General features: G+C 44.2%; 2 protein-coding genes across 6 annotated transcripts; both read right to left on the reverse strand.

The window, feature by feature from the left end:
• Positions 1 to 6,514: 6,514 nt before the first annotated feature.
• LOC142462988 (melanin-concentrating hormone receptor 1-like) lies at positions 6,515 to 13,415 on the reverse strand. Its single transcript, XM_075565188.1, has 2 exons — positions 13,206 to 13,415; positions 6,515 to 8,600 (listed from the first exon to the last, which is right to left on the reverse strand). The coding sequence occupies exons 1-2, from the start codon at positions 13,285 to 13,287 to the stop codon at positions 7,597 to 7,599; spliced, it is 1,086 nt and encodes a 361-aa protein (XP_075421303.1). The 5' UTR covers positions 13,288 to 13,415; the 3' UTR covers positions 6,515 to 7,596.
• A 23,557-nt stretch (positions 13,416 to 36,972) lies between these two features.
• Positions 36,973 to 60,712, reverse strand: LDAF1 (lipid droplet assembly factor 1). Of its 5 annotated transcripts, XM_075565988.1 has the most exons (6): positions 58,193 to 58,332; positions 52,227 to 52,368; positions 46,765 to 46,933; positions 44,103 to 44,241; positions 40,859 to 40,932; positions 36,973 to 37,827 (listed from the first exon to the last, which is right to left on the reverse strand). In XM_075565988.1, coding segments are annotated over exons 1-6 (651 nt in total). In that variant the 5' UTR covers positions 58,318 to 58,332; the 3' UTR covers positions 36,973 to 37,825. The 5 variants fall into 5 exon arrangements, with proteins under 5 accessions (XP_075422103.1, XP_075422105.1, XP_075422104.1 ...); XM_075565990.1 differs by lacking the exons at positions 40,859 to 40,932; positions 58,193 to 58,332 and adding an exon at positions 60,554 to 60,712; XM_075565989.1 differs by lacking the exons at positions 40,859 to 40,932; positions 58,193 to 58,332 and adding an exon at positions 59,279 to 59,328.
• Positions 60,713 to 60,948: the final 236 nt, after the last annotated feature.

The following is a 60,948-nucleotide window of genomic DNA, read 5'->3' on the forward strand; positions in this document are numbered from 1 at the left end:
ATATCTTCTTTAAATGTACTCATGTATGCTGTGTTGGTAATCGCACACAACTCATGCTGTTTTATAGGGAGGAGCGGCTCAGTGAGTAAAGACACCGACTGGCACTGAGTTGACCAGGGGAACCTGGTTCAATTCCCGGAGTCAGCTCCTTGTGACCTTGGGCAAGTCACTTTATCTCCCTGTGCCTCAAGCACCAATAAATAAATTGTCTGCCCCATGGGGCAGGGACCTGTGCCAGACAAAATGTCTCTGTGAAGCGCTACGTAAAACTAGTAGCGCTATACAAGAACGTGCTATTATTATTATTATTATTATAATGCGAACGCTCAAAATGATTTACGTAAAACTAGTAGCGCTATACAAGATTATCATAATGCGAACGCTCAAAATGATTTAATTTATTTTGGATTTTAAGCATCAGTCACAAAGAGTGAGGCCTCGGCCAGGGTAAATGCTCGCTCTCGAGCGCTGTGATGTCACGCGCTGAGCAAGCTGGAGCGATTCCTGGCCATAGTTGTAGCGCGCGCGGGGGAGTGGGCAAGTCAGGAGGAGGAGGGGGTGGGGGGAGTGGGCAAGTCAGGAGGGGGGGGAGTGGCTGACATCACAGAGCTGGTTCGCCCTCATTTCTGAACTCGCACGTGCACGCTCACTACAACCGCTTTCATTGCCTCACACTGACTCAACGCGTTGCGCATGAGCACGCAAGCGAGCGAGCCTTCATCCTTGACGAGGCATCAACATGAACCTCTTATTTATTTACATAATGCTGTAAACCACCCCCTGCCCCCCTTAACCCATTGTACCGCGCAGCAGAATATGCTTGGCGCTTTACAAACAATACAATATATACGATGATAATAATAATAATAACCACTTGGGCGTCAGAGTACCACAGCCCCTCCGGCACATCGCGATAACATTGCCCGCTCCATGTTGCTATCAGGTGATCACGCCATTGCTGACGATGCCACCGGAAGAGACAAGAGTCCTCCTCTTCCATTCTCGATCTCACCTAGCGGAAAACCCATGATATCGCCATGGCGTCATAGGGCCACAGGAGTGCCAGATTGTGGTGGCTACCTCATTGGTCACTCAAAGGGTTAAACATGTCACTGCTTTCAATGTGCAATTTGGTCCACAATGTGACCGCAGCTTTAGAATATAAAACAGGGTATGAGTAACGTGTGACCAAAGGAAGCAAGCGGCGCAGGCGGAAAGGACAGCAATTAATGTACTGTCTAATTATCTCACTCATCTCCTCTTCGCTCGCACGCATACACCTCCAGTCACCCTCACACATCATACTCACCCTTATATTCAACACACACAACAGTGACCTTCCCGCCTTTAAATCCTACACTCCACATCTGCCCCCACCGCTCTTATTTACACCACGCACCTTCCCACTCCCCCCACAAAGCCCTTACTTGTCCTGGAACTAGATTCCATATTCTCTGTCTCCCTTTGCAGCTCATGGGATTCATTTCTCCCTAGTTTAGCTGCCTGTTATTTTCCCTGTCCCAGCAGCTAGCTGCATGTGAAAAGGCAATATTATTGTTACATGTTGTTTACACAGCCCTAGTCAGTGTTGGTTGCCTGCATCTCCTATTCTCCTAGCTGAGAGTGGGCTATTCCTACCCCCCTGTCCTTGCTGACAGTATAGTCTCACTTCCCTTCTAGTGTGACCCTTGCTCCTCACTTCCTTTTCACCCTGGACTCTGAGTGAGTACCAGCCTGCTATTTACCCCAGTAAGGCCTTTCTGTCTTTTCCTTGATACACTGCACTTCAGACAGAGAAGCACTCTCTACCCACCCTACATCTGCAAGTACCCTTTCTTCCTGTGATTTTCCCTTAATAAAATTAAGAAAGACAAAAGGACTTGTCGTGCTTGGAAGAGGGAAGGCATGAGTTAACCTAACTGGAATCATTCATACATCATTCGTGACCCTGGTTTCAGGCAATTACTCCTCTCCAACCTTCACACACACCTAAAACATGTCGGGTGCTCATATAGGCGGATCGCGTTCCCCGTTTGAGGAACACGGAGTTCGATTTAACCCTGATTACTGAATAACAAATGCCCTCAGCTCATATGACCAGAAACGATTACTCGTTTCAATTCCAATATCTTTCGACTCTTAATAAACTTTGGACACTACCCCAGTACGGTATACATTTTAAACTGGGGTGCACGTCTCAACCCACCTTCCCCTGTAAAACATTTTTCTCAAGCAAATAAATAAGTAAATATATAAATAGATACATATGTTACCTTTACAGCCCTGGAGGTCAGCGGCGCGACACCGGACATCCGACACTTGAGCGTTACGCCCCGGATGCTGGAAACCAAAGTGGAGAGGACTCCATTCTAGGGCTGCCACTGCGTCGGAGCGCTCAGCCTATTCCCCCCCTCTACCCCCCCCCCCCGGGAAACGAGCATGTGCCCATCATGTACCTGGGACGTAATATTAGGTCTATGTAAAGGTCAAGACTTCCTGGAGTCCCATTTTAAAAAAAAATGTTGATTGATATTCCCCCTTTAGGATTGTTGGGTGTCCAGTATTGAACCAGACTCCTGTATTTGGACACACTGTCCAGTAACGAATTAGAGGTAATACTGAACATGTATGTGTATACGGGCATTACCTCTCTGGGTGTGTATGTGTATACGGGCATTACCTCTCTGGACGTGTATGTGTATATCGATATTACCTCTCTGGACATAGTGACCTGACCGGCTTGGGGGGGCCGCGGGATTTCCCCGAGCAGAGGGAGAGCAGGGCTGCTGCTAGGGAGCTGGGCAGCTTCCTGCATCCTGATTAGCTGCATGTACGGTGAGAGGTGGGGTGTGTGTGTGTGTGTGTGTGTGTGTGTGTGTGTGTGTGTGTGTGTGTGTGTGTGTGTGTGTGTGTGTGTGTGTGTGTGTGTGTGTGTCGGTCAACCCTATTTTCATGATGTTAACAGTGATTCTTTATGCTATGTATAATTGTTTGTATTTTTCTATGTTTCCTAGAGATGGTAAGAAATAAGGGTCCATCCTTCTCCGAGCTAATAATGGTTTTGCTGCTTAGTGATTAAACATATATTTTATTTCCAAGGACAAATGAAATAAATAAATACAATAATAAATACATAAACAAGGTGATTTAAAGCTGCAGTTCAGTCTTTTTTTTTTTTTTTTACATTTATTTTTTTACTTCAATAGTTTCATGTGTGCAATCTCTAATTAGCTAAAGAACTGTATAGCTGCAGGTCAATTCGTTCTCCATGTATTGATAGGTCGAAATTTGGTGACATATTAAAAGCTGGGATTTGTTTATAATCTGCTTGTCTGTCAGTGGAAGCTCATGAATATTCATGAGCACTCCTGCACTGACATGTGCTAGAGGGAGGGCAGGACTGACAAAGGGGTGTGCCAGAGCTTGTGACAGGACATGAAGGGGCAGTGCCTTAGCAAATGGCTGTTAAAATAGAATACAAGAAAATTGGTCTTTCAAAGTTGTTGTTTTTTAAAACAGAAAATGCTAAAAGTATTTTTTTTTACTACAGAACTGATTTATTAAAAAAAAACACACATGCAGGATATTGACTGAACTGCAGCTTTAAAGACATTCTTAGAGATTTTTCTTTGCAAAAACATTTTTTGAGACATTGTACCTTTCCCCATTTTGCAGTTGAAAGACACTGTGACACTGAATTGCACTGTGCTGCAGGCATTCATTGCAGTGTCACTAGTAGAAGCCATACTCACTGCTGGGGAGTAGAGATGTGTGAAATGGTCACAGCTGTGTTTGCACAATTGTTTGTGGGTTCCCCTTCACCCCCCCCCAGAAACTTTGCAGTTTCCTAGATAATTCGCCAAGCAATATAAGGCCAAAAAATAACAATCACAGCAGGTATCCGGGAGATGGCACAACACTGAGATAAGGCCCTTATTCAGTATGCCACGGAGCCACTTTCCCATGCAGAAGAGGTTAGCTCTATTGAAATAAAGGAGACTGGGAAAGGACCAGAGAAAGAGAGAGAGAAATGTCCTATTTAATAGAGTACCCATTGACTTATACACCTCCCAAAGCACTCCTCGAGGCTATACATTATGTTCAGAGATACCCGTGAACACATCTGAGATACCACGGAAATAAGCACATTTGAAAATGGAAATAGGTTAATTTATTCAAATGACTGTTTTGGGAGGTCCAGTATATCGGTTAATGGGCACTATACTAAATAGATATCTCTCACACTCTCTCTCCCCCTTTCTCATTCACTCTCTTCCCCCTTTCTCTTTCACTCTCTCCCCCTTTCTCATTCACTCTCTCCCCCTTTCTCATTCACTCTCTCCCCCTTCTCTTTCACTCTCTCCTCCGTTCCTCTTTCACTCTCTCCCCCTTTCTCATTCACTCTCTCCCCCTTCTCTTTCACTCTCTCCTCCGTTCCTCTTTCACTCTCTCCTCCGTTCCTCTTTCACTCTCTTCCCCCTTTCTCTTTCACTCTCTTCCCCCTTTCTCTTTCACTCTCTTCCCCCTTTCTGTTTCACTCTCTTCCCCCTTTCTCTTTCACTCTCTCTCCCCCTTTCTCTTTCACTCTCTCTCCCCTTTCCCTTTCCCTCTCTTCCCCCTTTCTCTTTCACTCTCTCTCCCCCTCTCTTTCACTCTCTCTCCCCCTTTCTCTTTCACTCTCTCTTCCCCTTTCTCTTTCACTCTCTCTCCCCCTTTCTCTTTCACTCTCTTCCCCCTTTCTCTTTCACTCTCTTCCCCATTTCTCTTTCACTCTCTCTCCCCCTCTCTTTCACTCTCTCTCCCCCTTTCTCTTTCACTCTCTCTCCCCCTTTCTCTTTCACTCTCTCTTCCCCTTTCTCTTTCACTCTCTTCCCCCTTTCTCTTTCACTCTCTTCCCCCTTTCTCTTTCACTCTCTCTCCCCCTTTCTCTTTCACTCTCTCTCCCCCTTTCTCTTTCACTCTCTCTCCCCCTTTCTCTTTCACTCTCGCTCCCCCTTTCTCTTTCACTCTCTCCCCCTTTCTCTTTCACTCTCTTCCCCCTTTCTCTTTCACTCTCTCTCCCCCTTTCTCTTTCACTCTCTCTCCCCCTTTCTCTTTCACTCTCTCTCCCCTTTCTCTTTCACTCTCTCCCCCTTTCTCTTTCACTCTCCCCCCTTTCTCTTTCACTCTCCCCCCCTTTCATTTCACTCTCTCCCCCTTTCTCTTTCACTCTCTCCCCCTTTCTTTCACTCCCTCCCCCTTTCTCTTTCACTCTCCCCCCCTTTCTCTTTCACTCTCTCCCCCTTTCTCTTTCACTCTCTCCCCCTTTCTCTTTCACTCTCTCCCCCTTTCTCTTTCACTCTCTCCCCCTTTCTCTTTCACTCTCCCCCCCTTTCTCTTTCACTCCCTCCCCCTTTCTCTTTCACTCCCTCCCCCTTTCTCTTTCACTCTCCCCCTTTCTCTTTCACTCTCTCCCCCCTTTCTCTTTCACTCTCCCCCCCCTTTCTCTTTCACTGTTTCTCCCCCCCTTTCTCTTTCACTGTCTCTCCCCCCTTTCTCTCTCTCCCCACCCCCTCCCTCAATACCTCCCTCTCCCTTCCTCAGATTCTGGAGCAATGTTGCAAAAAATGTTAAAACCCCCAAAAATGCTTGTGACATTTTCCACGTGAAGCCACTGTGTAATTAAAAGGTTCGCACATCAATACTGGGTAGCACAATCCATGTAAAGTACAGCTCATTTTAAAAAGGTGGACATACTTTTTATTTTAAACACGCCTTTAATAAACAAAACCGAAAATGTAGGTTTCTAAATAAACAAGGAGTGGTAAATACAGCTGCAGCGGCCGTTATTCAAACACTTCACGCGTTGTGTACATCGGAATACTGATGTCATGGCGCGGGATGTCTTCCAACCGTACCGCCTTAAGACGCGAGTGCAGAAAATGGCATTTTAGAGTTCTGGTTTTTAAACACCTGAAATGGACACAGTAGCACAGTACTGTACTGTACACATTGCAATTCATTCATTTCATTGCACCCAAAGAAACAGAATCCACGAAATTCAAACAAAGCAATCGGTATAAGCGCGGGTGCCTGGGGCGATTAGCCGCGTTCATGCTGCGTGGAATACAGCGGCGCACACGAAATTGGCGCCGTGATGTTTGAATAACGGTAGCTGTAGCATTAGCACCACTAAACCATTGTAACTTTGTCCATATTCAACATGCTGCGAAACCACCTTTCTGTGCTGGAGAAAATGTTAGTCCCATTCATTTGAATGGGGCTGAACTCTTGTCTAGCGCTGGGAAGCAGCTTCCAAGCAAAGAAAACAGAACCTCAAGCCCTAATCAAAAATGTACTACAGCAGGGGTGGCCAACTCCTGTCCTCAAGGGCCACCAACAGGTCAGGTTTTCAGGATATCTCGTGCTTCAGCACTGATTGAGCCACCTGTGCTGAAGCAAGAGATATCCTTAAAACCTGACCTGTTGGCGGCCCTTGAGGACTGGAGTTGGCCAGTCCTGGCATAGAGGCATAGAGGCATACACAGTAAGCACTCGCTGCAGGTCACTTCAACAGACAAGCTGCAAACATCTCTTTTAGAGACCAATAAAATAGTGGGATATTTTTTAATGGCACTACCAGGGAACGCAGTCGTTGCGTTTTATACACCATCAAATCCCTGTTTGAAGATCAATTTTTTTTTTATTCAGTCTTCTGAAAGAAGATTAACCGGCACAACTGCACTCACGCAAAGGCAAATAACAATTGTTCCAAAATGATTTTTGACCAGCTGCCCCCCCCAAAAATCAATAGTCGTTTGTTTTGCCTCTGCAGGTACCATAGACATCTGTGCAGAGGTGGGGCGGCTGCAGGATGAGAGATATTTGGCCAAACTGAACTGGTTGACGACCAGCGAAGACATTTCTGATTTCCAGCGTGCGAAAAAATGAGAACTCGCGGCGTGCGGGGAACGAGAACAAATGAATAGCAGCGCAGAGAAGCGCGTCTTCGTTGACGCACAGCTCAAAATAATGAAGTGTTCTTGCATTTAAAGCAAGAGACCTGTTAAATAAACATTCCACACACATCGTAAGTCACTGGAGTTTCCGCCAAGTTAGATTTGGCAGGGATTTTTGATACAGAATTTGATACACCTCATAGTACTTGTGTGCACCAGGAAACTGCTCACTTACTACTTGTAATACAACACCTCCAAAGCACTAGCTGATGCCCATTGGTCAAAAGAAGGGTAGACAACCTACCTACGCCCCATGGCACTTACATGCATTAGCTCCCTCCTTGCTACCGCCCTCCACCTTTGGAATTGCAGCGTCAAATGACACTGCCGACGTCACCGTGACACTGTGTGACATCATGTTGGTGCAGTCTGCGGCGTCATTTGATGCAGGGATTCCAAAGGAGAAGGAGAGCGGCAGCGAGGAGGCGGCCACTGCACGTAAGTGTCTTCCCATCAGGCCCGATAGGCCTGAGAGCACGGCAAATGTATATGGAGGACATTTTTGCCGCCCCCCCAAATTTTGCCGCCCTAACCCCGGGCCTAATGGGAAATCCACCACTGTCTCCAGGTTTGTTGAGTCCCTTTTACATAGCTGTGGTTAGCTACCGGTGGAGACAGGTACCAGTTGAAGTAGAGGTTGCCCACTTCCTGAAGGTGGATCAGTGGGAAATTTCATCCGGACCCTGCTCTGTGGGTGGTCTTCTGCAGGTCGCACAGAGACAATGAAGCGACGACGAAATGTCTCGCACAGGATAATGTAGATAAAGGGGTTTATACAGCTGTTTGCATAGCCCATGCTGATCGCCACGCAGTAAGCATAGTGGAAGGCTAGCGTAGGCTGGTCCATTACCAGCTGAATTATCTGGAGGACGTAAAACGGAGCCCAGCAAATGAAGAACACCAAACAGATTGCTATAGCCGTCCTGGTCACTTTCTTTGTCCTTATCCTAGAACTCCTTTGAGCCGTCAGAGCTTCAGATGATGCCATTTTCAGCAAGATCCTCCTGTACGCCACCGAGATCACGGCAAACGGGATGGCAAATGCGAGAAAGAATTGATACAACGTATACCAATATATATCACTTTCTGGATTAGGGAGTGTTATTCCACACCCCAAAACACCTCCAGGTAGAGAGATGAGTCTAGCATACATCCAGACAGGTGTGATGCTTAATAGGGACAGCACCCATAAAATGCAGATGGCCATAATAGCTATAGGTGGCTTCCTGTACTTGGACGATGTAAAGGGGTAAACCGTGGCAAGGTAGCGATCAATGGACATGGCAGTGAGTATATAAGTGCTGGTAAATTGACTGTTGGTATCCAGAGCAGTAATGAGCGTGCACATGGTTTCTCCGAAATGCCAAACTCCGTTGCCGAGGAGTTGGTGGATTAGGAAAGGCATCCCCAGAAGGAAAAGCAGGTCTACGACGGAAAGGTTTACGATGAAAATGTCCGGGACGCTGCTGCTGCTGCACCTGAATTTGGACTTCTTGAAGACCGTGTATATGACAATACTGTTCCCGATGATACCCAGCAAGCAGATAATCCCAAAGACGGTTGGCATGATAAAATTAGCGTAGGTGACATTGCTGCTAGGATCTGCAAAGATAAAATAAAGAATATAAGCACACACAAAAAGAGACATGTTGAAAGAGACAGCATGTTACATAATCCAGAAAGGACAGCAGGTTTCACTGAGGTTGTTTGTGGACTACCAAGAACAGTTCTTCAGAGATAGTTTAACACACATTCCCAGCTAGCTCAAACTCCTACACCCACCACATAATGAATATATATTGTTGTCAAAAAAGAGTTCTACTGGGCGTGGCAAATGTATACAACAAAATACAGGGGTGTCCAATGCTACATCCAATTGGCAAAACATATTTTGTCAATTGGATGTAGCATTGGGCACCCCTGTCTTCAGAGATAGTTTGCAGACTTTTGCAGACCTACTTGTTTCATGTGACATCATACTGGACATACACCGTATATTATATGTAAGAAGAGACCTTTGATGTTTCAAAAGCCCTGTAATGTATACACTATAATTTCCCTTTTAAATAACATTTATGATGGTCCATAACAAGGTATCGCGGCCTGCAACAAGCCTACACTTCTCCGGGCAGAGTGCAGCTGCCAAAACGTTGCACTGCTTGGTTTTTCTGTGGGACGTGATGATGTGTGTGTGTCGTTGATTGTGTAACCAGCAGAAGAGTCTTTCCCATAGATGGCAGTGAGAATTGTGCACCTGTTTCACAAGCTCATGTTCTCCTGTGCTGCAGCAAAGTACCACTACTTTATGCTGTGCTCATAGCAATGGCCAGTGGTGCTTCCATATGTTCGTGTTAGGAGACGGTAACAAGGCACTAAGGAGAAGCGTTGGGGTTTGTAGTTGAAATATAAATGTCACTTGTGAGCACATTCAGATGTCTCAGATAGGTCTGGAACCCTGCCTTTCCCCATCATCTACTAGCATACACTGCTTCCACTGCAGCCAAGGATTCTGGGTAATGACATGCAAATGAGCACACTGTGTCAATTTTGCTTCAAATCTATATTAATATGTACCCTATAAACATATGCCTGCCGTATTATACAGCTTATCAGCACAGCCAGGGTTACAGTACAGTACACTATACACCTGATACAGTACATAAAACATGACCCCTTGCAGACACACTTACCAGAACTCCCTCCTACTGTATCTGTATGTTCCTCCTACCAATTAGATTGTAAGTTCTTTGGAACAGGGACTCCTTTTCCTAAATGTTACTTTTATGTATGAATGCTCTGAAATATATATATATATATATATATATGTATATATATATATATATATATATATTATATATATAATATATATATGAACCGTGTTAGCCAAGCTTAATAATCAAAAACGAATAGACGATACCGTTCTGTGGCTAACGACATGCTTTTATTTGTGCGAGCTTTCGAGATACAATTATCTCTTCTTCCGGCGATGTTACAATGGATAAAGCCAGAAAGGGTTTTACTTAAAAACAGTGCATCCTGGAATGTATCTGTGACTGAAGCCTATCCCTCCTCCCTGTGCAGTATGCGATTTATGACTTAAGGTGTTAAATGGTCCCTGAATGTTAGTGATGTAAGAGTGTGTGTGTGTGTGTGTATGTATATATGTGAGTGTATGTATGTGTATGTGTGTAAATATACATTTATAGAGCGCCCACAGTGTATACAGCGCTTTGCAAAAAGGTGTGTGGAGAGGGGAAGTGTATACCAATGGTGTGGGTGGGTGTAGCAATGTAAGAGGGTGTTGCATTACTATTAGTGTGTGTAGATACTATATATATATATATATATATATATATGTATATGTAACCCTCCCTGCCCGGCTTCTAGGCAGTTTACATTGGGGTGTATAATATGGCTACTCCGCATGGGTTATTTGACCCAGGGACTGGATTCAGGCGGTCAGGCGATGAGGTAGTAAGGTTGTAGAATAATGGGCGCCTGGAACTTTTGTCATACAACTGTCTTTTATTCATGTCCCCAAGCACAGGGACTGCTCATACACATATTAATAACATTGTACTGTACTTTATAACAGACATACTTGAATACAGTTCTTCCATCAGTGCCCACTCTTAACACTCCAATGAAGGTACTTGGACTTAGCTGCTCTGTGTAAGTGTGGGACCCGCCCCCCCTGTTGCTTCGGAACCATCATCGGTATTGATCCTATAACTTGCCCAATACGGGAATCCCAACGGGTCTTTTCTTACTTGATCCAATACCTTTTGCCTGCTTGGGAACTGCCACTAACACACAGATGAATGAAGAAAATTAGCACCAATCTGCGGTTAGAGATGATCCACCGGCACCCAGGAGCCACCTTTCCTGAGGCCCTGTATGGCGTGCCATATTCCTTTTTATTACTTATGCAGGACTCCGTTCCTTCTTTTGGGGATCCTAACTTAACGAATACTGTCCCTATCTACAACATAATAAACAGGGGGGCCTGATCTATACTATTACTTTCTAAATATTACCTAGAGTACCTACTATCCCCGAGACTCCTCTCCTCATGTCCTCCTGGAACCTAACCTTCTAGAATAGTCCCTCCTCCTTAAATAACCTTCAGTGATCTCTAGATCCCCTTAGCAACCTAGAGTGGAGCCAAGCATACAATAGCCATGTTAGTAACCCTTTAGGAGGGGTTACATATATGTAGATTGTGTTACTACTGTAAGATCAACACTTTCCCCTAAGTCCTAACTCCATCAGAGCTGTTTTATTGCTTGAAAAAATGGTTCAAGCAATTGACAAAAACTATTGGTATCTATTTTTATTATTATTTGTATTATTATTATTATTTATTATATCAGTGCAGTGCCTGACAGAGTAACAGAATACAGTCATTTATGTCTTACACAGCTCTCCTTGGTCATTCTTTCAGATAATGATTTTTTTTTTTCTGTCGGTAAAATAAGAGGTGACTGTTCTGAATAATATCCTAATAACTCAAGAAATATACATACAATAGGACCCTTCTTTGCACAATCTGAAGCAAGTTATTGTATTTCATACCAGTTCTATTTCCCAGGAAATGACCATGCTGGATCGCAAAGCAAGGTCTGTTCCGTCACTTAACGTGGCTTTAACCTACGTGGTTTTAACCTAACTAACCGTCATGTTAAGAAAAACAGTGTATCTTCAAAGGACACTAACATTTCTGCGTAATGTTCTGAGCCCTAATATACAGGGGCTTTGGGGTAAGTATGAATACACAGCGTATAGTGTCACATTCTGAGCCCTAATATACAGGTGCTTTGGGGTAAGTACAGTATGAATACACAGCCTATAGCATCACGTTCTCAGCCCTAATATACAGGGACTTTGGGTAAGTATGAATACACAGCCTATAGCATCACGTTCTGAGCCCTAATATACAGGGGCTTTGGGGTAAGTACAGTATGAATACACAGCCTATAGCATCACGTTCTGAGCCCTAATATACAGGGGCTTTGGGGTAAGTATGAATACACAGCCTATAGCATCACGTTCTGAGCCCTAATATACAGGGGCTTTAGGGTAAGTACAGTATGAATACACAGCTTATAGCATCACGTTCTGAGCCCTAATATACAGGGGCTTTGGGGTAAGTATGAATATACAGCTTATAGTGTCACATTCTGAGCCCTAATATACAGGGGCTTTGGGGTAAGTATGAATACACAGCCTATAGCAACACTTTCTGAGCCCTAATATACAGGGGCTTTGGGGTAAGTACAGTATGAATACACAGCCTATAGCATCCCGTTCTGAGCCCTAATATACAGGTGCTTTGGGGTAAGTACAGTATGAATACACAGCCTCTAATCATGTTTCTACTACGTTGAGAACGGAGATTCATAAAAAGCACGCATTCCAGTTGTTGATCCCAGCTGCATGTTTCTAAGGAATAATAGTAACACATATTCTCAGTGCTTATTACTTCAATACATCACTTGTAACATTAATTTGTCACATGCATGAGTTATCTGTAACTACAAATGTTCCTCTTTCTATATTTTGAGCTGACACATACATTACAAATGTGAAACACCTCTGTAGATTTTTCAAGACAAAGGCTATAATGCTTATGTAAAAATGTTGTAATTATAAAAATACATATATACATACACAATACATGCATAAATATGCATACCCATACGTGTGTGTGTGTGTGTGTGTGTGTGTGTGTGTGTGTGTGTGTGTGTGTATGTATGTATGTATGTATATGTGTATATGTATGTATGTATATATATATATATATATATATATATATATATATATATATATATATATATATACATACACATATACACACGCATATACACACACACACACATTCTTTAATTTAGTTAGTACATGATAAAATAATACAATGCATTGTTCAACATATGTTATACGATACAAATGAGATATCAAAAACTAGATTATAAGTTTTCAGGACAGGAACTAATTTTTCTATGTACACACACACATATGTATACAATATATTTTCTATACATATCAATCTATTATTTGTCTGCCTGTCTCTATATTCTTTCCGATCCATTTTTTTCTATCCCTTTCAAAGCCCTCAGCTGCAGGCACAATGATACCCATCAAAGATAAAGCCAATTATTTGGGTCTGAGACGCTACACACACACAGCCCCCGGAACATACCGACTTACCGAACGAGGAAAAGTTGTGAGATATCTGGGAAGTGTTCTCCTGGAAACTGAGAGCTTCTCCCAAATCCCTCTGCAAATCCATCCTTCCCAGAGGACTTCACCGGCTTCTGTTATAGTGCTTTCCCAGAGCCAGATTCATCACCTTGAACAGGGAGGAAGACCATGGAGTGCTGAGCTTCTCTATCTTCACTGGTTAAACCTTCTCCCTAAAGCTGCAGTGAATAGAAAGAAAGAATAATCTGAGCTCTGGTTTCTTCACCCCCCCCCCCCCCCCCCCCCCCACTGCTCCCTGTACCACCTCCAGGCTGAAGTGACAACAGACACTATTTTAATACAGCAAGCTGGCAACTGGGTACCATCCGCATGTCCGACCTCTTTTAAACCACTGGGAAGCCCAGAATCAATAGGGATTTTAATTTGTCCCTGAAACAAAATACACCCAATTTATTTACTGAATAAAACTGCAGTGTGATGATGGGAACAGCTCCTCACATAAGAGAATCAGAGATGCGTCTGCAGCTTTTCTCAGATCTAAAAAAAAAAAACCAACCTTTATTGCTAAGAGCTGTAGAGCTGGGTAGGATTGGAGCATCTTTGCTTTCTGTGATAAGCTTTTCATAGCCATCAGAATGGGCTTAGGCTGCACTTATAGTGCCGGCGACGTTGCGTCAAAACAAATTAATGGCAGCCGTTGCGTGCGCTTATAGTAAGCGCAGCGCGACGGAGCGACGGCTTGGTCGCCATCGCTGGAAGTCCTCTCAATTTGATTTTTCCAGCGACCGTAGCCTGACGTCGCCGTCACCGGCGCGATAAGCGCAGCCTTAAAAGGCTACAGGGCCCTCCGGAGTTTTAACATCAGATAAGCCTAATTACCTTCGTAATCAATTTTTTTCTGACAGGGTGACATGCTATTTCCATTCCTGCTTTCCACTGGAACCTTTCCAATTAAGTGGCACGGCTCCCGGAGGCTTCTTGTGGCAGTTCAAAGACATGGAAGCACTTGCTTACGGGTAATTAGGACTTAGGAGCAAGCCGCAAAAGTGCTCCAAAGTATCTTTTCAGCAGGGGATAAATGATGCTCCACTGTTCGCATAATAAGGAAGCAGGCACACAGCACACAACACGTAGAGAAGACTGCCTGGCCATTACAAAGTTGCTGTTGGATTGCTCTTGGTGGGAGCGTTATGTACGGATCAGCATTGCATTTCACCTCCAAAGATTGTATGTAATCAAAGGCTAGCAAAGCGATAATACAACCTAATTGGCCACACTGAGAATATAGTGCTATATTTTAAATGGGAATTAATGTATTGAACGTGCTGCTATTTCTAAGAAGTTAAAGCCAGTAATGCGTCTGACAAAAAAAAAATATACACATTACATTTAGATTGGGGTCAAGATTTTTGAACCATATTTCAAAATGACGCCCACAATAGTTACGCGATGAAAAACGTGAAGCATCTCAAATATACCCGTTTGCTCACTTCGATTGTAAGCTCTTCGGCGCAGGGACTTCTTTTCCTAATGTCTACTTTTATGTGATGCCTTATTTCTGCGATGTCACGGGTGTCGGTAAAAGTGGCAGTGATATTCTGGATTTGTGAATACAGGCAGTCCTCGGTTATCCACCGGAATCCATTCTGGAAGTAGCGCTGGATAGTGAAACCGTTGTAAAGTGAGTCCCATGTTAATCAGTGGCGGTGAGCGTTGGATAACGCATTCAGGCGTCGGATAACGGCTCATAGGGTTGCATTGTAAAGCGTTGGATATGCCATTCGTTGTAAAGTGAAACGTTGGATAACGAGAACTACCTGTATATGTAAATGGGAGAAAAAAAACCCATAGGGGCGGTGTCATTAAGGTTCGGTAAAGTGGAGTTATTATAAAAACAAAATTGCAATCAAAAATGAAAAACGTAAATATTACTATTTAAAAACCAGATGTGTTTAACACCAGCATCAACTCATTATTCCTGCCGGTGGGGGGTCCTCCAATCTTCATCGGTTACACACGGTTTGTGTGGAAATCACATGAAGCACCCCAACATTGTGCAAGGAATTTAGGGCGTCGTTGGCAGAGGAATAGAACCAGAACCAAGAAGACGCAGGTAAGAACAAAGGAATGTGTACTCGCAATACAATTTAGACAGTTCCAAGTATAGAATATTTTGATACATAAAGGTGACAGATAAAAGGTGCAGATAACCTTGCATGATCGCACTGAAGACAAGGAGTCTTGCTACATCGGTACACCTTCTAAATGATAACACCTTGTATATGATATAATAATAATAACTTTATTTCATATAGCACTTTTCTCCCAATGGGACACAAATTGCTTCAGTTTAGATATAGCAACTCAAAAACATTGACACAGCTGCTCCAGTTTTTGCGTCGTATGTAAGAAGCTTGCGAAGAGCATTGGACAGACGCCACCTCAGAACTGGCACTCTTTACCCAAATAAATGGGTTCAAAATTGGAGGAAGATGGGCGCAGAAAGTGATACATCCAATTATAATATGTGCTGTATGTGTATATATATATCTATATATCTATATCTATAGATATATATAGATATATATATACACACACAGCACATATAATTGGATGTATCACTTTCTGCGCCCATCTTCCTCCAATTTTGAACCCATTTATTTGGGTATATATTATATATATATAATGTCTGGTATTTCCTCCTATTGATTCTCCCACAATAACTAACTAGTAAAAAAGGGACAAAAATTTAAAATGTTCTCTCTGCTCTAAATACATTTCCCTGAAATAAATTGGCGAACCTTTGTTTTAACAGGTGCAATATAAAGTGGGCTCCTACTTGTTGTTGTTTTTTCCCCCCATTATGTCAGTCATGGACAAAAAGAATAGCAGGTGTTACTTGAAATGATCTCAATACTTTAATGTCACAGCCAGTGAAGGGCTTATTTATATAAATACTAGCTGATATACCCCGTGTTGCCCGGATGTAATTTTCCCGCTCCCCCTCTGTCTCCCCATTCACCTCTCTCTCTCCCCTTCCCCTCTCTCCCCATTCACCTCTCTCTCTCCCCCTTCCCCTCTCTGCCCCCTCTCTCTCCCCATTCAGCTCTCTCTCCCCCTTCCCCTCTCTCCCCCCCCCCTCTCTCCCCCCTCTCTCTCTCTCTCTCTCTCCCTCCCCATTCCCCTCTCTCTCCCCCTTCCCCTCTCTGCCCCCTCTCTTTCTCCCCCATTCACACCTCTGCCCCCCCCTTCACAGCTGCAGTCCCCTGCCGATCACAGCTCCGTCCCCCCCCTTCACATCTCCGATTCCCCCCCTTCACAGCGGGGTATCTCCCCTCTCTGTGTGTATATAATATATGTATCTTCCCTCTCTCTGTGTGTATGTATATAATATATGTATCTATGCTCTTCGCTGAATTTGGCTGAATCTGAGCAGACAATATATCCCTATACATTTCAGAATTCACCTGGCTGCTTCTGTCACATCATCAATAAACACTTGTGACCCAGTGCCATTGTAAGCCATGCATGCCCATGCCATCACACTGCCTCCACCGTGTTTTACAGATGGTGTGGTATGCTTCGGATCATGAGCTGTTCCAAGCCTTCTCCATACTTTTTTCTTCCCATCATTCTGGTACAGGTTGATCTTAGTTTCATCTGTCCAAAGAATGCTGTTCCAGAACTGGGCTGGCTTTTTTTAGATATTGTTTGACAAAGTCTAATCTGGCCTTTCTATTCTTGAGGCTTATGAATGGTTTGCACCTTGTGATGAACCCTCTGTATTTGCTCTTGTGAAGTCTTCTCTTTATGGTAGACTTAGATAATGATATGCCTACCTCCTGGAGAGTGTTCTACACTTGGCTGGATGTTGTGAAGGGGTTTTTCTTTACAATGGAATGGATCCTACGATCATCCATCACTGTTGTCTTCCGTGGACGTCCAGGCCTTTTTGTGTTGCAGAGCCCACCAGTGCGTTCTTTTTTTCTCAGAATGTACCAAGCTGTTGATTTGGCCACTCCTAATGTTCCTGCTATCTCTCTGATGGATTTTTTTTTTTGCAGCCTAAAGATGCCCTGTTTCACTTGCATTGAGAGCTCCTTTGACCGCATGTTGAGGGTTCACAGCAACAGCTTCCAAATGCGAAATCCACACCTGGAATCAACTCCAGAGCTTTTACCTGCTTAATTGATGATGAAATAACGAAGGAATAGCCCACACCTGTCCATGAACAGATTTTTAGTCAATTGTCCAATTACTTTTGGTCCCTTGAAAAAGAGGGGGCTACATATTAAAGAGATGTAATTCTTAAATCCTTTCTCCAATTTGGATGTGAATACCCTCAAATTAAAGCTGATAGACTGCACTTTAAGCCCATATTCATTATTTGTTAAATAAATCATGACACGTTGTAATATGTCATGTGTTGTTGTTCATCTGATGTTGTATTTACCTAATTCTAAGACCTGCTAAGGAACAGATGATTGTTATGTCCTGATATGTAAAACCATAGAATTCAAAGAGGGTGTACTTTCTTTTTCACACCACTGTATATCATCTCTAACTGTGCATGCAATGTCTTGTATATAATGTATACAGTATATCCTGTTCACTTATGTAACTATGTATTTGTAACCATATATTATTTGTCATCTTAACTCTATGCCCAGGACATACAGGCATACCCCGGTTTAAGGACACTCACTTTAAGTACACTCGCGAGTAAGTACATATCGCCCAATAGGCAAACAGCAGCTCACGCATGCGCCTGGTAGCACGTCCTGCACAATAATACCGGCTCCCTACCTGTACCGAAGCTGTGCGCAAGCGGGGAGACTGTAGAGCCTGTTACAAATGCGTTATTTACATCAGTTATGCACGTATATGATGATTGCAGTACAGTACATGCATTGATAAGTGGGAAAAAAGGCAGTGCTTCACTTTAAGTACATTTTCACTTTACATACATGCTCCGGTCCCATTGGGTACGTTAATGCGGGGTATGCCTGTACTTGAAAACGAGAGGCAACTCTCAATGTATTACTTCCTGGTAAAACATTTGATAAATAAATCCGAACATAAAAAACAAAAAAAGGGCGCAAGAGGAAAAACAAAATCAAAATTAATTTTAGCACAATAAAATGTACTGTATATATAAAAGAACAAACAGCACTTACAATAAAAATTGTAAGTGCTATGTGTTTTTTTATATATACACATTTTATATTAAGCTAAAATTGATTTTTTTAATGTGATAGAATATTACATTAAAAACAAACAAACAACTGTCTTTTCTTTGTTGATCCCCCCAATTAATACAATACAAACACACTGAAAAAGACAAGTCAGGTACTTAACTTTGTAAACCCTTCCTGTCCAGGGCGAGACATGTTTCAGTCTCTGCCAGCACAGAGAGGGTTAATGCATCTAGTCAGCAACTATATAAATGTAATAATAATAAGAATCTGATATTGCAAAAATGAGCTCCGGCAAAATCTTATTCGAGAAGTCGCCAATACGCAGAAGTTCTACACGATGCTGCAATGGTCCAGAGATCTCCCATTTTGCCTGATATAAATCCATTATAAACGACATGATATAAATCCGGAGCTTAGAATAGTGAAAAGCTTTGTCCTCTAGAGTCTGGATTAAGATGTGTGTGAGGAAAGGCAAGTAAAACACAGATACATTCTCACCACTGCAATGTTACAGACACAGGAAGCTCATGTTGGTCGAGGACATTTGGTCGCAAATGTTTTGCCGCGATAGAGACGCCGCACAGAAATCTCGCCGCTGGCCATTTTGTCACTATGTTAAGCCCCTAATCTTAACCCTTAATACTAAGGCTACCCCCTACCCTAAAACCATTAAACCTTCACCTAAACCCGTTATCCTAAAACCCTTATTTCCTACCCTAAAAACATAACCCCTTACCCTAAACCCCTAGTCTTAACCCCTTACCCTAAACCCTCTATCCTTAACCCCTTACCCTAAAAACCCCTATCCCTAACCCCTATCCTCAACCCCTTACCCTAAACCCCTTACCCTAAAACCCCTATCCTTACCCTTTACCCGAAAACCCCTATCCTTACCCTTTACCCTAAAACCCCTATCCCTAAACCCCCTATCCTTACCCCTTACCCTAAACACCCCTAATCCTTAACCCCTTACCCTAAAACCCCTATCCTTAACCCTTTACCCCCTATCCTTAACCCCTTACCCTAAAACCCCTATCATTAACCCTTTACCCCCTATCCTTAACCCCCTTCCCTAACTGCTAAATCCCGTTAAGTTAACGTACCTTATTGGTGAATCGGCCGGTGGCCGAGTGTCCAGCGAAGGGTTACTCGGCCGCCAGCAGCCCCTTGGTCGCAGCAAGATGGTCCCAACCCTATGTCCAATTCTGGCTCATGTAGACAAAGGAAAATGAACATTCAGTAATACATGTTTTTAAATAGGTAACGAGCAACTAGTGGCCCATTCAGTGTCAAATCTGGTATTTCCCTTTCTTTTCCTACCGTTTAATGATGTGTTCACGTAATTAGAACCTTAAGGTTATGTATAAAATGATGCTGATGTTTCTTGTTCTTCTTCCTGTTGGATTGACACGATGTGTTCCTCTGTAATCACATCAAGGTTCTGTGGATTGATTAAACGCGGCGTGGGAAGTGATCCATTTGGGGTTACACAGAATGGAGTGAAAAAGCTACTGGGATCAATATCATGCTAGATATTAGATACATAAACAGATACTTCCAGGGCCCTTCCTGTGGGCGAAATTACGAGAACAAAACCGGACAACGATGGCTATCTAGCACTGAACTATAATTGTAATATAGCAAGGTAGCGTGCACATAATTGGGGGCATTGCAACCTACTCTCCACCCTGGAGAGATCCCTAGGTTTGGACCCTTCTCATAGTTCAGGGGTCTCCAAACTACGGCCCGGGGGCCACATCAGGCCCCCCACAAGATTTTATCTGGCCCGCAACTTGAAATATATATATATATATATATATATATATATATATATATATATATATATATATATTTGCTCATTATATATCATTTCCCAGTGTAAGCACGGCGTCCTTGCTTTGTAATTGTCACATTTCTCTTTTGTTCTGAATCATATCATGCCGATTACCCCAAAAAGATTCAAATAAAACATTCATTCATTTATAAAATATATAAAAAGATTTTTTTTCCCCTTGGCCCACGAACATGTGTAGAATATACGATGTGTCCCTCGTACGGAGAAGTTTGGAGACCACCGCTCTCATGCATACAGTACATTCCCACTTCATCGAGGTCGAGCGGGTATCCTCTTTCTTTGGTCTGGGGAAATTACAAGGGCAAAGTTCCTTGTTTTCTATATCGACAAGACACTCCATACAGTTCTTCTGAATTGATTAGGAATTGCGTTGGATAATGATTGGTACGACCGCCATTCTTTTCCAATGCCACATTTTTCACTGCCTCAGTTGTTGAAGTCAAGATATAAATGAAAGCAGGGAATTAACATGGAGGAGAAGCAGGGAGCCTTGGTGCTGAACCGGCATTCATTTCAGTTTGGGGTACATCATCATATTTTAAACCCTGGTGCTATGCTGGCCCATAGGAAGCCACCATTTTGTTTTCCTTGGAGGGAAAGGTACTGGCGCTACCTTTAGCAGCACGTTCCGCAGGAATCATGCAACACCCGGAGCTGAAAAATAGCGTGTTCCCACTGCAGGGACTCCTAAAATACTTACCGGAAAAGGTAGCACATGTACTTCAAAATCCCTGCGTTAGGCGCGCCAATAGGGAGCCATTTTGTTTCCCCCTGTAGAGGACATTTTTCACACCACGGTAAGGTGCAAATATCAGCAGCTGTATACACAGTTCCCAAAATGTTTCATAGCCCCTCGTTCTTTAATATAAATCTTTTTCTGTAGGTACGTGAAGACAACCCACTGGTACTGAAAGGGTTGTCGTGTCTCTCATAGGCTCATAATTACTGAAGGGTGCCACGCTTTAGCACAACCTAACTCCCTTTCAAACGAATGACAGTTGGGATACGCTCAAGCTTAGCACAGTTTAGCGAGTATGGGCCACAACATTTTTCTTTACTATGCTGCAGAATGATTACTGCTATAACCGCTTTGTGAATAGGTCCAAATAATGTATACCTTCAGGAAAAAGGCGGCTCTGAAACAACCTAAAAACAAAACTGTGAACAATGGTAAAATACACGGTAAAGAATAAAAAGCTTCTAGCCAGGTAAACAGTGAGACCAAATTCAGGAAATATCAGCTTGAAAACTTAATTTACTTCAGTCTTTTGTTTTAAAAGTTTGCAGGAATTAATCAGGGAAACAGCAATGACAACCAAAAACCCCAACCGCAAACAAAGCGGATTCTTTGCTAATTAATGTCATTTTCTGTAAGACCAAACATTGCCATTTTCATGGAATTTTAATTTATTCAGAGATTCTTATTTAATGCTTAGCATCTGTTCTCCTATAATCTCTGCCTACCTACAAAAGGCAACAGCGCATGATAACCAGTGAAAGAATCTCATCTCATGCCAATTAGTGATCTGATATATGCTCTTGCATCGATGATTTTTTTTTTTTTTTGTCCCCTCTGGGAAAAAGTTTTTAAACTGAACTAAATACTAATTTTAATGATGGCGTCTTCACTGAGAATCTTCCTCTTTACTGGTGGAATGTACTCGCTGGTGTCAAAATATGCAGCTTAGCGCTGCCAGCAAATTCAGAGAGTGTGAGAGAGAGAGTGTGAGAGAGACAGTGTGAGAGAGAGAGTGTGAGAGAGTGTGTGAGAGAGAGTGTGTGAGAGAGAGTGTGTGAGAGAGAGAGTGTGTGAGAGAGTGTGTGTGAGAGAGTGTGTGTGAGAGAGTGTGTGTGAGAGTGTGTGAGTGTGTGAGAGAGAGAGTGTGTGTGAGAGAGAGTGTGTGTGAGAGAGAGTGTGTGTGAGAGTGTGTGTGTGAGAGTGTGTGTGAGAGTGTGAGAGAGAGTGTGAGAGAGAGTGTGAGAGAGTGTATGTGAGAGAGAGAGTGTGTGAGAGAGAGTGTGAGAGTGTGTGTGAGAGAGAGAGAGAGTGCGAGAGAGTGTGCGAGAAAGTGTGTGCGAGCGAGTGTGCACAAGTGCATGCGAGAGAGGGCGCAAGTGAACGCGAGAGAGGGTGCGAGTGCACGCGAGAGAGGGCGCGAGTGCACGCGAGAGAGGGCGCGAGTGCACGCGAGAGAGGGCGCGAGTGCACGCGAGAGGGCGCGAGTGCACGCGAGAGGGCGCGAGTGCACGCGAGAGGGCGCGAGTGCACGCGAGAGGGCGCGAGTGCACGCGAGAGAGGGCGCGAGTGCACGAGAGAGGGCGCAAGTGCACGCGAGAGAGGGCGCGAGTGCACGCGAGAGAGGGCGCGAATGCACGCGAGAGAGGGCGCGAGTGCACGCGAGAGAGGGCGCGAGTGCACGCGAGAGAGTGTGTGAGTAAAAAAGCACAACAGACAAACAATTAAACACACTAGGGGTTATTTAAAGTCTCCTGGCTGCAGGTATGTGTAAGGTGTCATTCTACAAATACATGTTATGTAGACCAGTGCATAGTTTGCCATTTCTGTTTCTATAGCTTGATGATCTTTATCTGATTCTTGGGAACGTATTTGTTGGTGTGCACGCTGTTATTTTTGTATTGCCGTTCGAAATACTTTTAAAACCCAGCTATGATCCACAAAACCCTCTACAAACAGTACTCGGTTATCCAACGGAATCCGTTCTTATTTATTTATTTATAAAATATTTTACCAGGAAGTAATACATTGAGAGTTACCTCTCATTTTCAAGTATGTCCTGGGCACAGAGTAAAACAAATAATACATGGTTACAAATACAGTTACATAAATGAACAGGGTATATATTATATACAAGACATTGCGTGCACAGTTACAGAAAATATATATTATGGGCGTATGAAACAGTTACAGACCAGATTAAAGTTTGAGACAGCCTTAGATTTGAAAGAACTTAAGCTGGTGGTGGATATGAGAGTCTCTGGTAGGTTGTTCCAGTTTTGGGGTGCACGGAAGGAGAAGGAGGAACGTCCGGATACTTTGTTGAGCCTCGGGACCATGAATAGTCTTTTGGAGTCTGATCTCAGGTGATAGGTGCTGCATGTGGTAGGGGTGAGGAGCTTGTTCAGGTAGCTCGGTAGCTTGCCCAGAAAGTATTTGAGGGTGAGACAGGAAAGGTGAACTTTGCGCCTAGACTCGAGTGATGACCAATCTAGTTCTTTGAGCATTTCGCAGTGATGTGTGTTGTAGTTGCATTGGAGAACAAAACGACAAATTGAATTGTAGAGGGTGTCAAGTTTGCCAAGGTGGGTTTGAGGAGCCGAGCCATATACTATGTCTCCATAGTCAATAATTGGCATTAGCATCTGCTGTGCGATACGCTTTCTGACCAGGAGACTTAGGGAGGATTTGTTCCTGTAAAGTACCCCTAGTTTGGCATAGGTCTTGGTTGTCAGGATATCAATGTGCATCCCGAATGTTAAGTGGGAGTCAAACCATAAGCCCAGGTATTTAAAACTAGTGACAGGGGTTAGGGTGGTGTTAGCGTTGGTTCTAATCAGGAGCTCAGTCACTGGAAGCTTTAAAAATTTAGTCTTGGTCCCAAATACCATTGTTACAGTCTTGTCAGTGTTTAAAAACAGTTTGTTTTGGGAAATCCAGTTTTCGAGTCTCAAAAAGTCAGACTGAAGTATGTGTTGAAGGTCAGAGACGCTATGGCTGTGTGCATATAGGATTGTGTCATCTGCATACATGTGTATTGAGGCTTCCTTACAAGCTGTGGGAAGATCATTAATGAACACTGAGAAGAGTAGGGGCCCCAGAACAGAGCCTTGCGGGACACCACAGGTGATATCCAGGGGGTTGGAGTTAGAGCCTGAGATGGACACATGTTGGGATCTTCCTGATAGGTAGGACTGAAACCAGTTTGAAGCATGTTTCCCTATTCCAGAGCTCTGGAGTTTGTTAAGCAGGATAACATGATCAACTGTGTCAAAAGCCTTTGCAAAATCTAGGAATACTGCACCAGTGAGTTGTCCCCGTTCCATTCCACACTGGATTTCATTGCAAACTTTTAGCAGGGTAGTTACGGTGGAGTGTTTGGGACGAAACCCAGACTGGAATTGGCTAGGGAAATTTGTCTTGGTGTAGAAATCGCTTAATTGGGAGTGGACACATTTTTCCATAACTTTGGATAGAATTGGGAGAAGTGAGATTGGCCTGTAGTTTGAGACAGTGTTTTTGTCCCCACTTTTGTAGATTGGGACAACTCTGGCAGTTTTCCAGGTCTTAGGGATATGGCCTGCAGACAGGATAGAGTTGACTATGGACGCAATTGGTTTGGCAATGGCTGGGGCACCAAGTCGTAGGAACCTAGATTGTAGTAAGTCGGGTCCACATTGGCTGCTTAGTTTTAGTTTGAGGAGCGCTTGTGTAATCTCCTCTTCAGATACTGGGCTAAATTGAAAATTGTGGGCAGTGTTGGGAGGGGGTGGGACTGTAGGGATACTCCCAGGGTGAGATTCATGTTTGGGGATTGTGCTGCGTTTCGCTAATAAGTTAGTGGCACACTCCACAAAGTAATCATTGAATGCATTTGCAATGTCAGTGGGGTTTTTCAGAGTAATATCCCCCTTAGTGATATTACTTGGTTGTTGATGGTTAGGAGGCTGGAATATATTGTTGATAACCTTCCAGAAGTTAGCTGGGTTTGATGTATTTTGGTGGAGATTGTCAGAGTAATATTGTGCTTTTGCATGCCTTGTTTGCCTTGTGCACATGTTCCGCATGCATCTGTAGTGATTGAGATCCTTGGTAGTGCCAGTTACTTTGTAGCTTTTCCACAAGGCATCCCTGAACTGGTAGAGTGCTATAAGGTCAGTTGTAACCCATGGAAGGTGGGCCCCCCGTACCCTTATTTTGCGTAGTGGAGCATGGGTATCGAAGAGTTTTAAGAACTCGGATTGGAAATAGTCGAGCGCAGAATCGGGGTCGGGAATTAAATCGAATCTGTGCCATGGGCAGTTGGTAAGGTCATCCAGAAACTGTTGTGGGTTAAAGTTTTTAAATGTTTTAGTGAGGAGAACTTTAGGGCTTGATTGGGGCGGTTTAATTTTCCTTACACAGTACACTATTGCATGGTCACTGAAAATGTCAGGAAGGATGCCATAGGATTGGATTCTGCTGGGGTTTGAGGACAGAATCCAGTCTAGCAAGGAATGGTTGTGCGATTTCAGGTTTATCCGTGTGGGTTGGGAAATGAGTTGTGATAGGTTAAGTGACTTGAGTTGTATCTGGATTTTGTGGTTTTTAGGGTCAAGCCCATTGAAGTTGAAATCCCCAAGAACTAGCAGCTCACTCTTCTCATTCAGAGAGGAAATGGAGCCAAGAAATTGGGTGATATCAGTCAGGAATTGTAGAGGGGCTTTAGGGGGCGGTAGATGCCAGCGAGCAAGATGGGCTTAGAAAAGGGGAGGCAGATTTTGCCACACTTAATAACATTATTTCATATAGCGTTATCTTTCCAATGGGACTCAAAACACTTCAGAATAACCATATAGTGCGCGGCACACAGCACATAGCCCAGATGACCCTACAACCTATGTTTTTGGTGCCTGAGGCACAGGGAGATAAAGGGATTTACCCAAGGCGCTGACACTGGGATTTGAACCAGGCTCCCTGCCTTTATTCACTGAGCCACTCTTTCAGGGTAAGACAAATATTTTCTTTTGTGTTTGTTGAAAAGTAAGGGCATGTATGTATGTATGTATGTATGTATGTATGTATGTATGTATGTATGTATGTATGTATGTATGTATGTATGTATGTATGTAGTGCTTCAGACATAAAAGTAACATTTAGGAAAAGGAATCCCTGCCCTGAAGAGCTTACAATCTAATTGGTAGGTAGGAAGAACGTACAGAGACAGTAGGAGGGCGTTCTGTTAAATGAGTCTGCAGGGGGCCAAGGTTAATGTATGATGTGCTAATTATCAGCTACTCGTATGCTTCCTTAAGCAGGTGTGTTTTAAGGTGGGTCTTCAATGTGGGTAGAGAGGGTGCTAGTCGGGAATTGAGGGGAAGGGCATTCCAGAGGTGCGGGGCAGTCAGTGAGAAGGGTTTAAGGTGGGAGAGGGCTTTAGATACAAAAGGGGTAGAGAGAAGACATCCTTGAGCAGAATGCAAGAGTCGGGATGGTGTATAGCAGGAAATTAGGGCTGAGATGTAAGAAGGGGCAGAAGAGTGTGACTGTAAAGCCTTAAATGTGAGGAGGAGAATTGAGTGTGTGATACTGGATTTGATAGTAAGCCAGGAGAGGGATTTCAGCAGGGGAGACAGATTTCAGAAATAGTAGAGTGATTCTGGCAGCAGCATTTAGGATAGATTGAAGGAGAGACAGGTGAGAGGCAGGAAGGCCAGTTAGCAGGAGGTAACAGTAGTCGAGACGCGAGAGAATGAGGGTCTGTGTCGTTTTTGCAGTCAAGCAACAGCGGAAAGGGCGTATCTTGGTAATATTGCGGAGGAAAAAAACGAAAGTTTTTTTGCTACCTTTTGAATGTGAGAGAGGAGTTGAGTTTGACCCCTAGGCAGTGTGCTTGGTGAATAATAGTACTTCTAACAGTAATGTGGAAGGAGGTAGTAGGGCCAGGTTTGAGAGGAAGTATGAGCAGCTGTTTTTGCCATGTTAAGTTTAAGTCGACGGAGGACCTTCCAGGATGATATAGCAGAGAGACATTCAGAAACTTTAGTATGTACAGCAAGTGTAAGGTCAGGGGTAGAAAAGTAAATGTGTGTCATCAGCATAGAGGTTGATATTTGAACCCAAGAAATTCTGATTAGGTCACCTAGAGAGGAGTGTGTGAAAAGAGAATGGGTCCGAGGACAAAGTCCTGGGGTACCCCCACAGAGAGATCGATAAGAGGAGGTGTTAGCAGAAGAGACACTGAAAGTATGATGGGAGAGGTAAGAGGAGATTCAGGATAGAGCTTTGTTACAAATGCGAAGAGTATGGAGAATGTGAAGGAGAAGAGGGTGGTCCACTGTATCAAATGCAGAGACGTAGAGTAATATGAGCAGAGTGTAATGACCTCTGTATTTGGTAGCATTGAGGTCATTAGTTATTTTAGTGAGGGCTGTTTCAGTGGAGTGAGCAGTGCGGAAGCCAGATTGTAGAGGGTCTAGGAGAGAATAGGTGGCGAGAAAATGGAGCAAGCAAGAGAATACAAGACGTTAAAGGAGTTTAGAGGCAAAAAGGCAGGAGGGAGACAGGTCGATAGTTAGAAAGACATGTAGGGTCAATCTTGCTGTTTTTGAGTAATGGTATGACTGTTGCATGTTTGAAGGAAGAGGGAAAGGTATCAGAGTAGAGGGAGGAGTTCAAAATGTGTGTGAGCGTAGGGATTATAGTGGGAGAAAGAGGTTTTAAAAGATGGGAGGGAATGGGGTCAAGGAGATGGAGAAGAGGAGATCAGCAATGACACATCCTCCTCTGTGACAGCGATTAAAGAGGCAAGGAATACAGGAGGAGAGTTTGGAAGAGATGTAGGATGGAAGGAGGATACAGAGGGTATGGCTTGACGTATTGATTCCACTTTTTCCTTGAAATAGTTTGCAAAGTGAGGTGAGATGGAGAAAGAAGAACAGGCAGCAGAGGGTGGTCTGAGTAGGGAATCAAAGACAGAAGAGTCGGCGTGGATTAGACTTGTGCGCGTCGATTAGTGAATAAAAGTAGGTTTGTTTAGCTTGAAAGAGGGCAGAATTGAAACAGGACAGCATAAATTTGTAGTAAAGGAAGTTTGCGAGAGTGAGAGATTTCATCCAGAGGCGTTCAGAGGAATGAGTGCAGGAACGCAGCATGCACGTGTGGGAAAACTGGAAGCCCAAAGGAGAGAGGGGTCATCAATATGGCAATTGAAGTTCAAGACAAAGAACAGGGGGAGTCTGAGAAAGAAAGCCAGGATTCAAAGTTAGAAAGACAGAAGGGGGATGAGTAGAGGTAGGTGGGTGATAGCCAACCGCCACGTGGGAGAGGAGAGAAAAACGGGACAGTGTGAGCATCAAAAGAGGGAAAAGTGAGGGAGGAATAGGAAGGGTACGGTAGCAGCAGATAGAGAGGAGCCCCACGCCTCCACCCCTGTGTCAGGGCGCGGAATGTAGGAGAAAGAAAGGCCACCATAAGAGAGGGCAGCTTCCAGAGCAGTCAGACTGTGTGAGCCAAGTCTCAGTTATAGCAAATAGGAGCAGAGAGTGAGAGAAAGAAGTCATGCACAGAGAGGAACTTGTTAGAAAGGAAGTGAGCATTCCAAAGGGCACAGGAGAAAGAGAGAGAAGGGAGGGTGGCAGGGGATAGGTATGAGGTTAGAGGGGTTAACACCAGAAGTTGAATGTGGAAGGTGAGGACGCAAGCATACAGAAATAAGGCAGGGACCAGGATTGGGAGAGATATCCCTAGTGAAATGAGAAGCATGGATAGAAAGAGATTGTGTGAGGATGATTTGTAGGGGTGTGTATTTTAGTTCAGGGGGTATAGTGGTGTAGTGTTAGAGGACGCAGGTAAGAAAGGAGTTCATGTGAACTGAGAAGTGGCGAAGAAAGGAGAGATGGAGATATATGAACCAAGTTAGAGACATAATTAGGCTGCGAACCCGCTGCGGTCGGCGGGGCGCGCGGCCGCGCGGTCGCGAACCACCAGACCCTTGCCCGAGTGGTCCCTGCCCCCGCTGCCTCCTTCCGACAGGGCTAACTACGTACTGTGACGTGTCAGCCGGCCGATACTGCAAGAATATTGTGAATTTCGGCGTTGACGCGTCACGTGGTACGCGAGTCAGCCAATGGGGAGGAGGGGAGGGACGGAGCTAGGGGGAGGCGCCTTGGGCGGGGAGCAGGGAAGGAGCTGCGTGTTATTAAAGTGTGTGTGTGTGTATATATGTATGTGTGTGGGGGTGGACGGCACCACGATCAGAGCCCGCCCCCTCCCTCCCACACCTTCCCCCCTTCCTCCCACTCCCGCCCCCCTCTCTCTCCGGCTCCCTACAGACCGCATATCGCGCACTGTGTCTGTCAGCGCCCCGCCTGTCTGCAGTGCGGGCGCGCTGACTGAGGGAGCGGGGCCTCAGCCTTAGACTGGTACAAAGAAGCACGTATTTTGATAAGAAGTATGGTCAAAGCAAATAAAAACCAGTAGTGGCGGCATGGCAGCCATAGTTTAGTGCTGAGATGTGCAGTCTGTCAAGAGAGAGGGGATTTGGCCCGGGATTAAAGGGGTTACACCCCATTTGTCCACCCTCTACTCTCACCTGGGAAGCAAGGGGTTAACTGGACTGGGGTCCAGTAATGTGTTTTTACCTTGCTTCAGCATCCTAATGTATATTCCCCCGTAAAAATGTATTGTTTCTGTTCCAGTGTTGCACCAACACATACACTGGGATTGATGCGGGAGGCTTAAGGGGTTAATGAGCTACAATTTAGGAAAATACAATTGTGTGGGGTCTTTTTAGAAATATCTGGGCTTAAACAGGCTTGATTGAAGTTGGGTGTGAAAAGTACAGAGGGGGTTTGGTGTATGTTAACACATATGGCTGGTAGAGACAGCTAGGACCCAGGCTGGGGCATTGGGTGTGAAATATAGCACCGGTGACAAATGTTCACTACATACAGCCCAGCTTCAAAGTATTTCTTGATGGGGCCAGGGGTGCGGTTACGCAAGGAGATCTCAGAATGAGTGACCTTATTAAATATAAGAATATTATGAGATGTCCTCGGCTGAACATGCTAAGAGTTACATATGTGTATTCGTGGGACTGATTGGCACATAAGGATTACAGACACCTGATATCTAGCAGGTACTAAGAGACAGATATTAATATCTCTTTTAATTTTAATATTGCACGGTAATATTTAGTCTTATTGGGAGCGTCATGCGTGCCGGAATGTATTAATATGTCTCGCGTGCCAGTAAGTACTACTGAACTGAAGTTATGAAGTTATTTAGATAGGAAAAGCAGTTTTTAAACGTCCTTGGGTGGGAGGAGTTTTACTCTGAGGAAAACTGTCAACCTCACCACTGATTTATGAGAGGGGCTGGGTTTAGGTTGTGTTCAATGGGAAATAATTGTATAAGAACCAGGCTCAGCCTATGGCTATTGTCTTTCGTGTCTTTGTGATTTTCAAGATTGCTGTATGAATTGCTAGTCACGATTTCTGACTATTTCATCATTTCCATCTTAAGTGAGTGTCCATATTTTGTCTGTTATTTGTATAATCTCGTGTGTTCACCTTTTTCAAGGAATAAATTATATTTTATCATATCTAAGTCTTGTTCAGTTCAACCCAGTTATATTTGGTGTGTATTATTAATAGCCTGTCTCAAAGCTACCGTCACAGGCATTAATAATACTGGTGGCAGAGGTGGGATTGAACTGGACCTATATTACAGTGTTCTGAGGGACTCTGTCATATAGTGGGAACTCGAGAGTAATTGCGAGTTCCTGGGACTAAAGATATTGAACACACAGTGTACAACATATAACACAAGATATGGCACCTCCTCACTGTTCCCCTACTTGTAAGAAGCATTGCCTCCAGAACCAAAGTGCCGGCCATCCGTGTGACTGGAGCCGGGCACCGAGACCGGAGGAGTGTATCAAGTCGGCGCGGGGACCAGCAGCCGGCAAGGCTGAGAGAGAGGCAGCGATCGGTGAGCATGAAACCCGGCAGGCTGAGCAAAGATCCACAGCTGCAGCCGCTGTAACCATCCAACCGCCCGGAGAGCAGGGAGGGGACCCAGCTCCGGGACGGCAGAGACTTGTGGAGGGAGCGGGTGGTCTCGGAGACCACGGAAGTCTTGCACCAGGAGAGGTAACGGCCGTTGCGGCGGCCCGTCCATTTTCCCTGAAAGAGCTAGCACTGGTGTGTGCGTTGGGCAAGACATGGTTTCCAGCGAAGTGGACCCAGTTCATGGCGTTGGTGCCTCACCGACCCGCTTACCCCCTCCCAGAGCCCGGCGCTCAAGTAACTCCGCTCTGGACGCAGCAGCCCCTCACGGGGGGTCGTCCACCGGCGGCGGAGAAGCTCCGGCAGGTGCTGCGGCACTGCCAACAAACGGGCCACAATAATGCCCGGTGCCCGGACCGTGCGCGGTTGGGCGAAGAAGCCCCTCAGGGCCAGCGCTCACAAGCTGCGGAAGAGATAACCCAGTTAGCGGCGGAGAGCGGCGGCCATCCATCAGATCCCGGCGGCGAACCGGCGGCGGCGGAGAAGAAGCCGCCATTCCGGCATCCTGCCGGCAGCAATTTTATTTGGGGGGAGGGTTGGGGTGTGCGGGAGGTGGGTGTTTCACATTGTTTGGCGGAGTCGGCGATTCCCAGCGATGACCGGAGCCCCACAATCCACGCCGGCGACCCTGCACCAAAGCCGGGTACTGTTGCGGCAGCTACCCGGGGCTCGCCCATGGCGGCGACGACGGCGGAAGAGCCGCGATTCCGGAAAAGTGCCGGAGCCCTTTCTGAGTGGGGGGAGGGACAGGGATTGCGGGAGGGGGTTATTTTACCTGGTTTGGCGGGAGCCGTGTTACTCCACAAAGACCTGGGACCCTTGTCCTGCACCGTTTTACCTGTACCAAGCCTGGTTGCTGCCCGGCCCAGATGATGCCGGCGGCGGCCACTCCAGTCCCCCTGCAATTGGGACCAATGAAGGCGGCGGTCTCTGCGGGGACCAGCGAGGTAAGCCAGACCAAGTTGCAGACTGACCCTGACTTATTTTTTCCTATGACTGTACCCTGTTGTTTCACTATAGGGGTGACCGGGGGGTGGCAGGAGATAGGGGCATCAGGGGAGGGGAAGGAAGGGCAGCTTGTAGGGCAGCTAGGCTTCCCCATTACCCTGGCGGAGCAGCAAGGGGACTCTCAGTTAAGAGCCCCACTGTTGCAGCCTTGCTATGGGCTGGAGGTATCAGGGGTTGTGGCAAAGTTAGACCACCCCAGGGTTACCTACCGGCCAGGAGCTAAGGTGGGTGCATCTGCACCAACAACCCTGAACTCATCCCCGGTAATGGGGAGGCAGTGTCAGGGAGATGGCCTCACTCAGGTGTCCCTAGGATCCAGGTTAGGATTAGCTAGGGAGCAGCGGAGTGAGGGAAGGCTGCAGGTAGGTAGCCTGCATCAGATCTCAGTGGGAGAAGAAGGGCTAGTGGTAGCCGGGGAGGGAAAGCAGCAGGTATGGCAGCTAGAGTCCCCCATTACCCTGGCAGAGCCTCACGGGGTTTCTAAGATCAGCAACCCCCTGTTGCAGCCTGGCTATGGGCTGGAGGTATCAGGGGCTGTGGCAAGCTTGTGCCACCCCAGGGATACCTGCCAGCCAAGAGCGAAGGCGGTTGCATCTGGAGAGATGCCCCTGAGCTCATCCCTGGTAAGGGGGAGACAAGGTCAGGGAGGTAGGTGCACTCAGGTAGTTCCAGTGTCTGGGTTAGGATTGCCTAGGGGGGAGCGAAGTGCAGGTGGGCTGCAGGGAGGTAAGCAGCAGGAGTCATCAGCAGGGGCTGAGGTGCTGGGCCTAGGGGAGGCTAGGCAGGGAGACACTGTGGAGCACGGGGAGATAGGAGGTCAGGGGGGTGTCAGGCAGCTGGCAGAAGCTAGGGATGGGCTGGGTAGGCAGGAGGTCCCTTGTTCTGACTGGCCAGGAACGACCCCCCTGACAGATTCCCCAGGGTTCCCAGAGGAGGGGCTGTGGGTAGATAGGCAGCCAGGGAGGAGAGTCAAGGGTATAGCGGAGCAGCTACAGGTGGGCACAGGACCAGGGCAGGTAGGGTCCCTACAGGATAGTGACATAGCTCTTTCCCAGACTTGGTTGACAGGACAGCGACGGTCTGTGCTTGATAGCTGGTCTCTCGCTGGTGCAGAGACATGCCAGTCTCTGGGCAGTATGCAGCCTGGTCTGCAGAAAGGCCCCTTCACCAGGGACTTGGTTCACCAGACACGGGGTGGGGGGCAGAGGGAGGCAAAGGAGAATGCCCGGTGGCCACGGTGGAGCCCTGCTCAGCAGGATCTGGACTTCACTATCCACTGTGGCCAGGACATTGTACTGGACAATGCCGGAGGACAATTTTGCCAGGCCAATCCCTCAGGACTTATTGAGTGCTTCAAGGACGCCAGTGGTGTCCCAGTGCCAGGGAAGGCAGCTGGGGCACCAGGCACCCATTGAGCAGGGGAGGTGTCAAGAGGGGATTTGGCCCTGGATTAAAGGGGTTACACCCCATTTGTCCACCCTCTACTCTCACCTGGGAAGCAAGGGGTTAACTGGACTGGAGTCCAGTAATGTGTTTTTACCTTGCTTCAGCATCCTAATGTATATTCCCCTGTAAAAATGTATTGTTTCTGTTCCAGTGTTGCACCAACACATACACTGGGATTGATGCGGGAGGCTTAAGGGGTTAATGAGCTACAGTTTAGGAAAATACAATTGTGTGGGGTCTTTTCAGAAATATCTGGGCTTCAACAGGCTTGATTGAAGTTGGGTGTGAAAAGTACAGAGGGGGTTTGGTGTATGTTAACACATATGGCTGGTAGAGACAGCTAGGACCCAGGCTGGGGCATTGGGTGTGAAATATAGCACCGGTGACAAATGTTCACTACACACAGCCCAGCTTCAAAGGATTTCTTGATGGGGGCCAGGGGTGCGGTTACGCAAGATCATCTCAGAATGAGTGACCTTATTAAATATAAGAATATTATGAGATGTCCTCGGCTGAACATGCTAAGAGTTACATATGCTTATTCGTGGGACTGATTGGCACATAAGGATTACAGACACCTGATGTCTAGCAGGTACTAAGAGACAGATATTAATATCTCTTAATTTTAATATTGCACGGTAATATTTAGTCTTATTGGGAGCGTCGTGCGTGCCGGAATGTATTAATATGTCTCACGTGCCAGTAAGTACTACTGAACTGAAGTTATGAAGTTATTTAGATAGGAAAAGCAGTTTTAAAACGTCCTTGGGTGGGAGGAGTTTTACTCTGAGGAAAACTGTCAACCTCACCACTGATTTATGAGAGGGGCTGGGTTTAGGTTGTGTTCAATGGGAAATAATTGTATAAGACCCAGGCTCAGCCTATGGCTATTGTCTTTCGTGTCTTTGTGATTTTCAAGTTTGCTGTATGAACTGCTAGTCACGATTTCTGACTATTTCATCATTTCCATCTTAAGTGAGTGTCCATATTTTGTCTGTTATTTGTATAATCTCGTGTGTTCACCTTTTTCAAGGAATAAATTATATTTTATCATATCTAAGTCTCGTTCAGTTCAACCCAGTTATATTTGGTGTGTATTATTAATAGCCTGTCTCAAAGCTACCGTCACACAGTCTGGGCTAGAAAATGGCTTCCTTTCCAGCGTAGTCCCAAATCCAGAATTCAGGGCCAGTAGGTGTTGTGTTGTCCACTTGTTTCACTCCTGATCAACTCCACACGCTACTTAAAAAAATGCTACTTTAAATGTATGAAGCTTGCCCCTGCACTGCTGCTCCCCCAGTGTCTCTAGCTATATAGGTCTTACAAGTCAACCAGCTCAATTAGCACATGTGAGGCACATTTAAACAAATGGTACTTCTAAACAGGCTGTTGTCCTGCCTAGGTATTACAAGTTGAATTTAATTAAGAGACACATCAAGGGGTGATTAGGAGACAGAAGAATCACATTTGGGTTTTACCTTAGTGGATACTTAGGGTAGCATGTCCTCGCTCCCATAAAACCAACGAAATCATCGTTCTGTATAATTTCATGTAATCTTCCTCAGTACTCCCTTATAATGAGATTGGACACGTGTCACCTACGTTATAATGGCATTTCTCTAGGGAAAAGCAGTAATTGAAGAGATTGCCAACATTAATACGCATCTCAATTAACACAAGCATCTTTTAATAATGCAGACAAAATTAAAGCACCGAATTAAATCAATTTCCCCAATATACTCAAGTGGCTGTAAATGAAAATGGATTTAAAATAGCATTGTGTATGCAACAATACGAAAAGAAATCTCAAGTCCTAATTTCCTCATTAACTGAAGGATTTGCCAACAGTGCATATACATGACAAATAATCATAATTAAAAAAAAAAAGGAGCAGCATCAAATAGGATAAGGCTGCGGCCATAGTGCACAGGCGACGGAGCGCAACGAGGCGCACGCCTGTCGCCTGAGCGATTTATGGACTCCCTTGTGCGAGCGACGGGGAAGCATGGCTGTGACGTCATTCAGCTTGGTTCGCCTTGATTGGCTCAAAAGCATCAGTCGCACGGAGAAAAAAAAAAAAAAAGCCAGGTCAAAATCCTGCCGCTTTGTCACGCTTCCTCGCGCGCACTATGGCCTGACCAATAGAGCTACTGTATTTTGCTCGCATCGCGCGCACAATAAGCGCAGCCTTAGCATGAGTGGTATAGCTGTCAATTAGGGTTGCCAGGTGGCTTCTCCAAAAATACTGGACACAATGGTAAAATATGCAAATACACACCACGCCCCCCCCCCTCTCCCCCAATACATATAAAATTCAGACAACTTACCTTAGGGATGGCCTCAGGTCAGGCTGCTGCAGGGAGAGGGGGGTCGGGGAAACAATAGCGGATGGTCAGAGCAGTTGCCGCCAGCCCTGGCTCTCCCCAGCTGCAGGCTTCATCATTATTGTTTGTCCCATGTCGAGGAGTCTGATGCCGACGCCCGGCTTCCCTCTCACGCCAGCACACACTGGAAGCTGAGCCCAGCTGACTTCCGGCGCATGCGGATGTCAGAGACCCAGCATGCGTCAGCATCAGACAGCTCGCGGCATGGGACAGACAGTGAGGGTGAGGCCTGCAGCTGGGGGAGAGCAGGGGCCGGCAGCATCTGCTGTGACCGGCCACTGCCCCGCCTCCCCCCTACATTTGGACAGAAGTAATACCGGACACATACATGTCCGGTATTACTTTTCATTTTATACCAGATGCAAGGGCAAAATACCAGGCTGTCCGGTTCAAAACCGAACACCTGGCAACCCTACTGTCAAATTACAGCAGGAGCTGCTAAAGTCGCTCCCCACAATGCTTTGCATTAACAGCAGCAAGGCATTGTGGGGCGTGACTATGTAAAGGTATCAAATCACCACGGGAGCTTCCATTCTTCTCTCTTTCCCCCCTCCCCCTCATTGCTGTCTGCACAGAGAGGGGCAGTTTGGGGCCTTCTTCAGCTTGTGCTCACCCCCACAAGCTCAGACGCCTGGGATCGGTCACATAGTTTTGTTACTAAGAGTCTGGGTAGGCAAGAAGATGTGTTAATTAGGTGCACAATGTAACAAAAGGCTGGGTACCACAGGTACAACACTATTTACTAGTCACCCCCCCCCCCCCCACCCCTACTTGCCTTACACTATGTAAGTGACAGTGAAAAATGTGACATCCAGCCAATCACGGCCTTGAACCACAGGATGAATTAAGACAGAAAAAAGCACAGCAAGGCTTTGATATCCTTGATTAATGAAGCAGCTGGTTCCCTTGTATATTCCCACTGTGAGCTTAACCCATTAAAGCCCCACACCTGGTGGGAACAAAACAAATGTTCTACCCTCAAGGAACAATGGTCATCTTCATCTCCTCGGTTTTAACAATTGAAAAGCAAAGCCAGCTGTAGCACAGAAGTAAAAGGAAGAGCCGGGGTCTTTTTCCGGATAAGACCTGTAGGAACGTAGTATAAATAGTGTTTTATTAGGTTAGCAACTTGAACACCCGTGGCTACCAAAGCTTGGGGTTGGACACCTATTTTTAACATGTGGTTCAATACGACACATAGAAATATGCCAAACCAAACATTCAAAAGTTATACCGTGTGCAAGTGGAACAGAGAAAACGTATCGAACAAAACACACGAAACGCAGTGAAAGATCATAAAGAAATAATACACGTCTACAACAAATTATTTGCGTTCTCACACAATGTGCGCTGTTGTGCCAGCAGCACGGCCGATCAGAAAACAGACATTCGGACGTCCCCGAAAGCATGTCATCTGCATTTTTAGATAAAAATTCCTAATGCAAGAATTACAGCGCAATATAGAAATAAACCTCACTTTACACCAGGGGGGGCCAACTCCAGTCCTCAAGGGCCGCCAGCAGGTTGGGTTTTAAGGATATCCCTGCTTCAGCACAGATGGCTCACCTGTGCTGAAGCAGGGATATCCTGAAAACCCAACCTGCTGGCGGCCCTTGAGGACTGGAGTTGGCCACCCCTGCGCTTTAGACCCTTCAGTGGTATAGGGTTGTGTAGAAGCCCCCTTTAAAAGTGAAGGTGTTAATACATGAGGGCTTAACGTAACAGAATAGACACCAAATAAGTGTAATTTTTGTTGTCCTGTAACAGTCTAACTATTAAAAAAACAAAAACAAAAAAAGCAAAGTTCAAACGCGACAACTCGGAAAGGAGCGAGCATCACGGGGAGGTATTTCGTTTACTCTTCGTCAGGGCTGTTCTTTGAAGGTTTCGTGGCTAAAGAGTGGTCCTCTTCCAAGCAGCTTCTAGACGGGTCAGACATCTCCATTGATCTCCTGAACATTTGGGGAAAATTATTATTTTTTATTTATTTTTTAAAGTTTCATTCACTAGAGGCAAAACAAAGGGGGGAAAAAATTAAATACAATATCCGCCGCTGTTTCCTTTTAGTAACTGGGTAAGTGAAAAGATGCGTCCCTTTCACGCACCTTTTTATTATTATACTACATCAGAAAGCAGTGTGCAACTTCTGCACACCACAAGTCCCCGGAATAATTCAATGGCTTGTCTACACCCAAGAATGGGGGTGTGCGACACACACACACACACACACACACACACACACACACACACACACACACACACACACACACACACACACACACACTTCTTATTACACTGGAATTAAGGCTTCATCTCATTCTAGCTGCCATGTTCTACTGCAGGGATTTTCTGAAGGATTTTCTCCTGCTCTCAATCTGAAAGTTTTAAGGACGTTTAGGAGCAGCCTAAAGGCATATGGATGGCCAACATATCAATATTTACAGTAGAAGATATTCCACCTTTAAATCCTCTCCGGAGCATAACCAATTCCTACATAACCCATCCCATTGACTAATAAAATAGAAAATTATTTGCCTCCACAGCACCAATTGCGGCTTTAAAAAAAAAAAAAAAAAAAAAGTTGGATCTTGTGTATTTATTGCAGACAGTGGCACAAATACAGAGGTCCATTAATGACTTAACGAAGCGCTAACCTACGCCAACACCTTGTGAAGTGGCAACATGCATCTTCTAAGCTCACTAACGCAGCGCTCAAGTGATAGAAAGGAAAAGGGGTGGACCGGGCGCTTCTTAGTGCAAGTGAAAAAATAATATAATAAAGTGAAATGTGTCAAATAAATAATAACTACAATAATAATAATAAGCACAATAATAATGTGATAGTGCGATACTTCAGTCAGTGCAAACCCATCACCTCAAAAACAGGCTAAAAAAGTGACAATGGTGAATATATATATATATATATATATATATATATATATATATATATATATATATATATATATATAGTAAATCGCTGCTCTACACCCTTGAATACGACTGTTCTATGTCCCAGTGCTCAAGTGCCGTTATTGTCTGGAAACGGTAACTAGAGCTCCGTTATAATAATAATAATAGCATGCTCTTGTATAGCGCTGCTAATTGTACGCAGCGCTTTACAGAGACATTTTGCAGGCACAGGTCCCTGCCCCATGGAGCTTACAATCTATGTTTTGGGTGCCTGAGGCACAGGGAGATAAAGTGACTTGCCCAAGGTCACAAAGGAGCCGACTCTTGGAATTGAACCAGGCTCCCCTGCTTCACACTCTCCATGCCAGTCAGTGTCTTTACTCACTGAGCCACTCCCTCTCCATATAATTAACACAGGTATTTAACCTGATGTTATATGGTTCTCACCTAAAAGGTGGTGTTACTCCAATACAGACCCTGAAATATAGATTTTGCGAGGGGGACGAGACCGTTCTGTTATTTGAAGGTAACACACGGACGTGCTAGCTTAACATGGCGATACAACTATGCTAATGAGCTATACAACATCCATTATTTTTGCATAGAATTAGCTGTGGATATGCGTTCACCTCAGCCAAAGTACCGTCCGTTTATGGTTTTGATAATGTCATTAATACCAAATGAAGGGAGCTTTGTGGCTCTGGATCAGTGTCTTATCAAGGCTCAATGTTTGTTGTTTTTGAAGAAGCACATTTGTATCAGAAGAAACTCTTCCTCACATCAGATTGCTAGAAGCCAGACATGCACCACCTTTAAGTGGCGGATGGATTTTTTGACACAGGATTATGGGCAAAAAAATTTGGTGCAGAGAAACAGAATTATACATTTCATATGTGCACCATATTATATCTCCTTAACACCTATTGACCCGCCCTACAGGGAGATACTGGAGCAAAGAACGTTGATACATTAACAGGATCAAAACATTCCCCCCCCCCAAAAAAAAAATATTGCATTGATACATAGACCATGAATTTGTGTGCGTTGTCCCCCCAGTTGGGTACATTTAAAGATGGCTGCCTTAATGGCTCCCCTGCACCATAACACCACATTTTAATTCTGCAGCCCCAGTTTTTGTGATCATAAAAATGTACATACAGAAAGCATGGAAAAAAGTATAGTGGATGTCTCAGCCAGATCTAAAGGTAGAATACTTCATTTTATAACTTTTCAAAAATGTTTAGGCCTAGATTTACTACAGATTGTAAGCTCTTCGGGGAAGGGACTCCTGTTCCTATTGTTACGGTCATGTCTGAAGCGCGTATTCCCACTATGTGTTATATTATGTCACGTGTATTACTGCTGTGAAGCGCTGTGTACGTGGCGGGCGTTATATAAATAAAGATATACATACAGTGCTAAACCATAAGCCACTCTATGGCCAAATCTATGCACCGATACATGGGGAATAAGGTGCCTCATGACTTTCCAGTTTAGTAAATATAGTTATTAAAGGCTTATTCTATACGAGACAAAGCCACTGGTGGGGCCATTTTCAGCCAACATTCCCCACGTCAATAGGAAATTTTGGCCACAAAATGGCCCGAATCAGGCACCATAGAACAAGCCCCTAATGCCTTTGCCGACCTATTACAAAGCAATTTGCTACAGGTCCCCCCCTCCCCCCACCCCGTTGCCGAACAGGATAAGAAAACATTCAAATATAAGTGGGCATTATAAAGATGACAGAAACCCCCATATGTTCCGTAGGTGAAGATTGTGAGGGTGAGTGCATACTTAAGTTCTATATACCAGTAATAAAAACAGGCAGCTCAAAGCAAAGATACATTGCTCAGCGAGGGCCAATGTTACCGTGCACTGCAAGACAGGCGCCTGCAGAGCCGAAGTGAATACAACGAGCGGGTTTAGCTCACGTTACTTCCCATTTTATTTTGTTTCAGTTTATGGACCTGTGGGTGAGTTATGGAGCGCCACAGAAAAATCACCGGTGTCCCTCCTGTGCCAGAAACCCTCATGCAGAGTATACCGTGGACTTGCTAATAATATACTCACAGGCAATACCTTGTGTCCCAAAATGATACATTGGAGCAATAGATCTTGAATGCACATGCAGGTGGGGGTTAGCTCTGGTAAAGCAGGCAGCGTGAGCAGGAGAGATTACAGGGAAAATAATGGACATTAAAAAAAAGAAATAAATAGCAGCGAAGATTTAGCAAAGGAACAAGAAATCTCTTGCAATATTTATGTCACACACTATTGGCATATACACAATATCCTGTCCGTACCAATGGATACCGTAACATGTCTGTGAAAGTTACATTGCAATGTCATTTAAGAACAAAGGAGGCCGGTCACAACCTTTTCTCTAGTAGAAAGGTTGGTAACAGAGCCCAGGCAAACTATTTTGGGAAAGTCATGTGTCTAAACTGAACAGATTTAATCTATATAAAAGTATGACTATGTCTAATGTCTCAGATCTACAGTGCCCTAAACCAGGGGTATGCACACTCTGTGCTGCCCCCCCCCCCCGCCTGCCAGCCCCCATGCTCGCGCCCCCCCCCCAAGCCAAAATCAGCATCAAATACGTCACATGACCTGTGGCGGCATTTGACGCCACGTTGCCGAAGGTAGGAGACGTCCGCGCCCCCCCCCCAAAAAATAATCTTGCGCCCCACTTGGCGTACCCCTGCCCTAACCCTACAAATTACCCATTCTGCAGATACCAAAAGATTAACACCTTTAAAGGGGCAATCCAAACATACAGTGTGTGTGTGTGTGTGTGTGTGTGTGTGTGTGTGTGTGTGTGTGTGTGTGTGTGTGTGTGTGTGTGTGTGTATATATATATATATATATATATATATATATATATATATATATATATATATATATATATATATATATATATATATATATATATATATATATATTTTTACACACATCGGATTAAAGCAGGGCGTCTCCAGAGCTGAACCCCATTCATTTCAGCTCCAGGGACCCCCTGCTTCCAGAGATATAGACTTCTGTAGGGGGTGCCGGTAGCCGCTCCGCCAGCAGGGTTCACATTATGGCCGCTATTCAAAGCTCTCGCAGGCCTGCGGGCCAATAGCAAGCCGTGACATCAGGTGCGGCTTCCTATTGGTCCGCAGGGCGTGGGAGCGTGACATTTTGCACAAATACCGGCACTTCCCTCCTTGGCAAGTATCTTGGGAAGCAGGAGGTTGCTGGAGGTTAAATTTAAGGGGTTCAGTTCCGGAGACCCCCTACTTCAAATCCTATGTTGGAAAATAAATAAAAGGGAGTGAATTGCTCCCTTAAAGCAACATTTTCCAAAACTTCTGCAGTGTGAAGGTGGTTACAAGCTTTAATAGCCGAGATCTTTATCCCATACTAACCAGTCTGCAATGTATCGAAACAGAGAACGGTTATAGATATATATTTTTCAGACTAATCCAAGCAGCTTACCAGATAGAGGGTATGTACAAAAGAATAGCATTAGATCTGTAATATATTTATAGCTAGGGATATACTGTGCCTGCTCCCACTTCTAAGAGAAATGAGGTTTGGGATGACACAAGGCACTCGCAATAATGCTGAACAGTTATCATACATAGCAGTATTTTTATGGTTTGTTTAACTAGTGACAAAAGGAAAACATGTGGTCAGCTAAGAACATTACTTTTTCTTTTAAGCAAAAAGCAGGACCAACTCAGCCATATCAACCTTATTATCAATACAAGTGCAGTCACACTTCGTTGAGCCAAAAACAGCTCTAGTTGTATACCTGCCTTATTCAGCTTTAGTTCATAATGAAAAAATAAAAATAAAAAAAACAACTACAGTATTATTTTCTATTTGGAGAAATTAATGAAGAAAAAAAAAAACTTTTTTTAGGGGAATGTTACTGATTTTTTATTATTTTTTTTTTTAAACTCAGGCCTCATAACTGCAAAATCACAGCCGGCCTCTTTTCTCACTTGGGTGCGTATTAAATAGCCCTGAGAATACCGTTAGATTTACTCTAGTTCAGGGGTCTCCAAACTACGGCCCAGGGGCCACATCAGGCCCCCCACAAGATTTTATCAGGCCCGCAGCAACTTGAAATATATATTTTTGCTCATTATATATTTCCCAGTGTAAGCACGGCATCCTCTTTGTAATTGTCACATTTCTCTTTTGTTCTGAATCATATCATGCCGATTACCCCAAAAAAGATCCAAATTAAAAAAAAACAACGTATCCATTCATTTATAAAATATATAAAAGATTTTTTTTCTTTGGCCCGTGAAAATGTGTAGAATATACGATGTGTCCCTCAGTACTGAAAAGTTTGGAGAACACTGATCTAGTTAAACTGTATAGCAGGGGTGTGCAAAGTAGAAGTCGCGGGACAATTTCCAGGGGGGGTCACATGACCCGCAACGTCATTTGATGCCGGAGCCTTGCAGGAGGGGGGGGGGGCACGAGCCAGAAGGTGGAAAGGCAGGGGGGGGGGAGGGGGTTGGGGGTGAAGGTTCAAAAGTTTGCACACTCCTGGTGTATAGCATGAGCTTTTAGATTTAAATACTTGGTGGGCATAACTGTCCCTTAACCTCAAACATTAGGTTGCTAAATATGTAGATAAATCATAAATCAATACTGCGGAGTACCTTTCTCCTTAGTAGGAGTATGGGTACCACAAACAAGGTACTGTAGCACGGATCTGTTAAGACTGCGTTAATAATAACTTTATTTTATATAGCACCTTTCTCCCAGGAACTCCCCCAGATGAGCTTACAATCTATGATTTTGGTGCCGGAGGCACAGGGAGATAAAGTGACTTGCTCAAGGTCACAAGAAGCCGACACCTGGAATGGAACCAGGTCTCAAATGCAGTGTCATTGTTTGTAGAGTCAGTGTCTTTACTCACTGAGCCGCTGCTTCCTATCCCTCAAGACCCTATAAAAGGAGCTCAGAGTTCGGCAACACACCGTATTATCATACAGTGGAACATTCAGTTTCAGATAGGAGAGAGAGTATTTTTCCTTTTTTTGACTTAATCTCTTCATGCCTCAGTTATTTTTCCCATCACTCTTGCCCTCAATGAATCCCCTAAAGAGGAAGGGAGGACAATTTTCTAAAAAGTAGCAACATGCCCTGCAATTTCTGTTCTACTGTCTCCATGAGCAATGGCTCGTCTGCCTTTATCAATAAAAGGCAATAACCACACACCAATGCAGCAGATTAAAGTTGTAAAAGATTAACGTATGACAAGGAACCAATGATAAAGGAGTTGGATGGTTAACACCAAGATGCTTACCTGGATGTGTGCATATAGTTTAGAATACTCGACACTGCAACGTAGCAGAAGCTTAGAACCCCCGATACTCCGAATGCCAATACAGCCAGGCCACACAGCACACACACCAGTGCTATACCGCCCACGGATATTACAACACCTGATAATGAACAGAAGCACAACAAGTCACTATTTCAGAGTCCCTATTAAATAAACGTAAACATAATAAGGCTGACAACTGCAGAAGAGGAGTCTGAAGTATTGTCGCATAGGTTTCTGAAAACAAACCAGTCAGTCAATGTAACAATACGCACGAAAATATAATTGGATAAGCCATAAAGAAAATGGAGCACTATCTAGCATGAGGTGCAGATCAAAAACCACTATAAAAATCAAATATAAAAAGTTTTTTTTTTTTGCGATTTCAAGGACAAATAAGGTTAGACACAATAAACATTAACTTCAATAACCCAGGAGAAAAACAAAAAGATAAAAAAAAAACACCCAGACTGTATTAATGCTGGCAAGGCACAGGTTATTATGGCAAATAAATGGAGAGTGTGTTCGGAATAAATGCAAAACAACAAAGAATTTAAATGCATTTGTTTCTAGTAAGGACATCAAGGTTTCAATATTATGCGCCGGTGAGTTAAGCGAAAGCAATCACGCGGTTTCCTGCTGCAAGCAGAGCTCCTCGTTTTATTCTCCCAAGACAATTCCTCGCACATATTGTACAGAATGAGAATGAATCCCATTAATCTTCATCTAGTTACTGCACACCCTGTACTTCAAGTGAAACCGGGAGGGCTTCTGCATTTGCTTGCCTTAGACCAGGGGTCGCCAACTACAGGCCTCAAAGGCAACCAACAGGTCAGTTTTTAAAGGAAATCCCTGCTTCAGCACAGGTGGCTCAATCATTGACAGACACTGATTGAGCCACCTGTGCTGAAGCAGGGATATCCTGAAAACCTGACCTGTTGGTGGCCCTTGAGGACTGGAGTTGGCCACCCCTGTACTAGTGTATAAACACACACTAACAGCCCTTTCTCCCACATGCTCTCAGCTAGATCTATTAAATCTAAAGAAGTTGCTAAAAGAAAGAGAGAAATCATTGGAAGTTTGTTGTCGTATATGCACGCTTCAAAAATGTACTTTTGTGCATTTCGTGATTGTCGCTCGTGCCCCCGTCCTACTGCAATATGCCATGGCACATTTGCCATATTATCAGGTGACCACTGGGGGAATATCCCTGCTTCAGCACAGATGGCTCAGAGGACAGCCTGTGAGCCACCTGTGCTGAAGCAGGGATATCCTGAAAACCTGACCTGTTGGTGGCCCTTGAGGACGGACTGGAGTTGGTCACCCTGCCTTAGAATATATCAAAAAAGTTGACTAAGCCGCTCTGGAGTTGGTCAAGCAAAACGAAGGTGCAGAGGGATATAACAATGTAGACAAAAAACACTTGTATGCAAGTACTGTAGAGAGCTTACAGAAGGTCCCTACAGATTGCACTCAAAGTACGTATGGTAAACATAATAGGGTGATTCAGTCATCACGGAATCTTAATATTCCTAGAATGAGGAGCAGAAATATTTACCTCGTAAGGCAAGTATTATGTCTAAATTGATTCTGGTAGTAACTCTGTACTCAGAACCAGCTATTAACGTACTGCTCTGAATGCAAGATATTCTCGTCCTAAGATTAAACCTAGTTATTAGGTCCAATACGTATACTAGGGGTCTATGGTATTAAACACGAGGGAACACTGCTGTGTCCAAACAAAGAATGTCTCGTTGAGGATGTATAATAGTATTGGTGTGGAAGCGATGATATTGATGTTTCAAAGTATCACACACAGACCAATGCTGGCATATTCTTTATTTTTCACTGTGAGTCTGAAATGTAAAAGCAATTTTGACTAGTTATATAGAAAAAAAAGGAGTTCTGGATAAAAGGAAAGATTGCAATAATTTACAGTCTCCTATTCTTGTGGATCCCAGGACACCAGATTTGGGGAATAATCCATGAATGCGATATTAGTTGGGTAACCTCAAGGCACGGGGAGGGGGGAGTCGACCATATTCCTTGAGGATAGGGATAACCGCACCATCTTAGGCCCAGATGCACTAAGCACCGTTTCATTAACAGGCCAATGATAGTGCCCATCTACTAGTGCAAATAACCATTTTGGGAGGTGCGTGGTTTTCAAGATTTAGAAGGTAGGAAGAGTACAGTACCCAAATTCATCATTACTGTACAAAGTAGTGTGGAAGTTTGCTGGGTAATTGCGAATCACAATTTGCAGTTTTAGAGCAGCAGTCCACAGCGATTGATTTTTTTCGCGTTCTACTTTATTGTTTTTACTCACAGCCCTTTCCATCGCCAATTTTATTTCTAAATCCTGATGCTCCGTTCAGGAGATTTGGAAAACGGAGGTCTCTTCAGAGCCCTTTGCAATCGGGTACACCTTTGTGATTTTAAAACAAAAAAAATACATTTAAAATAAAAATAGCAAGATACTAATAGACGTTACATTTATATCCGGCTTCTGGGGGAGGATAAGAAAAATTGATGGTTTAATTAGCCGTCATGCTCTGGCAGTAGTTGACACTGCTTAGTGGGTAATTATTCACGGCCTCCTTTTGGCTTCGAAGTAGCTGTATTTCCAACAAACATGCATTACCTTCTATTATTATGACGCCCAGGCAAGCCGTTATTGCCGTTCCAACAATGAGAACCATGAATAAACCAACAGGAACAGCAGACAATGCGGCAAACACCAGGAGTGACAGTGACACAAATGGGTGTTCATCCAGGTATTGGCCAAAGGGGGAGTTCATGAAGGCTACCACCTGTGAAGAACGGGAGAAGGACAATTAGTATCCGGCCCTGCCAGTGAGGGCCATGAGACAAATTACCGACTTGCACAACACCATTGGGTTAAATTTCACATGGGTTTTGCCCCAATTGGAATTGAACTGTGGGAGAGGAATTCCTAGTACTAAATGAGTACTTCAGTATTAAATTATACCTTTTTTATTTGGACTAACAATTGATATTATAAAGTAGAGATGGGCAAAAAAATTTGGCCGAATTTGGATCCACAGTGGATTGGTCTGTTCCTTTGGTCTGCGGATTTCAGCAGATCAATCACCAAGAGGGCTATGCGTGTATTCTTTTTTTATTATTATTATTACCAATACACTGTGCGGATTCTGCAACTCGTGGACGGATATGTAGAGTCCAATCCGGGGATTCAGCAATCCGTTGGCAGATTCGGATTGCTCAATCCACAGATTGGATACAACTCGTATGTAGAATCCATCGGCGGTTTTGGATGAATCCGTCCAAACGCGTTTGCGGAATTTTACACCGTGAAAAATTTTTTTTGGGGGTAACATCAGCAAAAGATCCGGAAAACAGGTTTCGGCGGATTCGCCCATCTCGAATTAGAAGACAAGTTTGAGAGTTCTCCTCTCTTCCCCCCCCTCAGGACAGCGATACAGATTTACAGAGATTCCAGGAGTTTAACACAAATTTGAAATCCAAGACACCCATCTATGGCAGATGATGTAGAGAAGGAATTGCAGAGGTTGGTAAATAAACAGACAGGGCAGTATATAGATGAAAGGGAGAGAGAGAAGTGTGGAGAGCAGGTAGGACCATATATCCATCAGCAGGGTGAGGGGGGGGGGGTGGGTTAAATTTTAAAATTAAGAGAGGCAAGGCGAAACTTACAACAAATTCTGATAGTGTGCAAGAAACCCCACCTGTATTACGTTTTTTTGTGTGTCAAAGAGCATTATCTAGAGTTCAAATGTTTTTAAACATTCTATTGAGGGTTTACATTTTTTGTATTCATTTAAAAAAACATTTTTAAGTACGTTATGGAATGATTCAGTACTAAATCACAGTCCAGATATAAGCAGTTTGCGAATAAATATTTAATGTCTGCAAATGCTGTATTATCCAAGCAAGAGGCCGACGTCAGCCAGTGTACGCAAAGCAACTGCGAACTATATTTCTGCACCAATTTATATTGTATTCAGCTAATAACCAACTCTGCATCGTAAATCAGAGCTTACTACTGAGTAACATGACATGGCTCGTGCAATAATCAAAACGGATTCATGTCATCGTTTCCCAATATTTCATCTGGTTGATAAGTCATGTGTAATATTTTCAATTCTAGCAATGAAAACATACAGTAGAAGTGAAGAACGTTGCAGCGATTTCTGTTGATTCGGTGATAAAGGGGCGCTGGGAAAAAGTTTAAAAAATATACCACTACCTTGGATACTCCTTACTAGAGAAAGGCAACCGGTCCCAACCAGATACAAACCTACCCCCTCCTGAGAGGAACAAGGGATAGAAGGAGTTAACACTTTAGCCACTATCTGGGTCAAGATCCCGACAGCCAGGGTGGAGACCCACTCCACCCCTCCCCCTCCTTCCTCACCCTCCCCCCTGTCTTCCCTCTCTGAAGGCATCTCCTTATTTCGACAATTCAGGTTGTCATTCTGTTTCCCCAAAAATGTTACAATGTCTCTGGATTAGGCAATGTGGTTTGTTGTGCGTTTACTGTTGTATCAATGCCTAATAAAAACATTTGAAAAAATAAAAAATATACCACTATGGTCCAAATTTAAAAGTGAAACCCCCCTTGTAATGTATTTTAGGATTGGAATAAAGTGAATATTGAAGCATGCATCACCCGGCTATTTGGAAATTGTGTACAATTTAAAATATACTGAATAGATTTTTAAAGCAGATTTAAAAAAGAACTCTGAAAAGTAAACAGCAAATATTACACAAAATACAGGTCTCATGACACGTGATTTTTGGCCTACAAACCACTGCTTCAGAGTTTTAATATCTGTGGAATTAAAATCTGTGTCACTTACATAACTGATCAAGCATAAAAACTTTTGGAACAAAGCAACTAGTGAAGGGGGGAAAAACAATGACACACTCTTGGACTCGTGTGTTCTTAAATCTTTATATAGAAATGTCATGAGATATGTATTTTAATCCATCTGGCGCTTCAGGGGTTAATGGTGCCATACACTTTTTTTTTTTTTTTTTTTTTTTTTTTTTACATACCATATGTTGGGTTTGTGCTTGTCTTCAAAAGAGAGCTTAATAATAATGGGGGGTGGAGGGTGGAATAAAATATGGCCTGTGTGACAACTTTCTAAACATGATCCTTTTAGATCTATATTCAAAGCATTCTCTGGAGGGTTCGGCATGGTTCAGGGGGTGCAGCTAAGAAAGTATTCAACATAAGAGTGACTTTATTAAAAATTAGAATATCGTATGATGTCATCTCCTCTGCATAATAAGAGTTACAAATCTGTAACCGTGTCACAGAATGGCATGTTCTGAAATCACACACTGCATGTTTAACAGGTACTGGGGGGGGGATTCATTTGTCGCTCAGGTTTAGGGGTAAGACAGTTATGGTTAGTCTTGTCGCATCCGCCATGAGCGCCTGAATGTAATTTATGTGACTCACGTGTGTGTATTAGTTAAGGAGAATTATGAGGGCGCTCAGATATTGAAGAGAAGTTTAAACGTTGTTTGTAAAGTTTCCTCTGTCATAAAACTGGCAATCTCACAGCTGTTTTCCGACGGGGATGGACTTGTGGTTTCAACATGGGAAAGAATACTACATAAGACCGCAAAGTTTTACGACTAATCAGATTGCAGCAGAGGTGTGCGTCATGATAATGTCATGAGATATGTATTTTAATCCCTCTGGTGCTTCAGGGGTTAATGTGGGTACAGTTTGATGTTAAAAAGATTTAGGTTTTTAATCTTTCCAAAAAAAGAGAAAAATATTCCAAATAAGGAATTATTCCATTATCTGCAACTAAAAGCATTTTACATAAAAATCGGGCCCCAATAATCCTCTTACCAGGTTTGAATCTCTGTGCCTTAAGGAAACGGGAACTCAAGGTCTCAACGCGCTTCTTTACGGCCTGGTGGCGGGATCCCGCCTGCTAGCCCATAAAAAACTGAAATATATGATTCCGTGGGAGAGGGACGGGATGAGATCCTCCAAGCGGTGGCCAAATGTTCAATTTCTACCTCTATAAAAGGGAAAATGCGTATAAAGTGATGATGCGCTTGTACATGACTCCCCTTAGAATTTCCAGATTGGTCCCAGGACACCCCTCGATATGTTCCAAAGGATGCGGAGACCAGGCCTCATTTATTCCCATGTGGTGGACATGCCCTCTTGTAGCGACCCTCTGTAGGAACGCGAGGTCATGGATCCAGAGAATCCTCCACATTGACATTACAATGGACCCGTGGCTCGTTATTGAACAGACCAATAAAACAACTAATCCAGTTAAGAGAACAAGCCGATTGCCCATATCTCCACGGCAACCCGCTGCGAGATAGCCAAAGTTTGGAAGCAGGCCGAGGTCCTATCTATTCCCAATATTAAGAACAAGGTGGAATTTGTCTTGCCAAGTGGAAAAGCTAATCAGGAATGATTCCTGTGGGGAGTTCTTGAGGTTGTGTCGCCCACGGATTCTTTTACTTGGTGGTCAGGGTCCGGAGGAAAAGAACAATTTTACTATAAGTAACAAAATGGGCAAATGGTATCAAAATAGTATTGGTTTTAAGTTTAAGGTAATTTTATATGCATGGAACTGTCGATTTAATGCAAACCCTTCTCAATGTGACTGTTCTCCCTCCCCTCCCCCCCCCCCCCCCTTTATAATTTGTTGTACCTTCTTGGATATACCAAGAAAATTAGAGTTAAAAAAAGAAGTGTAGCAATGCAGGAGATTCGTCAATGAAACCTGCGGCACCGTGTAATGCTTTGTATCTCTTCTCACATCCAGACTGCCACAGCTTATCTTTACCTAAAATAAACCCCAAACACATACTTTTGTAGTGTGGTGATGGCTTGGTCTCTCTACAAGTGATTTTCTGTTGGTATAATACAGGGGTCTCCAAACTCAGTCCTCAAGAGCCGCCAACAGACATCAAAGACTGAGCCACTGATTGAGCCACTGATTGAGCCACCTTTGCTGAAACAGGGATATCCATAAAAGCCGGCCTGACGAGGACCGAGTTTGGAGACCCCTGGGAAATACTAATCTATTTTCAATGCAAAAATACTTATTTTTATTTTTTTATTTAGGTTATTTTGGTGCCTTTTAACAATGGGTAATTCCGACTTTAGTTGTTTTCAGCATTACAGGCATTCTATTTATGAGGCAGTATTCATCTTATAAAATTATTATTTTTGTATTCTAATAGTCTTCATTAATACTTTGGGATCATTGCATAATTATTCCTCAGTTACCGCTAAGTATGAAAAACAAATACTTGGAAACGAGAGGTAACTCTCAATGTATTACTTCCTGGTTAAACATTTTTATAAAGAAATACTTGATTCTGCATGTTAATTCTCAAAAAATTTTGCACACAAAAAAATTAAAAAACAATGTTACCACCAGAATCCACACAGTGTGTTACCAATGTTTACAGACATATACATACTTCTACTGGATAAATTAACAATCTAGCAGAGTTTTATCATTAACAGAACCTGGAACCAGATTGTCTGATTGTACCCTTCATTTCATCCAGCCACAAACTCCCAAGAATGGACAATGATACCGGTTAAACTGCTGGAGATCCAGCCAATAAGGAGAATTAATGAGACTGCCCTTACCAACGGGTTCCTTGATAAGAAGCTACTCAACAGTGGTCTTGACAGAGCAAAGGCCCTCTTCTGGTTCAAGATCAATTGTATTGATCTATTTAGGAACACACACACACACACCTCGTCAAGAGGAAGAATCTTCTTCCAGACGCTGGAAATTGACAATATCAGCTGGTCAAACCACTGGTGGGTGATGAACAGGCAGACATTGCTGCTTGCAATTCGTAAAATCTTTCTACACTATTAGGAAAGCAATAGTACAAAGTGATTAAAGAACCATTGCAATGGTGGAGACAGTGTATAGTGGAAATGCACGTTTACACCCGGTGGTGATATCGTCAATGTATTGCACGACCATCTAGCTGTGATCTAGGAGCTACCTGACGGAGAACACAATCAGATAAATAACCTATTTAAGAGACATGCCCTATGTACAGAAAGTGGGCTGAAATGCAAACCTTTGAGTTGCTGTTGATAGTCTCCATTACAGAGTTCAGCTGTTTCTGGAAGTCTTGTATTTTCTCGTGGTACAAGCCCTCTGGATTCGTCATTTTAATTTTCTTTAGACAATCAAATTTGCAAGTCCTAAACTGCTGCACTCTTGAGGAAAAAAAGAAAGAGAATCAAAATACAATTAAATGCTATTTCTTCCCATCTAAAAAAAAAAATTCCCACAAGTGAGACAAGTCATTAAAATGAGCGAGGCTAATGGTACAGCCAACATCCATAGGTGTTAAAACAATTATATATATTTTGCAGTGGGTAATGATAGGACTCGTGCTAATGATTAAGTGGTAATGTCTCCCTATAGCAAACTAAAATTAAATGCCCCTAATGACTGCCATCTGCTTCCAGAAACAAAGAAGCTGATATTATGAGGACAGTCTGTTGCATACTTAATAAACAAATGAATGATGAGCCAGTTCTTGTTTTGTATTCACACTTGCTGATTTATTAGCAACTTTAGTGTATTAGAACAGGGGTGCGCTAACCTCTAGTATTGCACCCCCTAGTGCCTGTCCTCCCCCTCCCCCCTTACCTTTGTGTCGGCGTCATTTGACGCTGCATTGCCCGAAGCTGGCTGAATCACAGTAAGTGAATTGCAGAGGCCTCGCATAGTCCCCCGCCATTTAATGTAAGTACCTTGGGGAAGAGCGTGAGGCTTCTGCAACAGCTCTGCCCCCCTCCCACCCAAAAAAATCTCCCCCAGTTTGTGCACCCCTGTATTAGAATATGAGCTGGAGAAGGGGTGCGCTGATCGTTATCACGCTGTGGAAGTGAAATTACTGTAGGTAGCCGGTCTAGTTATTGTTGGTGAGCACGATATAAAATGTACATGGTAATATTGGGGTTACTTTGAGAGTGATTGGCAACCTACAGCCTCTAAAATTTATATTATACTTTCTTACGTTGTATATTTTGTATACAAATGCAGTTTATTATCCTCTTAGGGGTAAATTCTATAAGTGCTGAAGAGGGGGTTCGGGACATTTTACGATCAAATATCCCTATAGGCATCTGTCGGGAATTGGCCAGAATGCTCACTTTGTCACTTTGACATATACAGAATTTACCCCTTAAAGTGGCTATACTGCTTTTAATAGGGGGGCGCACAGGGGAGATAGAGAAGGGGATCTCTGGAGCGGAACCGCTTTCATTTCTGACCCCTGCTTTCCGAGATCCTTACGTCCGAAAGGGCTGCCGGTAGCAGCCCCGGATAGGCACACAGTATGGCTGTGTAAAGCAACCGTGTGTGCCAACAAGAAACCATGATATCTTCCCTTGTGGCTTACATTTGGTCCACGTGACACAGGACCCCATAACATACACAGGTAGCCCCTTCACATGCAAGTGTCTCAGGAAGCAGCGAGTCCCCGGAGGTTTGAAGGTTTGATCTTTAATTTTTAAAATAAAAACTATTTTAGCTGTTCAGCCGGCACAGACACCGGTGGTATGGCAGTCCTTGCAGCCCTTTCATTCATTAGAGTTGCCCAATGGTGCTTTGAGGTATATCGATACTAAAAAGACAGAAGATCTTTGGGGATGGACATGTGTAGTTACACAAAGTATCATTATCCGTGCTCCATGTTTATGCTCCGAGAGGGGTCCTTCTCCCGCCCCCCCCCCCCCCAAATTGTGATTTAACAACGTTGGTGCTTTTAGATCAGGGGGTTTCCAATCTGTTGATCATGAGCGACCAGTAGCTCTCCGGCTGACAGTGAGTAGCTCGCGGGCCCCGGTCAGAGGTCGTTCATGTACGTGTTCATTGTAGGGGGGTATTATGGTATTGTGAGAGCATATTGCAGGGGAGGTAGTGTGTAATGGAGTTATTGTGTGTGTGTGTGGGGGGGGGAGTGAGGAGAAGAGACATTATTTTAGAAGCACGGGATAATTTTTCATTGATCAGAAGTACCTCTCCTTACAGAAAAGGTTGGAGATCCCTGCTCTAGATGCATTATCCATGGTTTCTCCTGGAAAACTCAACACTAAAGCACTGGTTCATCATCATTATTAGGCAGCTACTGTATATTGTGTGATTCAGACTAAAGATGACAGGCTACAACAACACCTCCCTTCTATAGTTTTCCTAATCTCACTAAATGACAGATTGAATTTCTGCTTCTTGGACAAGACAGAATTGACCCGACATGGTGCTTGATTACAGGAGGATAGAATTTGCTGAAGCAAAGAATGATTCAAAAAAAGTTTACATTAAACTACCCTTCCAAAAGGTTACAGCACACACAGAACGTGGCTACACAGTATGATGGTTAAGTGCCTATATTACAATAACCTCACCGTGGGAGGTGTAGCTCTAAAAGCCGTACTGCATTAACTGGAGAAATGCAAGACTCGTCTATTGCTTAAATTCTGAAACCAAACTGTTCAGGAAAGTGCACTTAAAAAAAAATGTGAATGTTAATCTATGTAGCGCTGAGTCGTTTGTAGTCAAATGCACAATGTCCCAAACTGAATGAGCTGAGCAGGCACTGATCTTGATAGGAGGCATTAGTTAGAAAGCCATTACAGAGGCAGCCTGACATTGTAATAAACTGTTTCAAAAGCTATATAAAAAAGACGTTTGGTTATCTTTGTGTAACCCTTTGAGTGCCCTAGGACAGGGGTGCTCAACTCCAGTCTTGAAGCCCCCCTCCTTTCCCCCACCAAACCTGACCTGTTGGGGAAGCTTAAGGACTGGAGTTGAGCACAGCCGCCCTCTGACAGTCATTACATCATGGTGGCTGGCACTGCAGCGGACCCCAGGAAAACACGCCCAGCTGAGGTTTTCCTTGCCGCTTAGATCGCGTTCCCATGGCGCTCTACTCTTTCTGCAGAATGAGCCCAGCGGTCACACAACCGCCACTGACCACACTGTGCTGGAGGGGCACTCTGGCACCACGGCCCCATTGGCACTCAGAGGGTTAAAGTAGACGTGTTTTTCCTCTTCCCGGATTGGAACGAGGGGAGGGGGTAGGGGGACAATGTCCTCCAAATCCGAACCATATTATTTTCAGCTCCAGGGACTCGCCGGTTCCCGGGATAGTTACCGCTGTTGTTGCTGGGTATTTAAACGCCTGTCCAATAGGAAGCCTGTTATCCGCATGCATTAGTAAGAAATATTTTTTTTCGCATTGAATCTTGAGTGCCCGCTAATATTTTTCCTCATCACATGACAATATCTAGGGAACTTTTACTTCTACTTAAGAGTGCATTGAACTCCTATACTTGACTTGATTCACTAGGAAGCAGCAACAGATGACGTGGCAGTTTCCCATTATCCAACGGTACCCACTTGAACAGGAGTGGCCAACTCCAGTCTTCAAGGGCAACCAACGGGGCAGGTTTTCAGGATATCCTCGTTTCAGCAGAGGTGGCTCAATCACTTGTGCTGAAGCAGGGATATCCTGAAAACCTGACCTCTTGGTGGCCCTGGAGGACTGGGAGTTGGCCGCCCCTGATCTAGATATTTCCCCTTAACGGAGACTTAAAAACAGTACAGCTCAACCCCGTTACAACGCGAATCCGCTTATAACGCGATGCAAGCGTGGCTCCCAATTTTCGTATTTATGGATACTTTACAACACGATTATTGGTATCGTAAATACTTTATTTTACAATGCATACAATTATACATTATTTCTAACGCGATCCGCTTATAGCGCGATGTGATTCTTTGGACCCCAAGCACAGCGTTATAAGTGGGTTGAGCTGTATCTTGAAAGCCATTGGTTCCCCCTTCCCCGGGGCTGAAAATAGCCCAGTTCAGCTCAATCCACTGGTTCCCATCCTGTAGAAACACGATTAGGTAGAGTTGTTGATTTTATATAGCTCTGAAACACAATGCGTTTGGCACTGCACCTGATGCAAACTATAGCCATTCTGCACTTCAAAATCAATAATCATTTGCGACGACTAATTAGCTGAAGTGTTGCAGACAGACTGGTTAATGCAGCAAACCTGAATAGGTATGCACTTCCGGTATACTAACCCAGGGGAGCGCAAACTTTAAGTGCTGCGCCCCCCTATCTCTCCCCCCGGCTCTCGCGCCCCCTCCGCCTACCTTCATGTGCGTCAGATGACGCTGCAGGGTACCCTGGTGCAGCAAGGAACAGTCAGGTCCCACACAGAGGGGCCTCCAACCCCAATCCCCTCACTCCTTAGGGTCCCGATCCTCCTCACGAGGTCGGCTCCAGCTGGGGGGACTCAACTGAATGTCTCAGGGTCCTGTGGCCTGGTCCTAGTGCCAAGCTGGGGCCTAAGCGGCAAGGCCTAGGCCTAGTCCAGGAGACAATGTTCCCTGGACACTACCTGCCACCCTCTGTCTGACCGATTCATGGGCTCTCTGGCCGCGGGGGATATCCTGTCCCTTCTGCTGCTAGAGCCCTATTGGCTGGAACTGCCCCATGTGATATTTCCCTGCCCCCAGAGGATCCTGGGACTTGTAGTCCCGCGCTGCGTTTGCGGAGCCATCCCAAGATGGCCACCGCACTCCTCTCTCTGCGCGATGCACAAAATGGCCACCCCCACACACCCGATCGCGTGGAGTTCCGGCGGGCTACCCATTAGATCCCCCCCTCACCGGAGGTAAGGAGGGGGGACTCTGCTACATAAAAATGGCAACAAAAATATTAACAGATGCAGCAGTTCCCTGATTTTAAGGAAATGTAATTATAGAAGTTGCTGATCGAGCCGTTCCCCGTTGACCGATCGGCAAAGATCCTGCTTCCCAAGGGTCTCAATATGGCTGCCCGTTTCAAAAGAGAAAGTGCTGAGGCCTTCTAAATGGTTGCTATAGCAACCCAAGGAACCTTAATAAGCCTACATTAAAAACGGGCATAAAGAGTGGGGAGAAAAATAATAAACAAAATAGATTTGCTTGATCTAATACTAATTTATTTAAAAAATAAAAAATAAACATTTTTTTTAATATGTAAGTTGAAGACTGAGCCACCTGTGCTGAAGCAGGGATATAAAACCTGACCTGTTGGTAGCTCTTGAGGACTGGAGTTGGCCACCCCTGCTCTGGACACTTAATATTTCCAATGTTTATATATCCTAAACAAAGCTTAAAAATAAATAAATGCTGATGAGTGCAGACTGCTGCTAATGGAAGCCCATGGAAGTCTGTGTGTTATATATATATATATATATATAAATAAAACATAATACTGAGTTAAGTTATGGTGAGTAAAAAAAGTGACAAAAACCCTCCACAGGAAAGCAAATATGCAAATATAACTGTATGCTCATCTGCATGTCTTAGGCAGGTCTGCAACCCCACCTTTCCCCATTATCACCCAGCATACAGCACTTCCACTGCAGCAAGGGATTCTGGGAAATGACATGCAAATGAGCACACAGTGTCACTTTTTGCCTCAATAACCATTTTTAACATGGTTCCCTATAGGCTTAAGCTTGCTGCATGGTCACAGCTTTGAGCACAGCCAGGGTTAAGGTGCATACCCAGAAAACCACCCACAGACAGCTGTTTCGACCTTGATGGGTCTCATCAGTGTGGGGTTGATTTTACTGGGAATGCAAGAGAGGCTATGGGATAGGCTAAACCATAATACTGAGTTAAGTTATGGTGAGTAAAAAAAGTGACAAAAAAAAATATATATTTTTTTTTAAGCTAAAAAAGGATTAAAAAAAAAACAAAAAAAAAACACATTTTTAAAAAAGCAGAACTGCCAAGACTTCCAAGACTATAAGAAATCCATAACAGCCTGTTGGAAAAAACAGGTTTGTCAGGTTAGGTTAGATTCACCCAGGAGAAAAATCTATCAGAACAGCGAGAACTGGATTCTGCCTCCGGAGTTTCTGAAAATAATAATATCATATCCAGTCTTGGTAAAAAAGAAAGAAAAAAAAAATCAATCTTTTGCAGTTAAGATGCTTTCATAAACAGCAAAAATAAGCATACTTTTCTCCATAGCAGAGAGCCAAAGGGTGTGCGTACTGTATGTCCACGTGACGTTCATTAACCCGTTCCGGGTAGTCACCATGGCATCGCGCCTGGCACGTCGCGATGCGGCAGTCTGGTACCATGGCCTCTCCGATACTCAAGAGAGATAATAAAAAGGTGTTCAATGTAATGATGCCTGTGAGTGAGCAGCAGGTAACCCTTAAAGCAGCAACCCTGCCTCCCCGAAAATTGCCATCTAAAAAGGAGGGGGTCCCGACTTTCAGGTCGAGGGTAAAAATTGGAGGTTATTTGTAGTTTGCTAAAAGAAATAAAAATAAAAAATAACGATATACGTTTCCTGATTTTATTGGCTGCTGCAGCAGAGCCCTGACACTGCGGCCATTTTGTGTCCAGCACGTAAATATTATAATGCATTAAAAGCAGTTAAACTGCCTAGTGTTTTTTTTTTTCCCTCTTCAAATGTTTTTGTTTTTAAATAATTGGAAGCAAAGGGCTCTCCGGAGATGAACCACGTTATTTTTAGCGCCAGGAACCGCCACAGTTCCGGACACACGTACCCAGTGTTAACACTCCCTAAATGGCCGCCAAAACTCACGTGACCTTGCGATTTGGCTTTTTTTTAAATGCTCCAATATTTTTGTTTTATTTAGTATGGGCTTAGATTATGGCTGGCGTTGCTTGCAATTCAGAACAAACTCCAATACACACAAAGGCTGGGTTTTTAGAATATTTACATAGGCAAATTACCATAAAGCTACTGTATGCTATACACAAATAAGGTAGAGCCTACAAACGCAGCCTGTGTGCAGCCCATAATCACTTATAGGATCATCCCATCAGGCCTTACAATGAATACCCCGAAGAGGGTGATTTACATATTTCATTGACAGGCTGATGCGTAGCAACTTTTAATTATCCAACAAAGGCCAAATCCACAGAAGGGTGCCAAGATTTAGCACGCCTCAGGGCTCATCCATATAAACGGCAGTAAAGGTGGGATAAGGCAGGGGTGCGCAAACTTTCTGCGCTGCATGTCCCTGCCTGTGCAGCCCAAGTGCTCGTGCCCCCCATCCCCCCACTTACCTAGGAACCGGCGTCAAATGACATCGCGGGGTCATGTGACGTCACATGACCTCGCGTTGCCCGAAGCCAAGGTAAGCAAGTTACAGAGGCCTTGCACGCTCCCCGGCATTTAATTTAAATGCCTTGGGGAAGAGGGTGGGGCCTCTAACCGCTGCGTACCCCCCCCCAAAAAAAATCTTGCACCCGCCCAGTTTGCGCACCCTTGGGATAAGGCTTAGCACGAGTTTGTGGATGTACTACAAAGTTAGAAAAGCGTACCCCATCTTTCCTGGAGTAATAATAATAATAATAATAATAATAATAATAATAATGCCATCCCTTATCATATCCAGTTCATCCAAGAAGCCTCTTACCCTGCACCTGAAACCTTAGCATGGTTACCAAAAAAGTACCACTACTTTTGTTTTTTAAATGTACAAACCTAAACCTTCATTTGCACTTTCCAGACTATAGGATCTTGTTTAAAAAGAAACCCCATACATGTTAAATACAAATATATGCTACATCTTTACATCATTTTTTATTTTTGCCCCAGAATTGCACCCTGCTGCTCACCATCAGTGCCACTACTCTTAAATGCCACTCACCAGCGCAATATGTTATTCAAGTCTTCAGCGCTAAGCAGCATCGGCACGCGACGGCGGCAATGCATTTGTTTTGCTGCGACGTCGCGTCGCTGTCACTATAAGCGCAGCCTTAGGACTTCCGTATTAGGCTGCGCTTATAGTGCTGGCGACAGCGACGTTGCATGAAAACAAATACATTGCCGCCGTGAGCGACGGATTGGTCGCAATCGCTGGAAGTCATCTCAATTTGATTTTTCCAGCAACCGTAGCCGGCACTATAAGCGGAGCCTTACACAGCTTGGGTTACAAAAGTGCACAGCCAGTAACCCTACACAGACAGCAGTTTCGACATCAGTGTGAGGCTGGTTATACTGTACTTGGATCCCCAAGTTTGAACAAAAAAACAAAAAAACCCAGACTCGTCTTCGTGTATTTCTACGTAAACCCAAATATGCAGCATCAGTCCTTACTGAATTCGACCTCTTGTAGTAAGCCAGTCACAGATAGGACACAGCGTCTTAAACCAAAAAAAGCACCCACGGACTCTAATGTGTGTTGATTATCTTCCACGTTAACACATTTTTTTATTGTATTCCCCCAAATAAAATAAAAACATTGGGGGGAACCCCACTGAATCCCTGTCTAGAACTGTTTGTAAGCATTGCAGTGACAATCTAACAGCAGCTTGACAAGGCTGGCTGGCTCTTACCTCTCTATACTGCTGTATATCAGATCCCCTTCTGAATCATTATTAAGGCAGGATTTTCCTGCCACTCCCCCATCTTATAATGATCAGACACAAGGACAGGAGGAGCCTTCAGAGCAGCACAGTCTGCCCCAGCTGCTGCAGCGCCTGGCCTGCTCAGTCCTCCCCTTCCTTGTTTAAAGGGCACTGCACAGTCACCCAGTCTCTCTGCACTTACTTCCTTGTTACTACACACAGGCCAAATCTGCAGTATGAAAGACAGGAGTGCACAACCCCGGTACCTCAAGGGCCACCAACAGGTCAGGTTTTCAGGATATCCCTGCTTCAGCACAGGTGGCCCAATCAGTGACTGAGTCGAAGACTGAGCCATTGATTGGGCCACCTGTGCTGAAGCTGGA

This window comes from Ascaphus truei, chromosome 11 (assembly GCF_040206685.1).
Source record: "Ascaphus truei isolate aAscTru1 chromosome 11, aAscTru1.hap1, whole genome shotgun sequence".
Lineage (NCBI taxonomy): Eukaryota > Metazoa > Chordata > Amphibia > Anura > Ascaphidae > Ascaphus > Ascaphus truei.

Excerpts from the sequence above, each read along its gene's own strand:
- LDAF1 (XM_075565987.1), bottom strand. The coding sequence starts at position 58,317 with ATGGTACCAGACTGCCGCATCGCGACGTGCCAGGCGCGATGCCATGGT. Across the intron at positions 52,369-58,192 it reads GCTCTCTGCTATGGAGAAAA|AGTGCAGCAGTTTAGGACTT; the intron begins GTATGCTTATTT and ends TTTTTCCTCAAG. Across the intron at positions 44,242-46,764 it reads GGGCGTCATAATAATAGAAG|GTGTTGTAATATCCGTGGGC; the intron begins GTAATGCATGTT and ends GTTCATTATCAG.
- LOC142462988 (XM_075565188.1), bottom strand. The coding sequence starts at position 13,287 with ATGGATTTGCAGAGGGATTTGGGAGAAGCTCTCAGTTTCCAGGAGAAC. Across the intron at positions 8,601-13,205 it reads TCACAACTTTTCCTCGTTCG|ATCCTAGCAGCAATGTCACC; the intron begins GTAAGTCGGTAT and ends TTATCTTTGCAG.